Below are 72,089 nucleotides of genomic sequence, written 5' to 3'. Positions count from 1 at the left end.
CTGGATTGATTTTAACTGTCAAAAAATATTAGGGATGAAAAATTTTACATGAGAAAATATCAAGAATGGAAATTAGAAGGTTGTTGTGAAACATGATTATTTCTCCCACTTTTAATATAATGACTATCTATCTTTGATCACGTATTAAACGATTCAGTTAGACCATATCCAGTAGGGAATTGATTTCAGTTCCTATTTATGGTCTACCTGTCATAAAAAATAACTTTACATCAACTTTTGCGTTATAAACAATAAATATGAACTCAATGTATCTCTCTTTTCCATTAGGAGGAACTAACTTTAGTCCCTGTTGTGGTCCCACTTAATTAATTAATTAAAATACTTGTAATTAATGTAATTAATTTTTTAATAATGAATTTAAATATTTAAATGTAAAAATAATTCACTATTAAAACGGTAACATAATAACGGCTAGTTTTGCAACGAGGAACTCATCGCTCTCCTCCAACGGTTAATTTCTTCATGTGTCAGGAAAAAGTGGAATGAGGCACTCCCATTGGAGTTGCTCTTACCGCATTTTTTTTAAGAGGAAGTATAGGGAGCTAATGACCTAAGCGTACAATGTGTACAATGAAGATTTAGAAAGTATTAGAGATATAATTATTAGTGTTACATTGTCCTATCAGGTTACGCTTTTGGGATGAGTGGTTTCAGAACATGGTATTAGAGTTTTAGATCAAGAAAGTCAAGAATTCAAACCTTGGTGAACCCAAAATTAGCTTTTTATAACATGAGAAACTTGAACACATGCAATCTTAATTTTTTTAATTTTAAATAAATTTAATTTGATCTATTTTGTATGTATTTTTTTAGTGTTAATTTAAATGAATTATTTTTAAAAAAATAATATATTAATTTTAAATATACAGTTTTAAATCACTCATTTTAAGATATAATTTTCAAAAAATAGATTAATATAAAAATAAAAATAAAATTAATATTATTTTAATCATAATTTTTTTATAATAATATACATATGTCATTTATTATATAAACAAGATAAATAATGTAATATAAATTAATAAATACATAATAAATTATATATTAGTAAATAAAATAATTAAGTTATTTATCAAAGAAATTCTCAAAATCATCTGTTTTACGCTAACCATACGAAATCCAAACCCCATTAACTGAAAAATGTTATGAAAAATGCTAATTAAGGTTGCGTTTTCGTTTCTTTTACTACCAGATTTCTTTATATAAATAAAAAAAATTAAAACTGATTTTAATAAATTTATTCTATTTAGCTTATCAAAACTTTTTTTAAAATGTTTACTTTTGTCAAAAGCAAATATACTCTAAATACAGCTAAACAATTTTTATGTGATATAAAAATGAGTAAAATTCTAAAAAATGAGCTTAATTGTGTTTTTTAAAAAAACAATGTTAGGGGTAAACAATTTTTGTGATTAGTAGCCATTAAATAGCTATCAATAATGATTTAATGGTGTGAGATTGGTGTAAGATTTCATCTAATGATTTATCTTTTTCTACTGATTACATATTGGCCAAAGTTCAATAAAATTATTGAGACTTTTCCTTTTAAAAATATAAAAGAACGAATTCGAAAACAAAATATCCCGAAGAGTTACATTTTTTTATCCTCTAAAAAAGTAGAAAGGCAATCTTTAATTGCTAGCACAACAAAAAACTACGTGGCCAATTTTCAAAATTTTAATTAATAGCACAATTTTAAGCTTTCTTTTTAAAATATATTTCATTCTTAAATATCTGAGAATAATTAGATGAAAATTTAGTCAAATCAGTCAAATCATCTAACAAATTTTAAATATCAACTTCGCCTAAATTATACTTTACCTGAATTTTTACATTTTTTTATTTATTTTAGCCACTGCATAGTCAGAATCTGTTACATACATGTATATGATGAAGATTTTATTACAATTTAGTGGCCTTATTCTATTTGTGTAGTTCATTGGTTATTCAGAAAAATATGCCCACTCCCCTATATATATGACGTGTGTTTCTTCAATTAAGTTTCCATTTTAGTCGTTGGTCGCTATAATTAGCATAAAAGGATTTATTTTTCGTTTTCCACTTATAGTTACTTGAATTGACTTCTGAGGCTCGCCTTCACTCATTTTCTGCCATGCTGAATTCTGAAATTTAAAATAAATATAACAAGAAATTAAACTTGGTGGTGGTGGTGGAGATTTATGTGCTGTCCAATGAAATATCGCCTATTTCAAAACTATTCCTAAGAGGATTATCTAGAATATCTCTAAACCATTCATTAGTCAACTTATACGAACTTTCTTTCTTTATGTTATACTTTACTCAACTATAATATTAATTCTTTTATTACCATTTTTAAAGACGGATATTAATTAGTTTTTGAAACTTATGAAAATTGAATTAATTTAGGTTTAGAAATAATGAAATATCTAATTTTAACATACCCATTTAGAGGAAAGCTATCATGTATGAGAGCACCAGTTATAATGAAAGGTGATGAGAGTAGGCAAATATATAATAACTAATGAGACCAACTAAAAGAAATCAATTATTTATATGTTAATATTAGCAAATTTTGTTTCAAAAAATTATTTTTAATTTACATTAATATTAAATAAAAATCCAAAACTACATACTAAAAAATATCTAAAATTCCACTAGAAAGAATATCTGAAAGTGAAATAAAATGTTGAAAACTATGAGAGAGATGAATAATATGTGTTTGGAATATAATTTAAGTTAGATCTTGATAAATATGAATGCAGAAAATGAAACAGGAAAAAAATGTTTTTAAGAAAAAAAGTAGTTGAAATCTGCTATACAAGAATTAACTCCCTATCCTTTCTCATAACTAATTAATTATACAACAAATGGTTAAAGTTATTAACAGTCGTCATTAAATGTATGATCACGTGATTATTTTGAAAAAATGCAATAATTTTGTATTGTATAAGATTTAAGTATTCAACATTCTAGATTTTATTTTCCCATTCTCATATTGAACTATTGCTCTCATGTGATCCATTTTTAATGGGGACACTCACTTACAAATTAAACCTTTCTAAATTTTGATGAATAATTGCATTTGGTGAAATTGACGCCTCTAAGAGCTTTTATATTCAATATTACAAATAATACTCAATTTTTATTTTACTATTTGATTAATTGTTTAATTCTAACACATTGATTAATTATATGTAAAAAAGGTATATATAAATGCAAAATGTTTGATTCATAATACAAAAAACTATACCAGAAAAAAAGTGTTAATATCAATTTAATTATTTTGAAAGATACTGTGTCACAACGAACTAACCTTGAAATAATAAAGATTGATAAATATATTTTGTTTCACGAGGAGATAAAATAAAATAAAAAGTGATTAATAAATTATGGGTGACAAGAGATGAGTACATGTATATGTCTACATTCATGAAACGACAATAATAGAAGAAAGATATTATTTAACTTGTACGTCTTATAATCATCAATATCACTCACATTATTTTCGTAACTAGCAGAAGTTTTTCCAATATTCTTTAAGAGTTGGTATAATTTTTATTATTTTAAACTCATTTGTCATAAATTAAGTACATTTCACGTAAAACTAAGAATATAAATAAGATATTCTAAAAAAATTAAAAAATTATTAAAATTTATTATTTTTATTTAATATTTTTATCTATTAAATCAATTTTTTTAATATAATAATTTAATAATATATTTAAATTTTACTAATTATATAACATTCTTTATTCTAAAATACAAGCTAACCACAACTGCTGTTAGTAGTTGAGATATAAAATTAAATACACATACAGAAATCAACTAAGTGAACTAACTACAAAGCTATTGAGACCATTAAAATAGATATAGAAAACTAAATTCATGTCAGAAGAATTGATTGATTTTTGTAGATACGAAGAGTACGTGAAATGCATCCAAGCAAGACAACCCCTCCACGTGGGTAGAAGGGGGTGTCAACTATCATGTTCTGCGTCCTCTAACATCCCACCACGTGTAAGATTCTTGCACTAGAGACGCCATGTATGTCCTGTCACTATATTGCCACCATGGCACACTATGATAGGTTCTAATTATTTTAGTGAAAATAAGCTAAGGATATAAAAAATTATTATTAAAAAAATTTAAATTAGTTTAAATAATTAATTTACTTATCTATTTAAATAAACGTGAGAATTCAAATTATATTTTATGTATATAACAATTTATTGATCTGTATCCGACTGAGAATATTATAAAAAACAAAAAATGACTATTTTTTAATTTTTAAAATTATTTTTTTCATTCATTTTGAGTTTTAAACTTTTAAAAATCAATATTAAAAATAATTTAAGAAAATGATTATGGCGATAATGACAGCATCCCTCTACCCATATAATTGATGGTTTAGGTAAGTTGCCGTTATGATTAGAGTTAAACTAATCCCACTTCTCATGTAGCTACTTAAGATATATCTTGCATGACCTATTTATATTGCCAATATATATCACTACTAAGATATAGCAACCCACATTCGGCGGTTCACAATTACGTATCGCTCTCGGTGTGGGACCCACTCTCCTATTCTCGATTGAAAAAACAAACAACCAACAATGTCATAATAGTAATATAATTAGAGAATTTCTATCTTCAAAATGAGTGGATAAATTTACCGATCTTTACTATATAAGAGTGAATGCTATTAATGAAGGTATAGGGTGACGGGCTTGGGCTCAGGCCCAGTACAAATCAGTAAAGCTCCTTTTACCATTATGGCCAACACTCTTATAATGGTGGTTGCGGATGTGTATGTTGGAGTACGGTGTTGCTTTCTGCACTGATGGAGGAGGGAAGGGGGGTCACTGTGTCTATAACTGCCGATTTTGAATGTATGATTGGAAGTTATAGCAAATATTGTTGGGCCTTAGATTGTTAAGTGGGTCATGTATGAGTTTCACTGTGACCAAGTTAGGACCCACACGAAAAATGGTTGAATGGGGGAGGACAATACATAAGTGCAACCAAGCATCCTATGCTGTTCTTTAATTCCCCGTCACCCATTTCCCATGATCAATGCACTTTGTATTTGTAATTGGTTAAAGTTGCAAAAAGCACTTTTCCTTTGTTTTTATTTGTTGTCTTTTGGAGGTTCATGATTTCTATGTTGTTTTTCTGGTTAGTATGGCCTCAACCTTAAATAACTGAATGGGCTTGGGTAAATTGAATAATATCATTTTAAAAAAGGAAATGAAATTAGGCACTGGCGGCTGAAGAATGACTATGGCATGTTCCCACGTGGTAAAATTATTTAACCATAAAAAAATGAATAATCATATACCATTAGATATAATTTTACACCATTAAAAGCACTTATAATAACTAATTCTAATTGATAGCTACAAATCCCAAAATCTGCTGTCCCTAACACTCTTCAAATTATATTATCCCACATCTTAGGATACACAGTCCCTTGTTAATTTGTTATGTTGGATGCTGAATAGTCAATCCATACATAACAAACTTTGCAAGTGGAATGAATTGAATGATTCACAAGTAGGACTTCACTTTGACACACGTGTAATTTTTGTTGTTATTATTAATTCACTTTGTGTAATGAATAACTCATGTATACTTATAAAGAAAACCAGTTTAAACAGTTGGTACTTTAATTTCATGTACTTGTATGCAGATATATATGGCATTGGTAATTGGTAAACATCTATGGCTTTAGCAATCCATTACAAGACATTAATTAAGGTCCGGAGATTCTTCCATGGATGAGGACCACCATTAATATATGGTGCATGATTGTATAACATATAATCAAGTAATAAGGTGCATGATTGTATACTGATAAATTTAAATCTTATTCGTTATATTTAATTGGATTTGACGACAGCCTTTTCTCTATAAAATGATGATAAGGTTTATCTTCATCACACTGTGAATATATAATCTTGGATTCTATATATGATAGAGTTGAACTTGGATCTACATACATATCCATAATCTAATAATCCATATATCCATCCATTCTCAAGATTCCAGAGGGGTCATTTCATGAATTATAATTGAATTTTCTTTTTAGTACACATAAATATAAAACATGAAATACTATTTAAAAAAAATAAAATAAAATTCTGTTAGCTAGGCCATGTTCCCGCCAAATATAGCCAAATGAGTCCCTATCAATGGATTCCACCACTTGCACATACATTTCGGCCCCTAATTATTTCTGCGCCAAAAATTCAGTGGTAACAGCATGGTTGCGTTTATCATCAATAATGTTCATTGAAACATAAACTCTAGCTTAGTACAACTCCGAATCTTATAGACTATACCATTTAATCATTTAGAAATATTTTGTTTTCTTCTAATTGAAAAGAAAAATGGCGTTAAAGCATTATTACAAAATAAGACTTGTATTTTTTTTGTCTTATTGATAAGAAAAGAAAAGAAAAGAAACACATACACCACAATTAACCATGGACCCATTAACAAAGTCGCGTCGCCAGTTGGTTAGAGTAGCACATCCATATTTATAGTCTCTGATCTTCATCACCCTCTTGATAATAATTAAACATCAAATCAACAAATATTAATTATGACCTGAATTCATTTGACTTAATATAATTACATGGATCAAGCTATGATGATGAAGTTTTGTCGTTGAACATATATCTACCTCCTTATTTCCATTTTCTTATGATGAATGCACAATAGCACATGGAGGCATGTGTACGGTGAGGCTTCGCCTACCAGGATTAGCATGACATCAACGTTGGCTGTTTCGTGCTTAAATATATCATTTAATTTAAATTGGTTTGCTGATAATTATGTTATGCAACTGAGAAAATGTTGTTTGGTACAGTGTCCTTTTCGATATATATATCATGTAACAAGCAACTGGAATTGATGCACTCGTGTTTTAGCTGTATGTATGTGTCAGCTAATTAAGTATTGATCATTTGTTTAGGTGTGACAGTTAACCGAAACTTCAATCAATTTTGTGTTTCTGCAAGAGTTAGTTGCTGCTACAATAATCATAGAAAATAAATAAATAAGTGAACATTTTTTGCTCTATGATGGTTGATTATATGTTGTACTCTACTCTGTAGCAAGAGCAGTGCTTTGCATGTACGTGACTGTGTAGAGAGTTTTATATATATATATAGTGTGTGTGTGTGGTTATGGAGAATGGAGAATAGTGTAGTGGGGCAAGCGCACTTCTCGATCATCATTATCAGGTGGGGCTGTGGACTATGGTACAATCATGAAGAGAAGCATTGTATTATTGTGATTCACCACTCTCTTTATTTGCCATATAAAATTAAAACAAAAATGAGTGGAATCTCATCAGTGTAGATATATAAAAAAAATGTCTTTAAAAGGTTACCATTCACGTACTAAGCTAAGGCTCATCAAAATTCAATAATCAAGTAGGTCTCTCTATATTATTGTTATAGTCAATGGAATTAATTAAGAAAAACTCTTGCGCAAGTTTTATGTATAAAATATCTATAAATATGAATATTATTATTGTTAATCAAATACTGATAAAAAATAATAATATTTATTTTATGTAATATTATTCATTAATTTATTAATTATTTTAATTATCATTGATATTGTCCTTGATCCATATAAAACATGTCCTTGCAATGAACATATAAGAACATTTTTAATGGTAGTTCTAATTTTATTTTATTTTTGAATCTTATAAAAATATTTATGAAATTATATGTCATAAACAGTAATTTAAAATTAAAAATAAAATTTGCTTTTTTAATGTTTAATATTAGTTTAATTAAAATTTTATATTATTTTAAATTATTTTATCAACACAATTATAAAAATAATAAAATTTTATTAATTATTTATCAAAATAATATCGTATTTTTAAGGTGATACTAATTTTATTTCATAAATAATTTTAATTTTAAATCAATTCCCTTATTAAAAATATAAAAAAATAATACTTTAAAACTACTCTAGTAAAGATATTCTAAAATCAAAATCAATGATGGAATATCCATCTATGATCTTTTGATATATTGGATAGCAGGGCGGACCCAAGTGTAAAGGGGACGGGCACTTGTCCCACTTAAAATTTGTCAAAAAAAATTAAATAATAGGGCAAATCACTTATTTAAACCAAGGGGACAAAAAAATAACATGAATCAGCCAAATCAAAAAGTGATTTATCAATTAACCAAAGCACATTTTATGTAGTTCGAACCAATTTGGTTCGAACTCAATTTCCATGTAATTCGAATCAATTAGGTTCGAATTACACCTTGTAAACGTTTGCTAAATAATTCGAACCAATTAGGTTCGAACTCCAACCATATAATTCGAACCAATTAGGTTCGAATTACACACATTAAGTAATTCGAACCAGTATGGTTCGATTTACACAGACCATATTTTCTACTATGCTGGTTCGAATTAGTGAGGACCAGACCTGTATATATATGGTGTTAACGTTGAGTTACTATCATTAGAGTGGAGTTAAGATGGCTAGTGAGGAGAGTTTCGTAGTGTTGGTTCACCACAGAGGATCCATTAAGAGGAAAACTCGTTCCGGTGTGAAGTTCACTCATAAGGATCCTCTCTGTATTATCGTCAGGCCTACGACGAGGTATGAGGACCTTGTTAGCTCTGTACTGGTGAAACTTGGTCTAGAAGGTGTGAAACGGGTTAAGAAGTTTTTCTATCGAATTCCAATCACGGTGCTCCAGAAAATCGTAAAGTACGATTGTTTCACAATCGGGAGTGATGATGACTTGCAGGTCATGTTTCATTGTCGCCGGTAGTTTCCAGAGGTGAGGACACCAGAACTGTTGGCAAAGTTGGTTGACGCGGTGTCCAGCTCGGGAGGTTCGAATTGGAATACCACCATTTTAGCCACGGTAGCCGGTTCTAGCTCCAGACCAGCCGTTGCATCTTCCTCCGTCCCTGCGTACGAGCCACCCGTCCAACCTGTCGCCTCTCCTTTGTTCGCTGTTGATCTCAACGGGAGTGTAGGCAACGAGGTCGGAGAAGGGGAATATCCGCGGACCTCTTTACAGTGTGTTGTACCGGCTGGGGTTGGAGATGGATTCTTGGATGATCCAGAGGACAATGATGTCGAGCCGAATATGATTGCTGATGACAGTGACGATGATGCTGGAGCAAGTGAGCGTGCTGGGGCGGGCGGTGGTTCTAGCTCTGGCACGCAGTAGTACCCTCCACATTTTTCCTCTTTGGACTTGGATGCCATGAGGCAGGAGGTGGTACCTGGGCAGCCGGCTGGATTTGGCGCTAGAGATGCTGAAGGGTCTGCAGGTCTGACAAAGTTTCAGGTTGGTCAGCAATTTCCGGATAAAGAAGAGGCCCTCTTAAGTGTCAAGACTTACAGCATCCGTCGAGGGGTACAGTACAAGGTCGTGGAGTCTGACTATCGCCGGTATGTGGGCAAGTGTTCTGAGTTCGGTAATGGGTGCACATGGTTGATTCGGCTTAGTCTCCGACAGCAAAAGGGAGTTTGGGAGGTCAAACGTTACAACGGACCGCATACTTGTCTCGCCACCTCCATTTCCAGCGACCACAGGAGTTTGGATTACCATGTGATATCGGCATTCATTATGCCAATGGTTAGGGCTGATGCATCCGTCAGCATCAAGGTGCTCCTAAATGCCACCGCCACACACTTTGGGTTTAGGCCGACTTACAGGAGGGCTGGTTGGCGAAGTAGAAGGCTATTGCCCTCATCTATGGTGACTGGGATGAGTCGTACAACGAGCTCCCAAGGTGGGTGTTAGGAGTCCAGTTGACGATGGCTGGTACTGTTGCAGTCCTAAAGACGAGCCCTGTTCGTGTCGGTGGACAGTTGGACGAGTCTCGAGCTTATTTTCACAGACTATTCTGGACGTTTCCACCGTGTATCGAGACATTTCGTCACTGCAAGCCCCTAATTAGTATTGATGGAACCCATCTATATGACAAGTATGGGAGAATGTTGCTTGTTGCGATTGCACAGGACGGGAACTCCAACATACTCCCTGTTGCATTCGCATTAGTCGAGGGTGAGAATGCTGAGTCGTGGTCCTTCTTTCTCTCCCACCTGCGTGAGCATGTGACACCGCAGCCGGGTCTGCTGGTTATCTCGGACAGGCATAACGGCATCAAGGCCGCGTTTGAGGCTCCTGACGGAGGCTGGTTACCTTCGTTTGCATACCGGACATTCTGCATTCGACATATTGCAGAAATTTCGCCCTCACCTTCAAGGGCAAAGACGCAAGGAGGCTACTTGTGAATGCGGCGTACGCTAAGACCGAGGTCAAGTTCCATTACTGGTTTGATATTCTTAGGTCCGAAGACCCGGCGATGTGTGACTGGGCGAACCGGATTGAATATTCGTTGTGGACACAGCATTGTGATGAGGGGCGTAGATTCGGACACATGACGACGAATATATATGTGTGTGAACTCGATCCTCAAGGGTGTAAGAAACCTTCCTATGTGCTCGCTAGTGAAGGCAACATACGGAAGGTTGGCCGAATTATTTGTTCGCAAAGGGAGAGAGGCTGAGGCGCAGATGGGAACCAGACAACAATTTAGTCAGCACTTGGTGAAGTGTATAGAGGCCAACTTGAAGACAGCTAGGTGCTTCACGGTTACTGTGTACAACAGAGATAACTCCGAGTTCACTGTCGCAGAGACAACTCCGACTGGTTCTTTCTCACTAGGTAGCTACAGAGTCTCGCTTGCATCTCAGACATGTGACTGCGGATACTTCCAGGCACTTCATTTCCCGTGTCCCCATGCACTGGCATGCTATGCCTACTCACGGCTTACATGGGAGCCTTACGTCCACCAGGTGTATCGTCTTAGTTCGGTCTTCAGTGTGTATCGGATGGGTTTCACACCTCCCATTCCGGAGGATTTTTGCCACCATATAACGGGCCGACTGTCATCCCTGACCCCAATAAGAGGCGTGCGAGAGAGGGTCGTCCGAGGTCCACTAGGATACGGACCAATATGGACGAGGCAGATCCGAACCGGCCAAAGAGATGTGGACTTTGTCGGCAGCCGGGCCACACACGTCGGAGTTGCCCATAGCTCGGAGGAGCAGAGCACACACGGGGGCATGATTAGGTATTTTGGTGGATTTGGTACTTTTGTTGTTTCAATTTCGCGTTTAGATTCCACTATTATCGATTTTCTTACTTGTAGTTGGTGACTGATAGAATTTGTTAACGTCAGTGTGATGTACTTTGAATGGGATTTTAGTTAATGAATATGTTCTTTCTCCGTAGTTTTAAACGAAATGTATGTCTAATGCACACCGGAATAAATAACTGTGCGAGTTTTATTAAACCATGATGCAGAAACTATGTTCGTAACTTAAATTGCTGTGTTGAACGAATTCTTAGTAATTCGAACCATCATAGTTCGAATTACTCAATGGCTATTTCTTCACTCTAATTCGAACCTAATTGGTTCGAATTATATGGTTGGAGTTCGAACCTAATTGGTTCGAATTATTTGGCAAACATTTACAAGGTGTAATTCGAACCTAATTGGTTCGAATTACATGAATATTGAGTTCGAACCAAATTGGTTCGAACTACATAAAAATGTGCTTTGGTTGATTGATGAATCAAATAATTTATTAATTTAAATTATTTTAGTTTAATAATTTTATAATATATTTTTAATTTACATTTTTAAATATCAATAACTAGTTATTCGTATTTAGTTGGTCATTTAACATTATCCTCTATAATAACATATAGAATATTTATTCATTTTGGCTCTTAAAAAATTTTTGATGTGACATTTTAGTTTCAATTAAAACTAATTATTTTATTAGTCTCTAATAATTAATTCCGTCAATCATTTAGATTGTATTTGTTTTTGTAGAGGACATAACACTAAGACAAAGACACTAAAAATTACTCTTTATGTATTGTATTTGGATACAATAAATAAGACACTAATGTAATATTTAGTATTATGTTTGGATAAATATAAATAAGACTAAAATATAATATAAAATTACTAAAATAGACATATCTAATTTTAACTTTCATACCCACTTCTCACTATCTCTGTCTCTGTCTCGCACTCTTTGGCTGCCGCCCTAACTCTTCCTCAGAAACGGTGGAGGAATGAATCTTGTTCCACCTGTACAACGTTGCCCGTTTTCTGCGCCGCTTCCAACTCGTTTTTTGTTTCTCCCAACTCAGTCTCTTTTCTTTCTCTTATTGACTGTTGTTCTGAACCTTCTCTTTGCAAGTTCTATTCTGTTTTATTTTCTTTAGATTTGCACAATATGTTTCTAAATTCTTGATTTGATATAAAAAAAACAAGTAAATTGATATTTTTTTCTTAACCTTGAACGAAACATGTCAGAAAAAAGTTTATTTGAAAAAGGAAATTAGGATTTCGAAAAGCTCCCTTTTCGATTATTCTTTTTCTCAATTGCTCCTTGTTCACAATTTTAACATGAAAATTTGAACTATTTATTACAATATATTTTATAATACATTTTTTTAATTATCTATGATTATTCTCAGTTCTCACTGTTCCTAAAAAAAAAAGAACACGCTTGAGTTTAACGATTATGTTATCATGAGCAGTCCCAAATGCCTTTTAAGGTGATTTTGAATACAATTGTTGAACCCTATTTATGCCTGGATTCAATTGTCCTCTATTTTTTGGTGATTGAAAATTGTGACTATGTTGTTCTTGTTGATGATTAGTTATACTACTAAAGTTAGATGGAAGAGCCTTACATTGATGTTTATGTTTATATGATAATTTTAGTTGGATTTCCAGAAAATTATGAGTTTATCAAAACAGTAAATTTGATATTTGAGTTAAATGATCCTACTTCAATAACACATTTTTTGGTTCTGTTTTTGAGTAAAATTTGATATTACTCTCAATTTTTTACAAATTAATCTGGCAACTGAAAAACAATGAATAGTTGCTCAATCTATATTTCTAAACTGATATAATATTTTTTATTTCACCCTTCAAGTACCAGAGCAACATTGTATTTTATAAGAACAATGCAAAATCTTTCGCATGGTTTCTATATTTATTATCGTATATCATTTATTGCGTATGAGTTTTATGGGATAAGAATATGCACTATTTGGCCCATAGTATTTAAGTTGATTAAAGAATTTTCATTATAAAAATTGCTCATTTGTGAATCAAACACAGTTGTGGTGGACCAAACATAAATCTTGTATAAAAGTTTCACTTCAAAATGTCTTGGTCTCACTTCATAGTTGGAATTTGATGTTTTCTCCCACATATATACTATATAGCTCAACATTCTGTAATCAAAATTATTAAAATATTAATTATATTTTGATATCTTTTTTTGTGTTCATTAGTATTTTGCAGATTTATACAAAATTATTCACTATGATGCCTGTATCAGCAGATGCTTCAAAATTATGATTCGTAAGTTAAAAAAAATTAGAAAATACTACTTAAAATCTGAATTCTAGATAATAAATTATTTGTAATTTGTTTTAGTTTTAATTATTCTGTTGGTCTTTATAGTTTCACCAAATTTTTAATTAGGCCCCTATACTTTTTTTTTCAATTGAGTCCCTACACTATTTTAATTTTGTAATTAAGTCATTTCTAGTGTAAAAAATATTAGAGTTATCTGAATATTTTTTCGCAAATTGAAGGTATTTATAATTAAAAACTTAAATAAATCTTTGACTGCATGTATTTTGGTAAAAATATTACGTTAATTTTAATATTTTTAACATGAAAAGGACGTAATTATAAAATTAAAAGTAGTGTAGGGACCAATTGAAAGGAAAAAAAGTATAAGGACCTAATTAAAAATTTGATGAAACTATAGGGACCAACAGAGTGATTAAACCTTTGTTTTATCATGGTCACAAAAGATTCATTTTATTTAGATTTGTAAAGAATGACAATTACATGCAATTAAATACATGAAATCTTCTCACTAGAAATATTAAATAGTTGGAGGAGTATATATAGAAATATTAAATTGATCGATGGTTAATTATGATGCTCAGAGAAAAATGATGAAAGAATCATGTTTTCCAAGGATCAAACTGAATACATGATTAAAAACTCGATCAAAATAAAAAATTGATATCATAAAATTAATGAAACCATACACTGCAATGATAGATGAAGCCAAAACTAACCACCAACTAAAGCTGGTAATTAAAGGGGTATTATAACAACTATCTACTTACTAGAGAATTATGCAGCAGCCGCCAATGGCTACCTCGAGAGAACATGAACAACTTGTGCTTAAACTAAATTCTGCATCAAATATTCACTAATTTATGTCAAAATTTTACACTAACATAGAATTAGATTTATGCTGTAACTAACCTGTTGAGTTAAGAAATTAACTAGATTAATTAATGATGACAAACATTAAATTATTGGGCAAATTAAATAATTAGTTTTGATTATTTTGGTTGAAGTGATGCAGGCCACAAATCAATTCAGTAGTCCAATTGGATGAAATTAGAATAAGGCTGGTGGGCTGATAACAGAAGCAGAAGCCCAAAAGAAAACAAAAAAAGGAACCAACGGGCCAAGCAAATGAAACTCGATCCAAGCCCGTGTCCATCAACCCAAGTTGATCCCACCAAACTTCTCATACAAGATTGAAGTCTTCACTCTCTCTTATTGCTTCGGTCAGCAACAAAACACAAGAAAGAGAGTTTCATCCTTCCTACTCATTTCATCAAAGAAGAAAGAAAGAGAAAGCCTAATCTCAAAGGCCTCAAATTTGATGAAGTGAGCCCATATTCATAAGCAAGCCCATTAGGTGATCCAAGTCCATTCCTTATCTAACTTAGTGGCTAACCAAGTAACCGAAGCTCATTTGCATCTGAATTAATCCCTTCTCCACGGAACCAACTCTCTGTTCTCGTTATTCTCTTCTCTCACCCACGCATGACAAGATGGCTATGTTAGGGTTCACATCCTAGAAGAAAAGGAGAGTTCCTGGTCGCAAGCTTAGTCTTTCGGATAATACACAAAGAGAAAAAGAGAGAGAAAGCTTCCTTTGCTGCTCATTTTATCAGAGAAGAAAGAAAGAGAAAGCTTAATCATAAAGCAAAGATCCAATCACCCACATCAATCCATATTAAACTGAGTTAGAAATTAAAAGGTGATTTATTTCCATTTGCATGCAACTTACTTTCTTCACTTCATCTCAAATCTTCTGCTTTACCATTTTTGGATAAATAAAAAAAAGTGTTCTCTGTTCTACACTGCTATGCATCCATGGTCACAAGTGTATCTTGGGGACCAAGTTGGTTTTTAATGGCTGAGATAGAGTTTTACCATTGGAAACAAATGTTTATGATGTCATGAGGCTTTCAGTCAAGAAAGGAGGTTAGACTTAAACTTCCAAATTTGGGGATTAATTGGGAAAAAGGTGATGTGGTGTGTTGTGAAGCACACAGCTCAAGAAGTTGACCTAGGAAGAGCAACCAAGCAACATGCAAGGAGATAAAAGAAGCTTCTTGTTCATTCAGAAGGCAAGGAGAGAAAACCAGAGTTTGAAAGTTGTGTTCTACAAAGAAGTTTCTCTACTTGGATAATGCTTTCTTTCAAAGAAGCATCGGCCAATACTGAAGAACTGTATCTGAGGTTTGTAAATCTGGTTTTGCACATAGTAAAGAGGCTGCTGATGAAGTCAATCTCCTTCATGTTTTACAGATTGTGATGTACTTTTCTATGTTTATCTTTCTGTAATTTCTTATGAGAAAAGGCATAGTGAGAAAGCCCAAGTAAAAGTCATGAGTGGAAAAAGGCTGAGTGATACACTTGAGAGAAAAACCTAGAGTTATTTTCAGATTTCTTTAGGTATGTCTATGTCTTGTATCTTGTACCTGTGAGGTATCTCTTTCTTAGTTAGGTTAGCACTAAGAGTGAATAGTTAGGTGTTAGCATAGCCAATGTCAAGTTAGGTTAGAACTTGAGTGTGAAATTGGTGTATGTAATACTTTTAACTATAGTGAAAATTCCTCCATTGTTGTGGAGAAGACTGGACGTAGGTTGCATAGCACAAGGCAACCGAACCAGGATACATGCTGGTGTTAGCTTTTCTCTTCTCTGCTGTGTTCTGTTTTCTGATATTCATGAGACAAAAATAAATTGTCTCATAAATTTCCGCTGCTGAGTACAAATAGAATCAGAATTGAAAGTTTGTTTTAAAAAGGTCATAACAGCAACTTAAAAGGAAGGCATAGATTCAACCCCCTTCTCTAAGTCTACCACAGCCTTCATAAACCAATTTCTAATCCCAAATTTTGTCTTAACATAAAATTAGATTTTTGCACTAACAAACCAATTTCTGCATCAAAATTCTACACTATAAACTCAATGCAAAATTGAAACAAAATCCTAAATTCTGCACTAACATAAAGTCAAATTCTTCATTAGAAATATGCACTAACAAAAACTCAATGCAAAATTCAAATTAGAACCACATAACTAAATGTATTACATGTCACATCCTAACACAAAAATTACACATAAAACATAATACTAATTTCAGTAATTTATTTCTTGAAAAGAGATTAACTCTAACTCTAACTATACAATATAGCTCTGGCAAATCTAGCTTTCTGATTATGTCCTAGTGACCAAAAGGTTTTCTCTAGTTGAGGATTTATGGAAAAATTGAATGCAATCAAAATAATTTCGTCATCTGTAAAGCCAAGCACGCTAAGCATGTCACCAACCTTTTTTTCTTCATGAGTGTTTATCATAGCCTGAGAAAATGCATCCAAACACTTTCTCTGTTGATCAAACACATATTTTAGGGTCTCAGTTAGCTCCTTCATCATGTTGGTGTCCTTTGTCGCCTTAGATGAATGTGGCTTCTTTTCTTGTTTCCTATCAGAAGATGAAGCCACAGAATTATATTTTTGGGGAAGAGATTCACTGAAATCATGATTTGAGTTAAACATAAAAAATTTATCGTCATCCATTTCTTCATCTCTATCATTTTGTAATTCTTTAGCGTTATTGCCATTTACAGCATCCACTCCACTTGCTCTTTTTTTACAAAATATTTTCTCCAAACATGGATACAAGGGAAAGGGCTTTCCTGGAGTATACAACCTTTGTCCTTATTTCTAAGAAAAGGAATTACAAAAATATCATAGAAGGACAAAAATAGATGTTGAACAGAATATAAATAATTTAGTAAATTCAAACTAGTAAACCAACCTTCAAATATGCAGCTAGGATTTCTTTGTTGTCCACAACCACACATTGCTTCACATCATCCCATCCAAAACCGCTATAGGCTGCCATGTCAGTTGCAAATTGATACTTCTCTTTTAGCCTTTTAACCTTATTCTTGCAATGACTTATTTGAAAGCTACCACCTAAAAATTTCTCATTCATTTTTGTAGCAAGTTTTTCAAAAGATCCAGGTCTAAACTGACCTGCATCAGCTTTTCTTCTGTCAATGACAAGCTCCTCCATAAAATTGATAAATACCTCTGTCTCTTCATCAGTCCAGACATGTCTGTCCGTTTGTCCCTATAATCTAGATTAACTCAATCAAAATCCAAATAAACATTACATATATATGATGTCATCATTGTAATAACTTATAAAATATAATACATTTAATAAAGTGCTACATGTAGTTCACATAATTAAAGTTTTACATTTGGTTCTTACAACAAATGTCCAACCAAACAAATTAAAAGATTCTAATAAAACACACATATGACAAATAAATTAACTAATGGATTCGGGAATTCATCCACTCGTTGTATTAGTCCCACATAGTTCAAGCTATGAAGGCTTTTCCTTCTCCCACTAGTATAAATAACTCATGTACCTTTTACTTATGAAATAAAGTTGAAGTTGATTTGAATATAAAATAAGCTTGGTGCTTATTTTTCTCTAGGCTCTTTGAAAGTAAAAGTTGCATCATTAGCTTGGCCAACCAAGGTGGGTTTATGCTATTTTTACCATAGTGGGGTTGTTAACCTCGCCAAGATGGGTGACCCAAGCAACGTCCTAGCGTTATTTTGGTATCAGAGAAAGGTCGGTTCTCGCGACCTTCACCTTGCTTTAGTAGAATTTTATTTGATTTGTGGGTGTAGGTTTTTGGCGTGGATTCGCAAATGGGATCTTTTGGTGTGGAATCATTAATAAGATCATACGAGTCTTGTAAAATTTATCTGATTTGTGAGTGCTGGTCTTTGATGTGGAGTCACCAATAAGATCTTTTGGTGTGGATTCATCAATGAGAACATCTGCTGTCACAAGTCTTTTCACGCAAGAGTTATTTCAACGCAGGGAGAATGACGCGGGAGCAAGTAGTGTTAGTAGGTTAATTATATTAGTTAATTACATAAGGGAATACAAGTCCCATATTATTTAGGATAGTGAACTTTGTGTTCTGTATTAGTCCCACATCGTTCAAGTTATGAAGGCTTTTTCTTCTCCCACTAGTATAAATAACTCATGTACCTTTTACTTATGAAATAAAGTTGAAGTTGATTTGAATATAAAATAATTTTGGTGCTTATTTTCCTCTAGACTCTTTGAGAGTAAGAGGTGAATCATTGGCTTGGCCTACCATGGTGGGCTTATGGCTATTTTCACCATAGTGGAGTTGTTAACCTCGCCAAGATTGGTGACCCAAGTGACGTCCTGGCGTCAATTTGGTATCAGAGCAAGGTCAGTACTCGCGGCCTTCACCTTGCATTAGTAGAATTTTATTTGATTTGTGGGTGCAGGTTTTTGACGTGTATTTGCTAATGGAATCTTTTGGTGTGGATTCATCAATAAGATGCTGCTACAGGTCTTGTAAAATTTATCTGATTTGTGAGTACTGGTCTTTGGTGTGGAGTCACCAATAAAATCTTTTGGTGTGGATTCATCAATGAGATCATCTATTGTCACAAGTCTTTTCACGCAAGAGTTCTTTCAAGGAGAATGACACGGGAGCAAGTAGTGTTAGTAGATTAATTATATTAGCTAGTTATAATAAGAGAATACAAGTCCCATATTGTTTAGGATAGTGAACTTTGTGTTATGTATTAGTCCCACATAGTTCAAGTTATGAAGGCTTTTCCTTCTCCCACTAGTATAAATAACTCATGTACCCTTTACTTATGAAATAAAGTTGAAGTTGATTTGAATATAAAATAAGCTTGGTGCTTATTTTCCTCTAGACTCTTTGAGAGTAAGAGGTGCATCATTGGCTTGGCCAACCAAGGTGGGTTTATGGCTATTTTTACCATAGTGGGATTGTTAACCTCGCCAATATTGGTGACCTAAGCGACGTCCTGGCATCAGTTTGGTATCAGAGCAAGGTCGGTTCTCGCGGCTTTCACCTTGCTTTAGTAGAATTTTATTTGATTTGTGGGTGCATGTTTTTGGCGTAGATTCGCTAATGGAATCTTTTGGTGTGGAATCTTTTGGTGTGGATTCATCAATAAGATTATCTGCTGCGAATCTTGTAAAATTTATCTGATTTGTTAGAGTTGGTCTTTGGTGTGGGGTCACCAATAAGATCTTTTGGTGTGGATTCATCAACGAGATGATCTGCTGTCACAAGTCTTTTCACGCAAGAGTTCTTTCAACGCAGGGAGAATGACACAGGAGCAAGTAGTGTTAATAGGTTAATTATATTAGTTAATTATAATAAGGGAATACAAGTCCCATATTGTTTAGGATAGTGAACTTTGTGTTATGTATTAGTCCCATATCGTTCAAATTATGAAGGCTTTTCCTTCTCCCACTAGTATAAATAAGTCATGTACCTTTTACTTATGAAATAAAGTTGAAGTTGATTTGAATATAAAATAAGCTTGGTGTTTATTTTCCTCTAGGCTCTTTGAGAGTAAGAGGTGTATCATTGACTTGGCCAACCAAGGTGGGTTTATGGCTATTTTCACCATCGTAGGGTTGTTAACCTCGCCAAGATTGGTGACCCAAGCGATGTCCTGGCGTCAGTTTGGTATCAGAGCAAGGTCGGTCCTTGCGGCCTTCACCTTGCTTTAGTAGAATTTTATTTGATTTATGGGTGCAGGTTTTTGGCGTGAATTCGCTAATGGGATCTTTTGGTGTGGATTCATGATCATCTGCTGCTACGGGTCTTGTAAAATTTATCTGATTTATGAGTGCTGGTCTTTGGTGTGGAGTCACTAATAAGGTCTTTTGGTGTGGATTCATCAATGAGATCATCTGCTGTCACAAGTCTTTTCACGCAAGAATTCTTTCAGCCCAGGGAGAATGACGCGGGAGTAAGTAGTGTTAGTAGGTTAATTATATTAGTTAATTATAATAAGGGAATACAACTCCCATATTGTTTAGGATAGTGAACTTTGTGTTATGTATTGGCCCCACATCATTCAAGTTTTGAAGGTTTTTCCTTTTTTCACTAGTATAAATAACTCATGTACCTTTTACTTATGAAATAGAGTTGAAGTTGATTTGAATATGAAATAAGCTTGGTGCTTATTTTCCTCTAGGCTCTTTGAGAGTAAGAGGTGCATCCTTAGCTTGGCCAACCAAGGTGGGTTTATGGCTATTTTCACCATAGTGGGGTTGTTAACCTCGCCAAGATTGGTGACCCAAGAGATATCTCGACGTCAGTTTGGTATCAGAGCAAGGTCGATCCTCGCGACCTTCACCTTGCTTTAGTAGAATTTTATTTGATTTATGGGTGCAGATTTTTGGCGTGGATTCGCTAATAGAATCTTTTGGTGTGGATTCATCAATAAGATCGTCTGCTGCTATGGGTCTTGTAAAATTTATCTGATTTGTGAGTGCTAGTCTTTGGTGTGGAGTCACCAATAAGATCTTTTGGTGTGGATTCATCAATGAGATCATCTGCTGTCACAAATCTTTTCATGCAAGAGTTCTTTCAACCCAGGGAGAATGACGCGGGAGCAAGTAGTGTTTGTAGGTTAATTATATTAGTTAATTATAATAAGAGAATACAAGTCTCTTATTGTTTAGGATAGTGAACTTTGTGTTATGTATTAGTCCCACATCGTTCAAGTTATGAAGGCTTTTCCTTCTCCCACTAGTATAAATAACTCATGTACCTTTTACTTATGAAATAGGGTAGAAGTTGATTTGAATATAAAATAAGCTTGGTGCTTATTTTCCTCTAGGCTTGGCCAACCAAGGTGGGTTTATGGCTATTTTTACCATAATGGGATTGTTAACTTCGCCAAGATTAGTGATCCAAACGACGTCCCAGTGTCACATCATCACCATCTTTGTTACCACCATGATCCTCTCCAATAAGCACTTGCTCCTCTTCAAGTAGTATGTCCTCTTCAGGGTCAAATTCTATATTAAGCTTAATAAAGTTTTACAGTAGACAACAAACAATAATTATTCTATTTTGTACTTAATTTTGTATAAATTAGGAATCCTCAAAATTGCCCATATCTTCTTCAATAAACCAAAATAATGCTAAAAAATGCTTCTAGCCCGAAGAGTGTTTCTTGTTAAAATATTCTCGAAAATTTCTAGGAGCATTTCTACCATGAGCCCATTCTTGTACGTGGTATCGAGTATGCTTATATGGTGCTAGAAATCGCTTGCAATTAGTATAACCCACATCCACTAAATAATAATTTTTCATAAATCGAAAGAGATACATTATGAGGACTAAGGAATTTGAATGAACTAAAAATATTGAAATGTTTTTATTACCTAAAAATTAAGACTTACATACCAATTGGTATCTTAAGGTTATTATGACGTAAAATGGCATCTCTAAGGATTCTTGAATCTGAAGCGAATCTCTTCCATCCACTAAGTACGTAAACAAAATTCATATCTAGATTGCATACACCTAGGACATTAGTTGATATCTTACTTTTTCTTGTTCGGTATCTTGATTTATCTTTTTCAGGGATAGTCACATCTATATATGTTCCATCTAATGCTCCTAGACAATCCTAAACCAAAGAAATTGAAGTGTCAAGACTAATTCTATACAAAATTATAGATTATACAAAATCACTACCTCAATTATTTACTACATTTACCTTGAACCATTTTCATCTGGGATCTATGCAATCATTTAGGATAACATATGACAGAGGATAACACCTTGTTGAAATACCTACTTATTATTTCTCATGACATATAAAATCTAACTTGAAGCGTGTGATTTTTTGTATGATGAGCTAATATTATTAAAAACGTAATCATTTGCTCATGTATACTTATACGACATTTATCTCTTAATCCACCCTGAACTTTTAGTAACTCACATAATCTTCCTAATGCATCTACACTCATCCTTAATTCCCAAATACAATTTCTATCGCCTCCTCCTATTATGCGGTTTAATACATTCTGTCTTAAGGAATTAGTATTAATTTCTCTATTCCTAATCAACAAATGTCATCTTCTCCTATTTTTCAAATACAAAAATGCAAATATTAAAACTAATATCGTAACTGCTTCAAGTTCAGCCTAAATCATAAAAAAAATTGTCTAAATTGCTCAGAGCGATCCAATGGTTCCATTCTTCCCTAATCAACACATAAAAAACTTATATAACTAACACATACTAAAAATTATCAGCAACAATAAGCACAACAGCCATAAGATCCACAACAACATAATTTACTAATTATTTTAATTTTTAGTTCAAGCTAATAACAAGAGACAAATTCAATACAATTTTTCCATTCATTCTTTTATTATGAACAAAATACATTAACATATCAAAATTCAAAATAATTTTTTCATTCATTCATTAACATTATCATTGTAAACATTTAAGATTCTGCCAAAGAAAAAAATGTAACTCTTCTTCTTATATGATTTTCAGATTGAAAATCATAAAAAATTAAAAACGAAAAACATGAAGACAAAGCAAAACGAAATTATTTTGAATAGAAAAATAAAAACAAAAATAAGAAACAATAAGGGGAGAGGCAAAGTAATACCTGGTTATGTGACTGATAAAGAGAAGAACAAGCTTCCGAAAATTGTAACAAGAACAAGCAATAATTGGCTATTAGATTAAATGCACAAAAAAAAACCAATAAAAAATAAAAAAAGATAACAAAATACAAAATCAGAAGAGAAAAGAAGATAAAAAAACCAAGAAAAAAATAAAAAAAAGAAGATACAAAATAAAGAAAAAAGAAGAAGAAAGATAGACAGAAACAGAGAGCAAGAAGAAGATATTACTGTGAAAGAAGTGAAAGAAGAGGAAGAAAAAAACGAAGTAGAAGACGACAACAGAAAGAGCAAGAAGAAGTCAAAGAATAGAAAGAAAGAGCAAGAAGAAGAGAAAGTACCTGAAAACGACGGTGCAGAAAAGCTTAGGTTATAATTTTTCACAAGATAATAAAAAGAGATAATAGGGAAATAATGAAAAATAACTATGGACGAAAAGCAGAAAAATTTTCATTAAAAATCCCGTGTCTACCTTCCTATTTCCGTGTCCATCAGTGTCCTTCGTTTAGAAGCGGACACAAAAATGAAAAAAAAGTGTCCCAGAGACACTGTGTCCAGTGTCCATGTCTTTCTATCCAAACACGTTTTATATATGTATTGTCCATGTCTCTGTGTCCTGTCCATAGAAACAAACGTAGCCTTAGGTTTTTTGCTTCATCAACTCTAACAGAGGACAAAATTATCCTGACAACTCTAAAAGGGGGACAAAATGGTCCCTGACCCCCTCTATTCGAAACAACACTATTCTCCCCCAATTTTTTTTATCATATCTTGCATAACTCTAATATTCATACTCTCCTTCTCCATCTTTTCTTTTCTCCTCTTTAACTCCAAGATCAAGTCACAGTGTAATTGCCACGCGTGTCGCATCTACCTCCACCTGTCATGGACCACACACTTCTCAAATTTCTATGACCGGTACACACACCTCCTCCGCACTTCACCCACCAAAAGCATCCAACTCTACGTCCTCGATAACAGTATCACCTCCAACCCCGACAACGTCTACCACATCCTCAATACCAAGTTCAACAAACTATCCCAAGGGCACATATTTCTCCACTCTCCAGCCAACAATATAGATTATTGGACATTAGGATATCATTAGAAGATTCTCCTTTGACATCATATGCAAATTCTCATTTTGAATGGACCATAAGTGTTTCATTACTTCTCTCCTGGAGTCCATACTAGCAGACAGCTTCGACCTTGCATCCAAGCTATCAGTACAGTGAGCAATGTTGCCATCACTACTCAATGGAAATTGAAACGATTACTGAACATTAGTTCAGAGAGAAAGATGAAGGAAGTGATCAAAGTGGTGGACAATGTGACTATGAAGATGATAGAGAAGAGGAGGAGGGAGATGGCAACAACGATGAGGGCTTAACAAATCCGACTTGCGGTCTAGATTCATGGGATCTATCAAAGACGACAAATACTTGAGAGACATAATTATTAGTTTTCTGAGTATGAATTGGTTAAGAATAAGTTGAGGATTTTTCTTCTTGTGAACATTAAAGTTGCAGAGTGTGCATTGTGTAACTTGACGTTGCAGTATTAGACTATTACGATTATGCGAGATATGATGGAAATTAGGAGAGAATAGCGTCGTTTCCAAACAAAAGGGTCAGGAACCATTTTTTTCCTTGTTAAATTTGCCAGGACTATTTTGTCATCCGTTAGAGTTGACGGAATAAAGAACCTAAGTGATTGACAAAATTAATTATTAGGGATTAATTGAATAATTAATTTTAATTAGGAAATAAAGTGTCTAGTCCAAAATTTTTTGGGGACCAAAATAGGTAAATATTCTAAAATATAACTTATGTTGTTGAGTTTTATGTTAAAAAAATTTCTTTTATTAAACTTAACATAATAATAATAATAATAATAATAATAATAATAATTTTGTTAAATTTAATCTAATATCGAAACTATACATAAATAAATCAACCCAATTAAAGAAATCGTTAAGAAGTACTTGTTGGTGGTCCCCAACTAAGTGGGGCCCACATATTATAAAACAAAAAAATAAAAATAAATGAAAGAAAGTGGTTTTAAGCCACGAGAGATGGAGAATGAGTTTGGAGACTCATTTGAAAAAGAGAGATAGAAAAACGAAGCAGAGGCTTCGTCGAAGAAGAAGAAGAAAATTGGGAGAAAAGGGCAAGCCATTTTTTATCCGATTGAATCGGTAAACTTGCTTTATTTCTTATGAAATTTTAGTCTGTTATTCCTGGTGTAAAAATGAACATTAGGATATAACTTATTAGTTGTATTGCCTTCTCTTTTGTCTGATTTGAGATACCCACTTTGTGGAGGATTTATGTTGATTCCATCAGTTTTGATGATGTATCCTGTTGATTGTTGAGATGCCTTAGTGCTACTAGGAAGACTGATTGTGTACCCATTATTTTGATAGTAGAAGATTTTTCTGGACTAGGTCCCGTGAATTTTTTGTCCCTCTTTTGGGAATTTTTCCACGTTAAAATTCTGGTGTCTGATTATTTAATTTCTGCCATTGTATTTGCTACTTGGAGTATCTTTGATATTGCCTATTTAATCACATAGGTTGTGAAAAAATTATTTTTGGTGCTTCTGCTGTTAGACAGGTTCTTGTTTCAACCTTTGTTGAGTTTTCCCAACAAAGTGGTATCAGAATTTTGGTTGTTTATCCATTTGTTGATTAAATAGAGAAAAATACTCATGGGCCAAATATGGTCAAATTAAATTCCCAAAATTATTCAATTTGGAAGACCCTCATGGAAGATATGTTGTATAGTAAGGACTTGTATGGTCCTGTGGGGGAGGGAGGAATCCAAAGGTACTAAATCCGATGCTGAATGGAAGAAGCTGAATCGAAAGGAAGTTACTTTGATTAGGCAATGACTTGATCTTAACATGTATCCACATGTTGACACTGAAATGAATGTTGAAAAGATGTGAAATAAATTAAAGGAGTTATATTAGAGGACGAATGTGCAAAACAAAGCATTCTTGATTAGGAAGCTTGTCAATATGAAGTATATTGAAGGTAAATCAATGCTGGAGCACTTGAGCATTTTTCAGGAGACGGTGAACCAAATGACAAATAATAAAATCACTTTGAATAATGAGTTGCAAGCCTTGTTGTTGAGTTCTTTGCCTGATAGTTGGGAAGTTCTGATTGTGACACTGACTAACTCAGCTCCACATGGAAAGTTGACGTTAGCAATGGTTAAAGAGAGCATGTTGAATGAAGAAGCCAGAAAAAAAAGCGAGGTTTGACTAATGCCTCTTCCTAGTCAGAAGCACTTGTTTCAGAGTCACGGGGTATAAGTAAAAGTAGAAAACCTCATAGTTCTGACAAGTCAGAGAGTCGAAGCAAGTCAAGAGAAAAGTACAAGTCAAGAAAGGAGTTCATTTGTCACAATTGTGGCAAGCCGGGGGCATATCAAGAGGTATTATAGGTTCTTGAAAAGAGAACAATCAAGGGGAAGAAACGAAAACAAAGATAAAGATAGTGATAAAAAAACTGCTGCTATTGTTTATAAAGATGTTCTTATCACATATGATGAAAATTATGTGAATCTTGTCTGTGATGATTCCACTTGAATTATGGACTCTGGTGCCTCATGTCATGTCACTCCGAGGCGTGAATTTTTCACTTCCTATATTGCTGAAAATTTTGGCAAGATCAAATTGAGAGATAAAGGAGTGTGTGATATCATTGGTATGGGTGATATGTGGCTTGAAACCAACATGGGATGCAAGTTGTAGTTGAAGAATGTTTGGCATGCGCCAGATATGCGGTTCAATCTTATTTCAGTGAAGACATTGGATCAAGAGGGGTATTACACTTCCTTTGATAGTGAAAAATGCAAGATTACCAAAGGGGCTCTCATTGTTGCTAGAAAAGACAATAGTCTCACTACTCTCTACCGGTTGCAAGCAAAGTTGTGCAAAGTAGATGTGAATGTAGCAGATGATTTCTCTTCTAAAATGTGGCATATACGTCTTGGTCACTTGAGCGAGAAAGGACTAAGCATCTTAGTCAAGAAGCACTCACTTCCTGTGAAAGGTACAACTTAAAATACTTGTACTCATTGTTTTATTGGAAAGCATGCTAGAGTATCATTTCATAATTCTGGACCTCATAGGAGATCACATGTTCTAGATTTAGTTCACACTGATGTTTGCACTACAGATGCTAAGACTCTAGGTGGTGCATCATATTTTGTTACTTTTATTGATGATTATTCTCGAAAAGTGTAGGCTTTTGTTTTGAAATCTAAAGATTAGGTGCTCGGTATCTTCAAATACTTTCATGTAAGTGTTGAAAGAGAAACAGGAAGGAAATTGAAATATAATCGAGCAGATAATGATGGTGAATATAGGGGTCCATTTGAAGAGTATTGTAAAAGACATGGGATCAAGCTTGAGAAGACAGTTCCTAAGACTCCTCAACATAATGGAGTTGCAGATAGAATGAATTGCACTATCAATGATAGAGTGAGGTGTATGCTCTCTTATGCAAATTTGCCTAAATCTTTTTGGGGTGAAGCGATGAAGACTGCAGTAGATTTGATCAACCTTTCTCCTTCAGTTCCACTAAATGGTGATGTTCCAGAGAAAGTTTGAAGAGGAAAAGATGTCTCCTATAGTCACTTGCGAGTGTTTGGCTGTAGGACTTTTGTTCACATTCCAAGAGATGAAAGGTCCAAACTTGATGGAAAGTCAAAGCAGTGTATCTTTATGGGTTATGGTCACAAAGGCTTTGGTTACAGATTATGGGATCCGGTGAGCAAGAAGATAATTAGAAGCCGAGATGTGATTTTTCTTGAAGACCAAACTATTGAAGATTTTGAGAAGACAGATAAGCCAATAACTATTAGATGTTTTGCTGATGATGAACCTAGTCCTTCCACTAGACCTCTTGTTGATGGGGGAATGTACAAGTTGATAATGATGGTGATAATTTGCATGATGAACCTACACCTCAACCTGAGGTGTCAGATGTTGAAGTTTCACCTGAACCACCAGTTGAACCTAAATTGAGAAGATCTACTAGAGAGCGTCATCCTTCTCATAAATACCCTCCTTATGAGTATGTGATGAACACCAAGACTGCGGAGCCAGAATGCTACCAGGAAGCTATGTCCAATGAGCATAAGGAAGATTGGTTGAAGGCCATGCAAGAAGAAATGAAATTCTTGCATGAGAGTCATACGTTTGAATTGGTGAAGTTACCGAAGGGTAAGAGAGCATTCAAGAATAAATGGGTGTTTAAGTTGAAAGCAGATGAAAATGTCTCACGACCAAGGTACAAAGCTCAATTGGTTGTGAAAAGCTTTAAACAAAAGAAAGGTATTGATTTTGAGGAGATTTTCTCTCAAGTTGTGAAGATGTCCTCTATTCGAGTTGTGCTTGGATTGGCGGCTAGCTTAAATTTAGAGGTTGAGCAGCTTGATGTGAAAACTGCATTCTTTTACGGTGATATAGATAAATAAATTCATATGGAGCAACTAGAGGGTTTTAAGGTTAAAGAAAAAGAGCACCTTGTACACGAAGTTTGATTCCTTCATGGAAGGTCATGGGTATAGTTAGACTTCTTCTGATCATTGTGTGTATATTAAGAAATTCTCTGATGGTGATTTTATAATTCTCTTGCTTTACGTTGATAACATGTTGATTGTTGGTCATGACACTAAGAAGATTGAAAGTCTTGAGAAAGACTTGAACAGATCTTTTGTTATGAAGGATTTGGGTCCTGCAAAAAAAATCCTTGGCATGAGTATCACTCGTGATAGGAAGAATGGAAAATTGTGGTTGTCGCAGCAGAAGTATATTGAGAAGGTTTTAGAGAGGTTTAGCATGAGTAATTCTAAACCTGTTAGTACTCCACTTGCTAGTCATTTCAAGCTGAGTTCGCAGTAATGTTCTACAAGTGAGAAAGAGAAAGCAGAAATAAAGAAGATTCCATATGCATCTGTAGTTGGCAGTTTGATGTATGCTATGGTTTGCACCAGGCCGGATATTGCTCATGCCGTTGGAGTTGTTAGTCAGTTTCTTTCTAATCCTGGCAAGGAACACTGGCAAGAAGTGAAGTGAATTCTCAGATACCTTAATGGTACTTTTAGAGCTTGTTTATGCTTTGGGAGTGGCCAACCTGTGTTCGATGGTTACACAGATGTAGTCATGTAGATATGGTTGGGGATCTTGATTCAAGAAAGTCAACTTTTAGGTATATGATGACTTTTGCAGAGGGAGCTGTGTCGTGGCAATCTCGACTTTAGAAATGTGTTGCTTTGTCTACTACAGATGCAGAATATATTGCTATTATTGAAGCCTCTAAAGAACTCTTGTGGATGAAAAAAGTTCTACAAGAATTAGGCATCAATCAAGAGAAGTTTGTGTTATTTTGTGATAGTCAGAGTACTATCCATCTCAGTAAGAATCCGACGTTTCATTCTAGATCAAAGCATATAGAGGTGAGGTATCATTGGATACATCAAACGCTTGAGATGAAGTCATATGCACTTGAGAAGATACATACTGATCATAATGATTCAGACATGATGATTAAGAGTTTACCTGCAGTGAAGTTTGATTCCTATAAAGAAATGGCGAGTTTGGTGGAGCAGCCTATCTTGAGTTGGTGTGAAAAAGATTTGTTGGTAGGTCCCAACTAAGTGGGGCTCATATATTATAAAACAAAAAAAAATAAAATAAATGAAAGAAAGTGATTTTAAGCCATGAGAGAGGGAGAATGAGTTTGGAGACTCATTTGAAAAAGAGAAAGAGAGAAACGAACCAGAGGCTTCGTCAAAGGAGAAGAAGAAAATTGGAGGAAAAGGGCAAGCTATGTTTTATTCGATTGAATCGGTAAACTTGCTCCATTTCTTATGAAATTTTAGTATGTTATTCCTGGTGTAGAGGTGAACATTAGGATATAACTTGCTAGTTGTATTACCTTCTCTTTTGTTTGATTTGAGATATCCACTTTATGGAGGATTTATGTTGATTCCATCAGTTTTAATGATGTATCATGTTGATTGTTGAGATGCCCTAGTGCTACTAGAAAAACTGATGGTGTACCCATTATTTTGATAGTGGAAGATTTTTCTGGACTAGGTCCTGTGGATTTTTTGTCCCTCTTTTGGAGTTTTTTTACGTTAAATTTTGGTGTCTGGTTATTTAATTTCTGCCATTGTATTTGCTGCTTGAAATATCTTTGGTATTGCATATTTAATCGCAAAGTTGTAAAAAAATTATTTTTGATGCTTCCGCTATTAAACAGGCTCTTATTTAAACTTTTGTTGAGTTTTTCTAACGGTACTGATAGTAAACTTTTGTAATACTAGCTAGCTAAATAGTTAATTACTAAACTAAAGGTTACTTTTCTAAATATAAATGAAATTATTATTGCTTTTTTTTCTTCTAGAGTTTGTTGAAATAAGAAATTAAAACATATTATTTATCTATCAATATTATTTATTTTAAACTTACGTAGCATTTCTTTATTTTAATACTTATATAATCTTGCTTGTACTGTTCTTGTTTAAAAAAAATATTCCACAAAAATTATTATAAGTAAACTTATTCCACAATTTCTAGTTAATAAAGTGGTTATTAAATAAATATTTTATGGAAAAACTAAATAGTTGAAGTTTTCATTGTATTTGAAATGTGCCTTATTAAAGAGAAGGGAAAAAGACAAATAGGTCCCTGACTTTTTAAATTTTTGACAAATACATCCCTAACAAAATTTAAATATAAAAAAGTCCCTGACTTTAATAAACGGAGGACAATTTAGTCCTTTCGTCTATTTGCCTCTCATACACCTAATAGAACTGGCTGACGTGGCTGAAACGGTGTACAGGTATCCGTTACGGTGCCACGTTAGAAGGGGAAAAAAATTCGAAGGACAAATAAGTCCTTGACGTCATTTTACAAATAAAGTTCGAAGGACAAATAGGTCCTTGAGAATTTTTTTTCAAAATTAATAAATTCATTTCCTAAATTCTCTCATCTATCTCTCTCCATTTTTATATTTCTCTCTACTATTTTTACTCTATATATAATTATATTTTATATTAGTAATTTGACAAATCAAAATATGTCATTCGATATTTTTTTACAATTAAAATATTTTAAATGTAAAATTATACACATTAAATTATTTTAAATTTTAGATAACGAATGTTAAAATTAATTACTAATAAAAAATTAGACTTTTTCATATAAAAATAATAACTAAAAATCTTATTATTTAATTTTTTATCTGCAGATATCTTGGTCTTCTTAGTCAGAAACTTTTGTCAACTTACGACTTTTTTGTAAAAGTAGTTTGATTTTATAAATCTTTTGTGTCATGCATAATTTATACTGTTAGAACAAAGTGAACTATAATTTAAAAAAAAATATTCTCGTAATGTTATTATGCATAAAAATACTAGTTCTAATATAATACACAAATGCACTAATGCTAACTTAATACATGAATGATGCACAAATGAACTAATGCTAACTTGATGCATAAATAAACTGATACTAACTAATGCCACTATAACTTGATGCATAAATGAATTGATGCTAATTAATGCCACTGGTATGATGAAAACTGAACTAATGCAATTTAACAAATTCTAATATAATACACAAATGCACTAAAACTAAACTAATGCAATTTAAGAAAAAGAGTAGAAACATAACAAGCCCAATTTCTACAATTTTAATACAAATAATTTAAATTGTAGAATAAAACAAGTTAACTAGATTTCAAAATACAAGCATAATTTTATCAGAAATTATTTTTAATATGGAAAGAAAATTGGTGTTTTGGTTGAATATTGACATTTGAAGTGTATTGCAGTATTGTAAAAATTATTCAACACGCCCCACGTGTTGGCTAAGATGCTGCCACGTGTTCAACATGCCCCCCACGTGTTGGCCAGAATGATGCCACGTGTTCACCACGCCTCCCACGTGTTGCACCACGCCCCCCACGTGTTGATTTCCCACAAAAAAATCCACCCATCTATAATTACACCACATTCTCCCATTTTCAACAAAAACACCAATATTTTTTCCATACAAAAAAAAAGTAGCCTAATTTTATAAACTAAATTCTCATAATAGAAGCATAATAGAAGTATAATGAAAATAAAAATTCTCAAGGACCTATTTGTCCTTCGAACTTTATTTGTAAAATGACGTCAAAGATTTATTTGTCCTTCGAACTTTTTTCCCCTTCCAACGTGGCACCGTAACGGACACCTGTACACCGTTTCAGCCACGTCAGCCAGTTCCGTTAGGTGTATGAGAGGCAAATAGACAGAAGGACTAAATTGTCCTCCGTTTGTTAAAGTCAGAAATTTTTTTGTATTTAAATTTTGTCAGGGATGTATTTGTCAAAAGTTTGAAAAGTCAGGACCTATCTGACTTTTTTCCTAACGAGAAAAAAGTTAGAAGTTTTCACTAATGACAATTTTATCCAATGTCCCAACAACACTTGCATTGTAAGCAAAAAGTACGAAGAAAAAATAAAAAGAAAACTTACCATTTTGAAAACAAAGAGATGAGGACAATTTTAAATTTACTTTTCATTATTGTAGAGTAAAAAAAAATTACTATTTCTAACCAAAATTTGAGGGAATATAAATTTAACCATAAGAGATATAAATTAATCCATAATTTGAGTAGTTCATTTGGTAGTTTTGTAGAACATTTTGGATAATTTGTCAAATTAATCCAATATTTGATGGATATTAACTTAATTTATATTCTCAGTTAAAATTATCTGTGCTCAATTTTTTTACAGTAAAAAATATTAATTTATTCCTGATTAATATATTTTTTATATATAATTTTAATTGTTTTATACATGTATATAATTACAATTTTAAACGGTATATACATACCCGTCAAAAAATTTATTGTTGTAATACTTTAGAGCCCCCACAAAATTTTTGCATCGTTGGCCAATATTATATGTTTTGTGTTACCATAGTCCGATACAATTGAAGCATATATCTGCGATTATATATAAAAAAATTTATTGATCAATAATAAATTTTTAAAAATAATTTTAATTTGTGCCGGATTAATTTTTATTGAATCAAATTTAAGGATGCCGCGAGAAGGAGAAAAATTCTTGGTTGTGAACTTATCCCTAATAACAATGTAGATTCAAAGCCAAGTTAAAAAAGTACATATCTGTCTTAAAAACATACATTATTATTGCTCATGCATGCATGCACTTGTCTATACATAAATTAGTTGCCAACTGCTGCTACTTAATTTCCATAAATTAGGTTCATATATATATGGCAATAGCAGAACATAGAATAGAAGTACTTATTAATCATCTCAGTCAGCAAATTAAACATAATAAGTAATAAATACGATCATTTCCTTAATTAACATGCCAATGCATTTATGTATGTTAGATATTTAAGTAATTTAACTGGTTTAGTGATGTGCATGCTTACCAATTATCATCTCTGTGTCCGTGACAAAATTGGATTAGTAAGAGAGGATCCTCGTGTGTGGGTCCTGGTGCGTGTCCACTGTCACGTGTGAATTGCGAGTTTAACTTGTGAAACTTATCTAGATTCGACTCGTTCATAAATTCGTACGAATTTATTGTTTTTAATTTTTTTAAAATAAAAATATTATGTTATGCATAAGATAAAAATAATTTAAATCCAAACATTTAAATTTAACAAAATTTAAATTAACACACAATCTAAATATGAAAATATTTTAGAATATTTTTATAAGTTCAATACTAAAAAGTAAAAACTGGATTCAACAGTATAAAAAGTTTTAAAAAATTGGTTTGATGAGTAAGTATTTTTTTAGATTCTAAAGCAAATGTTACAAAGAAGACATTAACTCCTCATAACTCATTCTAATATCTAATAACCTAATTTTATGAGGTTAATTGTTATATTGTAACCATCATTCTACTATTAAAGAAAAATGTTACACTATTGACTATATAAAAACCTAAAAGCATCATATAAAAAGAGATCACAATAAAAAAAAATCAAACATCTTATGATGAGAGTAGCTCATGAAAAGAACAATCCACATAAGAGACACTCATAACATTACAACCTCACAATATATGCACTATTTTAAATACGTGTACTAAGGTATGATCTCTAACTTAGTTCTTCTTGTGACTCATGGTAACTTAAGCGTTGGAGTCCTTGCAGAAACACCTGCACCATTGGGAATGACGAGTTCGGAGAATTAGCAACTCGGAATAGGAAGATGTCGGCAATATCGTGTCTCCAACGACTCTATAATTTTATTCAAGTAACACCTAAACTCGGAAGAGTAAAAATACTTTTGAACAATGGCGCCGTCTGTGGGAACACGTCACTTGGTACATTCTCTTCGTTCTAAGTTCTACCCCGAGATGAATTCAGTACAACATATGCATGTTCACAAAATGAGCAATGTAGAAAAAAGAACAAAAAATACATAGTCAAAAAAAATAAGCATTAAAGCACATAAGACAAATTTTACTAAAGAGATGAAAATATTTACAAATTTAAATTTGTGACCATATCATTGTACGCTTCAAAAGCTTAGAACTGCTAAACTAAAATGGTCAATGATTAAGAGACTTAGTAACAACTTTAAAGTTGTGAAGCAAGAAATCGAAAAAAAATTATAAATTTACGACAAGGAACACTACTTAACATCTAGAGTTTACAAAGTCAAAAAACAGAAATTTGTTCTCTATTAAGAGAAAAAAAGATTGAAAATCTTAATTAAGCTCCTTGAAACTAAATTACTTTCATACTTAGATGCATAAAGGTATGATTTATTTTATTTAAACTTTTATAAAATATTTTAAAGCATATTATGATTTAAAAAAATAATAAAAAATTATGGTAAAAATAAAAGGATAACCTCTGAATAATTTTTTATTAAAAAAATTCATGAGTCAATTAATCTAAATTAGAAAATCCATCACTCAATTGTCAAAACAATTGCTTTAGATAGATTGCACTTAAATAAAAAAATTCATCAAACAATTGTTTTAAGAGAAATAATTTTTTTATTTTAAACTCAACATTTTCATGATTGAGTTACTATTTCATACATAGTAAATTTAATAATTATTGACTTTGATATGTCTTTATCGGAATCTCGAAAACTTGGAGTTCGAGCCTACAAGCTACGAGTTAGGAGTACCCACTACGGGAAGTCTATGAATCCGAATAAAAAAAATTCAAGAAAACTATTTCGACATTTAAAGAATGGAAGTATCGACTCTTGATCCAAGAATCACAATATGCTACTTTGAAAAAAAAAATCTAACTCCCAAACTCATAAATCAAGGTGATAACCTACGATTGATAGAAATTATGGTCAAAGTTCAGACTTTATAAAAAAAAAAGTAAGTAAAATAAAAAACTCTACCTTAAAGGATGAGATGCTTTGGGGATCTGTTCTAGAATATTTTTATAAGTCCAATACTAAGAACCAAGTTCAAGAGTATAAAAAGTTCTAAGGAACCGGTTTGATGATTAAGTATTCTTTCGGATTCTAAAACATATGTTACAAAGAGGACATTAACTCCTCATAACTCATTCTAATGTCTAATAACCCAATTTTATGAGGTTAATTGTTACATTATAACCATCATAAGTGCATGTTTGGGCGCCATTATTTTGTTAAAAAAAGATCTTTTTTCAATGAAAAAAGATCTTTTTTTATTTTTTAACGTGTTTGGCAAATTTCTAGTAGTAAAAGTAAAAGTACTAGTAAAATCAAAAAAAGATCTTTTTTGAGAAGCTGTAATTTACATCTTTTTTTAAAAGATCTTTTTTCCTTAAAAAAAAGATGTTTTTCATGTAATAAATAAACAAAAAAGTACTTTTATATTGTTATACCCAAACATAATTGATAGATAAAAAGACCTTTTTACATGAGATATCCAAACATAAAATTACTTTTACTTCTCTATAAGATCTTTTAAAAAAAGATAACTCGAAAAAAGATCTTTTCTTAGAAGTTCACCCAAACAAGCCCTAATACTATTAAAAGAGGATGTTACAATATTAACTATATAAAAGCCTAAGAGCATCATTTCAAGGGAGACCAAAATGAGACCAGAATAAGACATAAAGTATTTTATGATGAGAGTAACTCATGAAAAGAGCAACCCATATAAGAGACGCTCATAACATCACAACCTTACAATATATGCACTGTTTCAAATACGTGTACTAAGATATGATCTCTAACTTAGTTCTTCTTGCGACCTATGCTAACTTGAGTGACGGAATCCTTGCAGGAACACCCTCACCATTGGGAATGATGAACTCAAAATAGGAAGATATCGACAACATCGTGTCTCTAACCTTCTAACATATTCTCTACAATTTTGTTCAAGTAACTCTTAAACTCAGAAGATCAAAAACACTTCTGAACAAAAAAAAAACATTAGAAATTGAAGATCTATTCTTTAACCAACATTTTAAGTTTTCAAAAAATGTCTAACCAATTCAAAATCATTCAAATAGTCATATATAATTAAAATTTAAAATCATTAACTAACTAATAACAACTATAAACTAACAAATAAAAACCATGAACCATAATTTATACAAATTACAAATAATAATCTATAACTGTAAATCGATAAATTGAAATAGGCATAGGCTGATAGCAATAATTTGTTTAAAAAAATTACATGAAACAGGAGTGTGGTGGCTATACTACTGATGTAGAAGCAAAAGTAGTGGAAAAGAATGGATGAACGAAATGGCGAACAACTGTACACATCTCGTGCGAACAGAAAAGACGAATACAGAGAAATAGAGAGTGGAGTTGGTAATGGTAGCGCAACGACAAACCGTTGTAAAAGCTTGCTTTGGAAAGAAAAGAGTAACAAAGGAGGATAAGAGAGTGGATGTGGGAATGACAACGCCGCGACGAACGCCGGTAGAAACGTACGAATACAACGGCTAAATAAAAGTGACAAATGATAAAAGAAAAAGTGAAAGTGGAAACGACGCATAACTCACTTGCCCACTCTCTCGCAAGTTTGAACGAATTTGTCCGAATCTATCCTAGTACGGCTGAACCTATCCACAAACGAAGTTGAGTCTGAATCAACTTCATCGCCTAGAAATATAAATTTCTGAGTTTGACAACAATACTTAGAAGTATTTACAATATTTGCATTATTTGATTCTCTAAATGTATTGTGAGATATTTAACAAAGTTTAAGAGTTTGCATACATATATATTAGAATTAAAAAAACACCAAAATTTAAATATCATCCTACATATTTATATAGAATATAGAATAAGACATTTTTAAAATCAAAATTGTTATTCATATATTAAAAACAGTCATTAATATATTTGTGTATAAATATATATATAATTTAATTTATTTTTAATGTATATTTATATTTAAATATATATTTTATACTAATAATTAACTTTAATAGTTAAATTTGATATATACATAAGATAGTCATTTCACCATCTATATGTGATCTTGATATATTCAAATAAGAAAAATTATATGAATCAACTTTTAGTTAATTAGCATGAGTTAACTTTTTTTTAGAGTTTATAATTTAAAACATAAAATTTATAATTTATAATTTTAAATTTAAAATATATAATAATTTTAAAAAGATTAATTAATATTAATTAAAACTGATCCCTAGCATTACTCTTGGAATAATAAGCCTCGTCACGGTTAAAATACAAAATAATGGAGAAAGTTAAGACTACATTGATAAAAAAGAACAACTCTTCATAAATTTATAAATTTGAAGCACGTTTCACTTTTTTTTATCAGATGGATTAGACATCTTCTAATTTTAGGCATTAATACATAATCCATCTTCTAATTTTAGGCATTAATACACATCTACATAATAGACATTGGATTCGATGGTCCCAGAACGTTTGGACCATTAAATAGTCCTATAACAAAACATGTTTTTTAAATTTTTTAACAACTGTGACATAGTCCTTTAATTAATGTTAATTACAAATTAACTCTATATATTTTATTTAATTATAAAACTATTTTTTATTTTATAAATTATTATTTTACCAATAATCTATTATGTTTATTAACAATCAAAAACAAAAACAATAACGAATTAGATCTTTCATTGATCGTAATAAAGCTTTTGACCATTCCAATGGATTAAAAGTTTATATTTGATCCGTGACGTTCGTCCAGGACTGCGAAATCGTATTCCTTGAAATCCAATCGATTGGATTATCAAAACAATCGATTGAATTATAACTCAATCGAGTGGATTACATTGTATCGATTGAAAAATGCAAGGGAGCATAGTTTTCGCATAAATCAATCGATTGGTCATATGACCCAATCGATTGAACGATGAATAAAAAGTGAATTTTTGTAATTCAATCGATTGCTTCTACTACCCAATCGATTGAATGCTTGAAAACAACCTGAGGTCTCACAATTTAATCAATTAATTGTGTTATCCAATCGATTGAATTTACCAAAACAAGATGGATTTTCCAAAATCAATCGATTGGTTGTGTACGTGAATTCCTCATCTGCCGCAATAATTGATTGGGAGAGTTCAGAGAAAAATCGAGACATATATTCAGCGATTAATTCTCAACCAATAAGGTTTACTAAACATCGTCAAAATAATTGAATACAAATAGATGATACTCTAAAACAATTTAATGCAAAAGGATTCTTATCGAGTGTATGTTAAAGACTTAAAGTCAATTTATCATGCCTAAATTGGTCAATGAGAGCTTCAATGGTTCTTGAGAATGTGATTTGAGAGAAGTTGAAAGTTAAAATGGAAGATTGAAGTTTAGAAAATCCATCTTATTTTGGTGAATTCAATCGATTGGATAACACAACCAATCGATTGAATTATGAGATCTCAAGTTGTTTTCAATCATTCAATCGATTGGTAGTAGAAGCAATAGATTGAATTACAAAAATCCACTTTTTATTCATCGTTCAATCGATTGGGTTATATGACCAATCGATTGATTTATGCGAAAACGATGTTGCCTTGCATTTTTCAATCGATTGTTCTGTGATACAATGTAATCCACTCTATTGAGTTATAATTCAATCGATTGTTTTGATAATCCAATCGATTGAATTTCAAGGAAACACGATTTCGCGGCCCTGTACGAACGTCACAGATCAAATATAAACTTTTAATCTATTGGAATGGCCAAAAGCTTTATTACGATCAATAAATATCTAATTTGTTATTTTTTTAATTGTTAATAAACATAATAGATGATTAATAAAATAATAATTTATAAAATAAAAAATAATTTTATAATTAAATAAAATATATAGAATTAATTTGTAATTAATATTAGTTAAAAGCATATGTCGCAGTTGTTAAAAAAACTTAAAAAATATATTTTGTTATAAGATCATTTAATGGTCCAAACGTCAATCCCTTACCAACTTAACACACTTACATACATTATATGAATTCATTTAAGGATTTATTTTTTCTCTTATAGGACTTGAACTCGGATGCTTGCAGCTTCAAACCAACAATGCGGATGAAGCAAACTTGCAAGTTCCAAGGAAGTTTTTTTAAAGCCTTTTTTTTAAATCTGGATTCTATTGTTTTACGTTTTTTTGGGGTCGGTATTTGGGTTCAATAGATTGTTGGACTTAGTTACGACTTACGAGGGCTCCCCTTGGAATCCAAAAATTATCCATCCAAAACAGAAAAAGAGATAAAAGAAGTCCCCTAACTCTCTCGAGGCAATTTAGGATCCATCTAACACGAATTTTACTTTGAAGAACGTTTTAATCTCAACATGGTAATAGACGCACACAAGAAAAATTGTCCCTTGTGGGGCTCACACGGCATGGTAGCAAGACCAAGCAGAGTAATTGGGTCCATCCTAAAGAACCATACATACATGCCAGCAAAGAAAATAGCAGAAATTATAGGCGCATCATCAGGAATAATGCTACATTCATGTCCATCAAGCTTCTTGGTAGAAACTACTATGACCTTTTACTTAATAAGTCAAAGTTCATCATTCAATCTCTTGCTTGTTCTCTGGAAAAAAGATGCATTTTGCCATTTAAAATTTGGTTAGAATCATTGATGATGCTTGTTCCTACTTCCCATGTGTTTATTTTTACTTAAAACGGTGCTAGTTGTCACAATATCTTCCAATTACCATCAAAATGAGTGGTAACAAAACGTTCCTTTGCAGCCATTGATAATGAATTAAACACATTATATATCAAGATAATGCATGACATGATTCCAAATAACAAATACTGATTGCTATGGCAAAAGAGAAAACATAATGTTTTGGTTTTACAGAAAAGTATCAGCAGGACACAAGTTTCGCCATGCATGCTGTCTGCTATAACTCTAGCATGATAACAACTGATCAAAGGACAAATATAGTTATTTTCGACAAATCTGAAAAAGTGGAAGCTGCAAGAGGAAACAAGTGAATGGAATTTGATTCACTCTGTGTGTCAGATAGTCAACGAAACAGCAGCTGTTGTTGGTCTTCATTATCAAGGCTTACAATGTGGATGGTAGATGAAAAAAGAGCATTAAGATTGGGAAGGGAATCTACTTTAATCACTGGCTCATTAACTAAGCCTCTTCTGAGTTCCTCATCTGCCTTTTCAACACCCTTTGATCTTAAGAAACTGTGCAGATAATCCACCAACTTGAGCATCTGATTATGCTTGTCTTCAAGGGAGATTCTTGCATCAGCAAGCTTCATCTGAATACTTTCTTGGCGCCACAGATCGGCCATTTCAAACATGCTCCTCTCTTGTTCAAATTCCTCCTGAATTTTCATGAAATCGCTTTGTAATCGCTCGACTTTAGCCTTGTCTTCTCCAATCTGCATAGCCAATTCATTGCAAACTTGCTCAATCAATTCTCTTTGTTTTCTCTCCTCATCATAGCGTATCCTAATTTGATTAACGCATAGGTTGGCCTTGGCAAGCTCATGTACCAGACTCGCATTCATCTTCTCCATCCTCTCTCTACTTCTCCTTTCCCTTCCCAACTTATCCTCTAATTCACCTGCCAATTGTTGCAATTTCTTCTTAGACGATTTGTTTTCGGCTTTCAGGTTATCGATGCAGCTTTGAGCTCGAAGCATCTCTGATAGCAAAGCAGAGACAACAGAATCACTCGTTGCTTTTCTTTCTTCAACAATCTTAGCAGCCACCTTATTCGCCTTTCTCAAACCCCAATTATCTTCCTTCAAACTTACATTGAATTTCTTCATAACATGCTTGTATCAATTAAAGTAATTCAGTATAGATATATAGGATAAATCCAAGGAAAGTAATTAGGAATTCGAAGAACATAATACCTTGCAGTCAAGACCAGAAACCTCGAGAAAGCAGAAGTGCCATAACGCTGCGGCGAGCTTCCTGGCAGAGAGGTCGGGTTGTATAGTGCATGACCATGTTCCGAAGAGTGAGTTTTCGTGTTTCCGGCGGCGAGGGATCGCCGGAGTGTGGGTCCCGCCGAAGGAGTTCATTTCATTTTATGTGAAAATAAAAAAGAATAAGTGGCAGGTGCTTGGAATCTGAAGAGTTTATGAAAGGTTTTAAAAGTTAAAAAGAGTAGCACCATTTTACCTGCTTTTAAGACACCCTCTCCCCCTCAAAAGACGTTATTTTATTAGATGGAAAATTTAATACAAGAGGTTATATGTGATGCGGACACAATATAAACTCGCCAAAACTGAGTGTGACATATAATTGACTGCATTAAAATCCAGGATCATATGTTAGGACATAATGATGAATCTACCTAACATGAATAACCACTTAACCACTCACTTCAAAGTAATGTATAGATCAAGTGTATCACCGGCGTTTTATGGTTGTGCCACTCCTTTCAATGTATTGCTACTTTTAGAATTTAATTACCATTTAACTTTGATATTTTGTTACTCTAAATTGTAAGAACAATGCTACTACTTCGTTAGAATTTATTGTTTTTTGTCATCACTTATCCATTAACTAAATTCCTTTAATTTAGTTCTATTAATCTAATTATCCAACAGTATACTTTATCAACTAATAAATAAAAACAATAAATTTTTATAGTCATCTAGCATCACTCAAATTTTAATTTATGCACTAAATTAACGAAGATATATACTAAAGAGTGGTGACAAGTGTACAGAAATTTCGGCATTAACTTATTATATGTGTAACTATTTAATTTGATTCTTTGGATGCCTAACGTTGTTTTTGCACGTTCTTTTCTTAAAATCAATCCCTGCGGGATTTTCCCCTTAATTAAAACGTGCGTGCATGCATGATGCATCAGCATAGTTGAATTCAATTGTAGTACTCAATAATCATGCATGTTGGCTTGACATTGATCCACTGTTACCTGTTTCTCTTTGTTTGATTATTCCAAGTTCCAACATTAATGTATGACTGAATGACACTTGCATTAAAACAGAACAACATACAAACTTTGAGGTACTTTCATGTTTCAACCATTCATCTCTCACTTTTACGAATAATTGTCTTCTAAAATTTTGACACACACATAAAAATATATTTAGAAAATAATTATATTCTTTTAACAGAAATTAATATTCATGTAGTAAACTAGTAAAAAATAATAAGTACAATAATTTAGTATCCATAATTTTCCCCCTCAATTTTTCCCTTTATAATTTCAATAGTTAGTTTTATTATAATAATTATTTCACAATTTATACTAAGTTGTCTTTTCTTAAATAATACAATTCTTTAATTTTCTAGGGTACGATGTGCTTGTTTAAAAATTTAAAAAAAAGTTATTTGTAAATGAGTAATTTTTTAATTTATATTTAATAGAAGTGCCAAAAACAAAATACAAACAAAAATTATTCTCTCATTTTAAAAATAAGAGTTTAACTAGGAAGTTTATTTCTTTTATTCAATATCTACTATTTTTTAAAATTCTAAAATTTAAACTCTAAATTATAATATTAAAAAAAGAATTAAAAAAATAATTTTGCAGTAAAAAATTGATCAATATTTCCAATGTTAATCGTAACTTAAGAATAATTCCTTAAGAGCAACTCCAATGAGTAGGATTTTGAGACTCTATTTTTGACAAAAGCAGAATCTTGAAGCCCTATATTATTTTTAAATTTATAAATTTAAATAATATTATTAAAAAAATTAATTACATTAATTTTAAGTATTTTAATTAATTAATTAAATGGGACCACAAAAGAAACTAAAGATAGTTTTTCTTAATGAAAAAGAGAGAGATGCTTTGAGTTTCTATTTATTATTTATGACGCAAAACTGATATGAAGTTACTTTTTATGACAGGTGAGTCATAAATAAAAATTGAGATGAGTTTTTTACTAAAGATGGTCTAAGTTAAAAGATAAGGAAGATGATTAAAAATTATGGAATTAATTAAAGGAAATGGGAAAGATAATTTTCCCAGTCAAGATACCATTCGGCTATGCTCTTTCACACACTGACACACTCAGTTGTTCCCTAGTCCTAGTCCTCGTTTAAAGGCGCCACATTTCACACAAAATCCCCCATTAAAATAACAACTCATCAAAATTAATTAATTGATTGTTCCCACATGGCTGATTTGGGTAGAATGACTATAACTTATTCGGTCAACAAATTGAGGCCCCTCTTCTAGCAGTCTTCTGCTATGGCTGCTCCATGCAAATAGATATGCACGTGCACGCTTATATATACATAGATATAGATATTAGACTAGTTCTAAGTTCTTACAACATAATAATAATAATGTATTCAATTATATTAACCAATTCCGTTAAATAAAAGTCAACATTTTATCATCATCCATTTCTATCTCTCTTCATGGCACGCACCCTATAAATATCAAACTTTCCACCTCACAAATATTTCATTCCATCATAACTTGGATATCATATCAGAGTTAAATAACAGATCAAAGCACATAGAGAGAGATTCATTATCTTAATCAATCAATCAATCATATTTCTTTAAAGTTAACGTAAACAGTTACATATATACACAAACTAGAGAGAGCCCTTAATTATCCTATCTTATCTATGGGGAATTATTGCTGCAATGCAACATCGAGATCAACGGAATGGGGAGGCGAGGATTGGAGTGATTTGAACCCTAGGAAGATGAATACGGTGAACATAAAGAGGAGATCGAAGAAGGTGTTTGATGAAGGTCAAGTGTTGAGTATTGGAAGAGCCGAGAAGGAGAAGCTGTTTGGTGAGTTGGGAGCAACTATATGTAATGATAACAACAATAACAATGGTAGCAGGATCAAGATTAGGATCTCCAAGAAAGACTTGGCTAAATTGTTGGGTGATGATACATCTACTACTATACAAGAACACAATAAAGGAAACAAGTTGCAGCATCGATCTTCTGCAGAACAAGTTCTTCTGAGGCTGTTAAAGGCTCGTGATGATTCTCTTCACATAAACACACCATGGAAGCCTCAGCTTGAGAGTATTCCTGAGGAGAGATAGTTAGCTTTACATCTTTTTTTCTTTGTGTTTTTTTTTTCGTGTACAAAATAACAATTAAGAAATTAAACAACTGCATTTTTCATAACTTGATGTATTTTCATGTAAGATACAGATAAAAAAAATGGTTGTAAATTTGAGACAATGTAATTGTATTAGTTATTAATTATTATCAATAATGCCGCGAGTGAAGTGATCTTTAATTTTCTTTCATCATGTGTTCAACCAGCTGATGCAAAAATAAGAAAAAATCTAGAAGCCGCCAAAATTAGCCAATGTTATTATATCTTAAAGTAATGTATATGTGTATGCGTATAAGCTGCGTATACAAGCCGCTGTTAACTACTTAACTATATATATCCCGGATTGAGATTAGAGAAAAGAGACCATATCAAAGATGTTCCGTGCATTACTATACCATTATTATTTAATGTTGGTGTATGAAGGCAAGACAGGAACATTCCTTTTCAGAACTTATTATATGTATATTTGGGGATCCATCATACTATCCATATTAGTGTATTGGCATCAATATGGAAGAGACCACGATAATATAATACATCTATAGTGTAAAACGTCTTTATATAAAAATACTTATGTGTCGTATTGTTATTAAACGTACGAATGAATTAATTATTTTTTAATTTTTTAATAAATTAAAATAATATCGATTTTTTTATAACAATAACAATAAATTTAATTGTTATCAAATTCATGTTTATTATTATTATTATAATAAATTAATTTTATTTTAATTTATTAAAAATTAAATTATTAATCAATTTAATAAAAATATTTAATACATGTAAACGTTTTTTTAAAAAATACTTTTAATATTTTTATCTCTGCTTTTGGTATACTGTTCTTGTGAGGACTAGAACTCTATGTATTAGTAACTGAGTCAAGTCAAACGACCCACTATAGTAAAAGCATTGAACGAGAAATATCAACACATGATGTATAAGAATTTGACCATATGCCGTGTCCCTGTATACTCAAATTTCAATTTACTTGAGTAATATTTTAAAGGTTTCAATTTTAAATTTACTTAACACTGTGATTCTGTTCTAAGTGCACATATTAATGAAGAATGTTGTAAGAGCAGTAGAATTTATTGTTTTTATCGATAATTAATCAATAATATTTAAAAGTGTAGATTAATCTACCGTTGAATTTTTCTTCATATTAATAATACGAATTAAAAAATTTGCATAAAAAATATAAAATTTAAATTTTCATCTATTATTTATTTATTAAAATAAAAATAAAAATAAAAATTTTTTTATTAATAATAATTTTATTATATACTTTTAGATGTTAATTAAATTCTATTTTAAATTAGTTTTTAATTAACAAATTTTGATCGTCAATTAATTTTAGATATTTTATTTTGTTAGGTTAATCCATTCTCACAACAAATTTTAATAAAAAATTAAATATAATAAATAATTTAATGTGAGAATTAATTTGTTTAATAAATTAAAATAAAAAACCACCAAAAAATTTTTAAGATTTCATTTGAAATACTACTGATATAAATTTGCTTGAAAATTCATGAAATAGAAATGAATAATACATATGGTTGGAGGACATGTATGAAACTATGAATTGAAAGTGCAATTCGCAAAACGCAACCATGGAATGAAGGAGAATCCTGCAGTTCTTTTTGTGAGGTGAAGGTGCATGGTAGAGTTGAGAAAACTAATAGTGTGATTTCCACATTCTTCGATTGCTTGGTCAAGTCAACACCGGAAAAAATAACCCACTTTATTCCTACTATCAATAGATTGTCAAAAATTTTAAAACAAATAAAATAAGGGAAAGTACGATGAGCGAATGGAATATTTGTACAATGTGTACAATGGAGGTTTAGAAAGTATTATAGATATAATTATTAGTGTTACCTTTTTTTATCAACAGTATCATGACATGGTATTAAGACGCTAGATTCTTTTGGAAAAATGTTTATTATTCCTAGACTGGATAATTATTTTAGATAGTATAGAGATGTTCATTTTGTAATTTATAAATAGTTCTCTCTCTAGCGGGACTCATAAAATAAATATATTATTGAATGATAAAAAATACGTATATTATTAATACTTTATTAATAAAGATAAGGAGATTCGAATCTAATAAATATAAAAACATTATATCATTTGAACTATAATAATTTACATAGTAGAAAATTATTATCATCGTTATATTTCATAATATTAAGTAAAAATTTGTAAACCAAGCCACGTGGAGGGTTGAGTTGTTTCTCGTTCCCAGCAGCTTGGAACTGCAGCCTGAGGATTCAAACAGAAGAGAGTGACTGAAATCCAAAATCAGAACAAACATCTTTATTCATTAACTTCCTTCCCTTTCCCTTTCATTAATTCTTTCGTTTCCAAACAAATCTAATTCAATCATTTATAATTCAAGAACAAGGTAGCTTGTGTTAGTTACATTACAGTATCCCCGTGTTTTCTGATCGCATTTGCATGTAAGGAAAAAAAAAAAGAAACAACTATAACGCATTTTTTTTTTCTTTTAATTATATTTTTCCATGTGTTCTGTCCTCTGATCGTTGAAGTAGAATGTGATTTCTCATTTTTTGCTCGTGATTTCTCAGTGCAGCTCCATTGTATTTGTACCTCTTAATAATCATGTATTAGATGCGCACAGATTCTTTCTTTTATCGTGTGTTATATTTCATTCAAATATCAAAATTTTGCGATTTGTAAAGAAATATTTATCTTTCGTGCCTAAAAGTTTCTTTGAATATGAAGAGTTAGTTACCTCCTTGATTGGTTTTATTTTACGCCTTAATGATTTTCAGAAAGGAGAGAATTTTGGAGAAATTTGAGTGTGTGGAAGATGAATCAGCAGAACCAAGCTTCAGGGTATCCATCAAGTGTTCCAATGAAGAGAAAACGTGGGCGGCCACGGAAAGAAGAAAGTGCAGTTCAAGGAGAGATCATGCCGGCAATGCCTCCTTCTGAAAATGTCTTGAATTCTAGCCAAGTTTGCGCTGGAATCACAGCTAACGATCATAGCGATGCAATGGTGGGGAAGGTGGTAACCGGCGTCATAGAAGGCTCTTTCAGTGCCGGATATCTGCTTAATGTTAAGGTGGCAGATTCTGATTCTCAGTTAAGAGGTCTTGTTTTTCTTCCTGGCCAAGTTGCTCCTATCACTGCACAAAATGATGTGGCTCCTCAAGTTAGAATGATCCAAAGGAAAGAAATTCCAATTCCAATTCCAGTTCTTAATCCGCAAACTATGACTAATGATTATGTTCCTTTACCACCACAGACTTTGACAGATGATTACATTCCTTCACCAGCACAATGCAGCAAGCAACCTTCTGAGGAGGAGGCAGAGTTGCATCTGCCCAATCCTCAAGTGCTGCCAATTGAGATGCATTCTAGCAATCCACTTTCACTTGAGAATCAATCTGCCTCTGCTATGGCAGTTGCAGTCGAGTTGCCAAAGAATGACATTTCTGTTCCTGGTGGAGGGAATCCTCAGTTAATATCAGTGCCTGGATATCAGAATCAATCTTCTTCTATGGTGTCAAATTTTGAGTGTGAAAATCCTGTTAGGAACAATGAAACATTGCATCAGATTGATACCTCAACTGATGTAAAAGAATCAGGTGCTGATGGAGGAGCAACAGAAGATCAAGATCCAAAGCCAGCATCTGAACCTATCATCTTTCTTCCAACAATTGAAACTCAAACTGCACAGCAGACTACTATGCCTTCCGAGCCGATTCGTGATGAGATAAATAAAACGTCAGAGATTGAACTCAACAAAAGCCCTGCTGAATCCTTGCCATCTGAACAGGTTAGTGAACCGGTTCACAGCTTCATGGAGAAGCAGGCCTCGCCGAAAACCGAAGGACTACAAGATATGGTGGGAAAGCTTGCTACTACTGAGATGTTGAGCTTAATAGACACCTCAAATTCAAATGGAAAATCAAACACAGGTATTGGAAATGGTATTGATATGGTTGGACTTGGATCAAACCATGCCCCTGAGAGCAGCCAACCAAAATCCATGGTATCTGAAGAGATCAAGATTTCATCTGAAGGATATGCTTTCCAAGACAAAAGTGGTGGCTCTTTTGATGCCATTGGTAAGGTAGACGTGAATCAGCCTACTGAAACTTAGTTAATGCAAAGGAAAGGATGGAGAAGGTGGTATACCATGATTAATATGGTAATCAGATTTAACAGTTTTGATGAAATCGAGGAGAGCTTTCAAATCCATGGCTTCAAGAATTTCAAGTATTCTTGATTGAATTTGTTTCCTTTTATTTATTTATTATTATTTCTTTCATATTGGTTACTTGTTCTATTCCTGTTCTGCTACTACTTTGTCGAATAAGTTTGTTTTTCTTTGCAGTGATCTTTTGTTATCTGGTGACATTATACCAGTGATATTAGAAAACTACATGGTAAGTGTCAAGTGTTGGGAGTATAAAGTCTGGCATAAGTTTGGACAGATTAGGCAAAATAAATGTAACAAGTATGAACAAGAAGAATTTGGATCCTCTAAAATGAGAAAATTGGTAAAGTGATAAAATGAAAGATTAATTACTATTGATTTTGTAATTTACATAAAATGTGTATCCCACTATCTTAATTTAATAGTGATTAACTTCTCACTTTACTACTTTACCAATTTTTAAGAAAATAGAAGTTATTGCTCATTTTGATTGGTGCGTTCTTTTGTTAGTAGTTCACGCCAACTGGGCCTTTGATTAGTTTTTTTGGCCGTTTGGAAGCTGAGTTAAGCATCATAATTGCGCAGCCAAGGCCTTGGATCAATGGCAGCATCCCCTGCCTCACTTGGAGCTGCATCCAGATTCGACTGATATCGTCTTTTTAGTGTCTTGGAGGAAATGGATGGCAAGAAAATAAAAAGTTAGACACTATTCTTCCTCCACTCTTTAGACAGCTTGAGAAGTTATGAAATAAAGAAATGAAGCATATAAAATTATAAAAAGAGATTTCAAACCAACCATACGAGGACTAATACAAGCGTAACTTGCGTAAAATGCAACATGTATTACCCTAATAACAGACTCTAACAAAACTTCTCAATAAAAAACTCAACAACCTAATATGCTGGAATTTTATCACACGACAATAGTTGGCCTAAGTCATAATCCATATTGTTATAAAACAATTTTATGTTCTAAAAGGTTATGGTTTGAGTAATAATTATGAGTTTCCTTTCAATGTAAATAAATTTTAGAAGTGAATTTTCAAATTATCATTTATGCTCGACAGAAGAAGAATGGGGACTATAGCGCGAATAATTAACACGAGTTTTTTTAAATAATTTAACATAAATTAATCGAGAGAAATATAAGACATGACAATATGACAATACAATAAAAGATTGTAATGATAAACATAATTAAAACGTGAAACGATGAAGAAAACGTGAGAAACAAATAACAGTCTACTGCATTCAACAAATCCATAATAATGTAACTTGCAAAAAACACATTTTAATTAGAACTAATATCTAATGGACCAATCCATCAAATATATGAACATCAACAAAGTACTCTCCAAGCATGATTTGATACACAAGGTTTGCAACAAATATAAATCTTAATATAGCAACCATAGATAACTAACCAGAAGAAAAAAGAAGGAAAAATTAAAAAGGAACAGAGTTGATTGGTTTTCCACGAACATAGAAGCACTGAAAATAAGTATCATAGGGATACATAATGGCAAGTTGGTAACAGAAAAATAGAAGCTGGGTTTGGCTTCTTAACTATATCCCATTTGTTGCTGCTGCTGCTGAGGAGGTTGGTAATTTGCATACCCCGGATAGCTTCCATACATGTTGGGGTCCTGCCCGGCGGGAGCATAACCATAATTTTCATAGCCCTGTGCATATCCATAATATCCACTACCATTCCACTGGTTTGGGTCTGCCTGAGTCTGAAATTATGCAAGTTCATGAATCAAAATCAGCAACAAATTACGACACATGCAGCTAAGACAACAATTATAGGCAAGTTTTATTACCTGTTTGTTTGAAGGACTCCGTCCCCATGAAAGCCTAACATTTTGGCCACCTAAAAGTGTTCCATTCAAAACTCTCAGTGCCTCTTCAGCACAACTCCTGATGCATTAAAAATCATATCACAGTCAAGAGCTTCTTATGCAAAAAGTAATTTCACGCTCCACAAATAGCAAAGTACCCAACATCAAATACCTGTCGGCAAATTGCACAAATCCACATCTCTTGCCGGATGGAATCTTCACATGAACTAACTCTCCATAATGCCCAAAGACTTGTCGCAGGTGATCATCTGTAACATTTGCATCCAAATTGCCAACAAAAATCTGCAACAAAAAAATAAAACGTCAGAAAACAATAAGTAAGCAGAGTGGTTTGTATATTGCAAAGAAGTACGCACAGTTGTATTATTTGGATCATTCTCGTTCTGTGCCCCTTGAGGATTCTGGTATGAAGCTGCATGTTCAAATTACAAGTAAAGAAGATGAACCACATAAACACAGGGAAAGGAGGATAGAATTCAGTACGACACCCAAAACAAAAGTAGACCAAACAACCTCTAGTGACAAATGGCACAACTTATTGGCACAGGTTTAAAGAAAAGTATATTGATTGGCTATTACTAATGAACAATGAATTTAATCGTGCCCCTTTATTTATTCAAAAAATATGAATATGTAGATATAGTTTGTAAAATCAACAAACTTACTGGTGGCTTACATGCAGAACAACCCTTAAGATGGTAAAAGTTAAAACATTTAACTAACAGAACAACATAAGCAACAGATTCAGTTGAGTGCTTATATTGATAAACAAGAAATAATACAAACTCAAATGATTCGATCCCTACATACACCATATAACTTCAAATACAACTATACACAAATAGAAATAAAACACACAAAACCTAGCATTCAGATATTTAATTATTAAATCCAACACAACTATATACTATAAAAAAAAAAAGAAAGACAATTAACAAGCATTAATCCTCATCTCATTGTATAATATATATCTCTCTCTAAAAATTTAGGTAAGAGATAAATAGCCAGATTTAGTAAATTGCCAGAGTAGAGTGAACAAAATGGAAAAGGAGGCTGTGAATGCTTGTGTAGGATATAAAAACTACTTTACAAGTGACCTGTAGTTATGGACTTATAAGTTAAAGCTGACAGACTGCACAATATAGAGAAAATAAAAACTTTAATTGCATAGCATCGTGCTGAGCAATAGAAAAGGATGGAATGGAGACAACACCTAAACACCAAGACTAAAAACCACAAGATACCACAATGCATAATGCATTCCTAGAAAATTAAAGCAGTAAATACTAGCACCTGACCATTTTTTCCCATGGCTGGAGAAGGTAAAGCTTAATCATTTGGCATCAAATAGAAGAACAAAGAAATACAAATAAGTAAACAAGATCTGCTCTTGAATACGGGAAAGAAAGCTATAGAAGAAATTAAAAGAACTAGTTCTTCCAGAAACGTAAAAGGAATTAAAGTAATGGACTGAAGAATAAGAATGGTGGACTTAAAATATAAGTAAAAGCAACTTGCACAATGTAACTGGGCTAAGAACTAAACCAACGAAATGAAATGAAGAAACTATAATTAGAATAGTGGCGAAATGAAGGCGGAAAAGAAAATGCCACCAAAAATAACTCGCGGTACATAAACGGATAACTGACCTACACAAGGCCATGCACTAAAATGGTAACCATTTCAGCTGAAATCAGTTCCAGGCTCCGGGATGACAGAGCCTCTCGACACCCTGCTTCGAGACAACAGGAGTTTTATAAGATTTTATTATTCTATATCATTTATTTTGCCCAAATTTTTAAAGGAAACTACAGGAAGAAATGTGTTTGGACTGTATATCTTCAAGAGCGTAACTGAAATTAATCATTAGTTGAAGGGTGTTAACATAAAGGATCCACACATGAAAGATAACTAGATACTTAAAGCCTTAAATCCAACTCGATCTTGGCATATGAAGGAAAACATCTCAAACTTTTCTGTAGGCAGAATATCAAATAAGAATTTGAAGCAAAATGGGCAGAACACAACAACTCAGACAAACCTTTGTTGGATTGTGTGGTTGGGTTTTTATTAGATGCTGGTCCAATCCTCATGGGTCTTGTTGAACAAAGAACGCCCTGCATTTCTGTCATAGCTCTAACTTGCTCACTCTCATCTGCAAACCTAACAAAACCGTAGCCCTTTGTCCGCCCAGTAAGCCTGTCAATTACAACTTTAGCCCCCTTAACCGAGGAGTATCTACCCCTAAATGTCTCCTGAAGGTGGTAGTCCGTAACATCTGCAGCCAAATCTCCAACAAATATAGTGTAATCTGGACTGTCGTCATGACGCCTCTCACCAGCGCTAAAGGTTGCCCAGTTCAACCTGAAATTCTGCCCGCCATTTGGCATAATGGTACCATTGAATGTTTGTAGTATTCTCTCAGCAGCAGCACGGCTTGTAAACTCAATAAACCCATAACCCTCGGATTGACTAGTTTGCTTATTCCTAATTACTTTAACAGATGCCATCTGCAACCATTCAAGTATATAACTTGATTTATCATTTTTACACACAATATAAAGAGTAACGACAGATATATAGTCCATCTAAACAAAACGCTGTTTAAACAAAATCAAAGCTAATCAAAATCTCTACGGGATGGACAATTTTAAAAGAATTAAACCTAGATTCATAAAATTATGGAGCTTCAAAACAACAAACCCAAATCGGAATACAAAAGACCTATAATTGACATCAAAAGAATATAAATCTACCCGTTCTGATTCATATAAACGAAAAACAAATCCCTATTATATTATCACGGCCGATTAAAATAATTATAATAAATTAATAAAAGCATGGCATAGAAATTGTAGTACAAAAAAGTAGGGCGATTTCAAGACACAAAAAAAGTTCGAAGAAAAACGCAAAACAAGAGAGAAAGACGTTATATATACCTCGCCAGTGTGAGCAAAACAGGTGTAGAGGTAGTTCTCATCCATCCAGTACTGCAAATCACCGATCCACAGGGTTCGGACCTCATCGGCACTGGCGGGCTGAACGGGCTGGGAAGGAGGCACGGACTGTGTCGGAGCCTGAGGGGAGGGGGCCCACATCTGTGGTGGCTGGGCCTGCGGAGGCATCATCATGTATGGCTGCTGCTGCTGGTACTGCTGGTTGGGCTGCTGGGCCATGTTGGGTGGAGGAGCCATGCCAGGTCCGGGCTGCATCATCTTCTTCCTGTGCTTGAATCTGGAATTCTTGAGAGGAGAGAGAGAGAGAGAGGGAGAGAGAGATGGAGAGAGAAAAAAGGGGGAAGAGAGTGAGTTTCTTGAATGGGTGTGTGCTTTAAAGAGTGGTTGAGACTCAAACCCTAACCCCGTCCGTGACGTGTGGCTGGTTCTCTTTCTACTTTCTATCTTACCCTTCGCACAATTTTCTTAATTTTAATTCATTCAATTTCGTTAATCTTTCATATTTCGGAAATAAACCTTCTACAGGTTGGAAAATATTCTATGGGAAGAATATATATAAATTCTTTTCTTTTGATACACGGAGAATCTTCAAGTGCATCTTTTTTCCCTTGTAATTATTGAAAATGATAACATAATAGATTAGTAGAGAAACAAAAGTGAAAGTAAATTAATTAAAATTACTTTTAAACTTCTAAATATTGATTTGACCTCAACTAATTTACATTTTATATAAATTAAATTCCGTGATATATCAGATTTTTTTTACCTTACCAAGTTATCACTTTTTGATTTTAATATGATAATTGGTGATGTGAATTATACAAAAATAGTAAAATTTTGTTCTTTATGTATGTATAGTTAACTGAATTTACAAAGAATAATTTTTTCTTGGTTAATTTGCCCAAACGAATGGTAATTTTAAAAATAATAATGGCAGAGAATCAAGAGGATATCAGCCAAAAACCAACCAAATATTTTTAGATGAATCTAAAATCTTTACGTAGATGGTGTTTATACTAGGCATTAAGATGTTTCTTTTATTTAAGTATCAGAATGTTTCTTTTTCATACTAAATAGATGTTCTTTTATATATTTTATAATTTTTTTTATATACTAGGAATTGGGATTGTTGGAAGCAGAGTTCTTTGATCTCCGCCCCTAATTCTCCAACGTATTATTCAGAATTTTAATTTAAGGTGAGAAGCAATTAGTATCAAATATTATAAATTAAAAACAAATAAAATTAATTAAATATAATTATTGTTACGGCCCAACTCAGCTAGGCATATCGGTCGTCCGACCCGACGTTGTCACGACCCGGTCGAAACGGGTCGATGCGCCTGGCCCGTCCGGAAGACGACCCGGCCATGCACCCTCGGTGCCAGTTGTGTGACAGCTAGCAAGGGGATGCTTCGCGGAAGGCAGGTCTGCCCGTGCGGGGCCCACCTCTGACACACTATATATGGGGAGGGTCCTACCCTTCCCCCAAGTTACGTCATCACAACTTTTCTCCCTTACCACTTGTACACCACACTGACTTGGGCGTCGGAGTATCTTTGCAGGTGACACCCCTTCTCCACACCAAGAACTCAGGAAGTCGGTTGATCCAGCTCCATCTCCGCAACCCTGAATCAGGCGGAAACCCCACCTTACCATCCGAGGGATCTCCCCGAACCGTCCGGTACCCGAACTACCGAACATCGGCGCCGTCTGTGGGGACACCTAAATGGACTTCCTACTGGGCCCTGTAGAGCCTGGCGGTGGGGCCGAGCCCAGGGGGCAGCCTCCGTGGCTTCCTCCCGGGAGCGCACGAGGTCCCCCCTATGACGACCCGAGCCGTCTTCACGATCCCAAGAGAGACGCCCCTTTGGGGAAACAAGCAGCGATAGCGCCAGAATAATGCAGAAATTGCGTCATAGGGTGCAGAACCTGGAACGCCAGCTGGCAAATTGGGAGCATCGTCAACAATCTCCCAAACCAAACTATTCCCGATCTTTTGAGAGACATGGAAGAACTCCTCAGAGAAGTCGCTCCCAGTGCACGCCCAGCCCATGATCTGAATCTGAAAGTATCCGGGAGGACAGGGAACGCCCAAGAAAATGGCGTGACCCCGTGACCCCGTGATATATACCCGGCTTGAAGGGAGACGCGCCACTGAGCGAGATCGGGAAGACGGCGGAGAAAGGCCGAGGAGAACGCGACGACCCGTGATAATGGGCGCAACCCCATTTCATCATTCCGTCCTCGAGGCCCGGCTACCAAAGCACTTTGATAAGCCAACGAACATGAGGTACGATGGAACTCAAGACCCACATGAGCATCTAACGGCCTTTGAGGCCAGAATGAACTTGGAGGGGGTAGGCGACGAGGTGAGGTGTCACGCCTTCCCGGTCACTCTAGCAGAACCTGCGATATGGTGGTTTAACAGCCTCCCTCAGGGTTCTGTTGCAAAATTTTCGGATATTAAACGCACTTTCTTGGCCCAATTTACCACCCGCATTGCAAAGGCGAAACACCCGGTCAACCTACTTGGGGTGACAAAGAGGTCCGGAGAGCCGACCAGAAAATACTTGGACAGGTTCAACGACGAATGTTTGGAGATTGACGGCCTAACCGATTCGGTGGCCAGTCTGTGCTTGACGAATGGACTTCTGAATGATGATTTCAGGAAGCATCTCACCACGAAGCCGGTGTGAACGATGCAGGAAATCCAAAGCGTGGCTAGAGAATATATCAACGATGAATAAGTCAGTCAAGTGGTGGCTGCCAACAAGCGGCAGCCTGCCTACAATCAACCTCGGCAGCACAATGGCAGGAAAAGGCTGAAGGAGCACGCCAGAGACGGCGGGCCGACCAAAACATTCAAGTCGTTTCCCCGAGTCAGGAAATTCACCAACTACACACCCCCTCGCCGTCCCCATCGTAGAAGTTTATCAACAGATAGCTGAGAAGAAAATTCTGTTGAAGCCTCGACCTCTAAAGGACAGAACCGGGGGGAACAAGGACCTTTATTGTGACTATCACAAGGGGTATGGACACAAAACACATGATTGTTTTGACCTAAAGGACGCACTAGAGCAAGCAATCCGGGATGAAAAACTAGCCGAATTCTCCCACCTCATCAAGGAGCCAAGGAGACGAGATCACGACCGCAAAGGAGAGGACAAGAGCCGCGCAGTGAAGCGACGTCAAGATCCAGAGGACAACAAGCACGGGCTTACCATAAACATTGTAGTAGGGAGAGACGCGGCTCCAAGGTCAAGATCGGCACACAAGAAGGACGCCAAAGTCCTGGCAGTCTCCTCATCCCCCACTCGAGGCTCCAAGAGGTTTCCGTCCATATCATTCGGTCCGGAGGACCAGTGGTTTGATGAGGTCGCGAGAAACCCCCCCAAGGTCATCACGGCCAGAATGGGAACCGGCTTGATTAAGCGGATCCTCGTAGACACCGGCGCCGACTCAAATATCATGTTCCGCAACGTGTTCGATGCTTTGGGTATCCGGGATGCCGATTTAAGGACTCACCAGCACAGTGTAGTAGGGTTGGGCGACCACTTTATCAAGCCCGACGAGATAATCTCCCTACCGGTCTCCGTAGGATTAGGACAGGGGAGAAGGTCAGTAATGGCGGAGTTCGTGGTTCTGCGAGACTCCACGGCCTACAACGTCATCCTGGAAAGAAAGACTATCAATGATCTCAGGGCAGTGATCAGTACAAAGATGTTGATAATGAAGTTCATCGCTGCGGACGGATCTGTGGGATCCATAAAGGGAGACTTGCAAACGGCAGTCTCTCCTTAAGGAAGAAATCCAAAGAGGCGTCGGGAGTGTTCCTTGCCGACCTGGACGCTAGGGTCGACGACAAGCCTAGACCCGAGCCGGAAGGGAACTTAGAAAGGTTCAGGGTTGGCGACACAGAGGAGAAGTTCACCTTCGTGAACAAAAACCTCCCACACAACCTGAAGGAACCTCTAAGGGAAATGGTCAGGGCTAACAGCGACCTATTTGCTTGGACGCCAGCTGACATGTCGGGGATAGACCCCAGCTCATGTCACATCACTTAGCCGTCAAGGCGGAAGCCAAACCGGTGGCTCAGAGCAGAAGGAAAATGTCACAAGAAAGAATAGAGGAGGTGGCCAGGTAGACGGCCAGCCTCCTTGAAGCAGGATTTATCTGGGAACTCGACTACTCGACTTGACTGTCGAACGTAGTTCTAGTGAGAAAGCACAATGGAAAATGGAGGATGTGCGTGGATTATTCCGATCTTAACAAAGCATGTCCCAAGGACTCCTACCCCCTACCCAACATTGATGCGCTCATCGACGCGGCGGCGGGATATCAGTATCTAAGCTTTATGGATGCTTATTCTGGCTACAATCAGATACCAATGCACCGGCCAGACGAAGAGAAAACATCGTTCTTAACGCCGGGGAGAATATACTGCGACAAGATGATGCCGTTCGGACTGAAGAACGCTAGGGCCACATACCAAAGGTTAATGAACAAGATATTCAGCAACCTCAAAGGCAAAACGGTGGAAGTATACGTGGATGATATCCTTGCAAAGGCCACCCGACCTGAGGACCTCCTAAGCAACCTAGAAAATGTGTTCGCTTCCCTCTGACAACACGGCATGAGGCTCAATCCGCTTAAGTGTGCCTTTGCAATGGAAGCGAGAAAATTCTTGGGGTTTATGATAACTTAGAGAAGGGTGGAGGCCAACCCTGAAAAGTGTCAAGCAATACTCCAAGTGAAGAGCCCAGGGTGCGTCAAAGACGTTCAGAGGTTGTCGGGAAGGCTCACCGCACTGTCCCGCTTCCTCGGGGCGTCAGCTGCGAAAGCTCTGCCGTTTTTCAACCTGATGAGGAAGGGGATAGCGTTTGAATGGACCCCGGCGTGTGAAGAAGCATTCAAGCATTTCAAGGAGATTCTTACAACGCCGCCTGTTCTCGGGAAGCCCAAGGACGGAGAACCACTATACCTGTACTTGGCCATAACTGATGAAGCGATGGCGGCAGTCTTAGTGCAAGAAGAAGGAAAGATCCAACAACTAATCTATTTTGTGAGCAAAGCACTGCAAGGAGCAGAATTAAGATACAGCAAATTAGAGAAGTTGGCACTTGCGCTCCTCACCTCTTCCCGTAGATTGCGACAATACTTCCAAGGTCATCAAGTGATCGTGAGGACAGACCAGGGAATCCGCCAGGTACTCCAGAAACCCGACTTAGCGGGAAGAATGTTGACCTGGGCTATCGGGCTATCTCAATACGACTTGCAGTATTAACTCAGGCACGCGATCAAAGCGCAGGCCATGGCCGACTTTCTGGTAGAAGTAATGGGAGACCCAACTGAGCATACGGTGGAAGCTCCTTGTAGACGGAGCCTCCAACCAGACGTTCAGTGGAGCCGGGATAATCTTGGAAAGCTCGACCGGAGTCATTTATGAACAGTCGATCAAGTTTGAGTTCCCAGTGTCAAACAATCAAGTGGAGTACGAGGCCCTTCTAGGAGGCTTAATCTTGGCTAAAGAAGTCGGGGCCACAAGACTAGAAGTGTGCAGCGACTCGCAGGTTGTTACTTCTCAGATCAATGGGACCTACCAAGCCAGAGACTCACTGTTACAGAAGTATCTGGAGAAGGTCAAAGGGTTAAGCAAACAATTCGAGGAGGTCACAATCCAACACGTCCCGAGAGAAAGGAACACACAAGCAGACCTTCTATCCAAGCTAGTAAGCACAAAACCAGGGACTGGCAACCGATCTCTCATTCAAGGTTTGATAAAGGAACCAGCGGTGGTCTTGCAGCTGACCCAATCAGAACCCTCTTGGATGGACCCGATCATTGATTTTCTAGAGAAGGCAAGGCTCCCCAGCTACGAGAAGGTGGCCAAAATGATAAGGCGAGAAGCGGCCAAGTATGCAATCATACAGGGGCAGTTGTTTAAAAAAGGACTAAGCCAACCACTGCTGAAATGCCTGCGCCCCGACCAAACGGAGTACATCCTTCGGGAAGTCCACGAAGGATGCTGCGGTCATTACATCGGAGGGAAAGCCCTAGCTAGGAAGCTCATCAGAGCCGGATACTACTGGCCCTCCATGATGGCAGACTCTAAGAAGTTCGTGAGAAGGTGCAAGAGATGTTAGGAAAACTCCAACTTTCACAAACCGCTAGCAGCTGAACTCAGCCTCCTCACAGCTTCCCGACCTTTCGCACAATGGGGAATTGACCTACTAGGACCCTTTCCGGTCGGACCAGGACAAGTTAAGTACCTAATAGTGGCAATTGATTATTACACAAAGTGGGTAGAGGCAGAGCCGTTGGCCAGCATATCCTAGACAATTGTCAAAAGTTCATGTGGAGGCACGTAATAGCAAGATTCGGAATCCCGGAAGTCGTGATCTTAGATAACGGGACTCAGCTCGTTGATAAAAAATTCAGAGAATTCCTGGCCAGATTGGGCATAAAGCAAAAGTTCTCGTCAGTTGATCAACCTCAAACCAACGGACAAGTAGAGGCCGCGAACAAGGTCATCTTACAAGGCCTAAAGAAGCAACTTGACCAAAAGAAAGGAGCGTGGGCAGACGAGCTAGCCTCAGTTCTCTGGTCCTACTACACAACTCAATAGTCAGCCACCGGGAAAACACCTTTCCGACTCACCTATGGGGTGGATGCTATGATACCCGTGGAAATTGGTGAGCCGCGCCCGCAACTACTATTAGGGGGAATTGAAGAGGTCGTGGAAAAGGACTTGGTGGATGAGGCCAGGGAGATGACCCATTTATCAGAAACATCCCTAAAGCAAAGAATGACATTACGTTACAATGCCAAGGTGCTCAAGAGAGAGTTCGAGCGGGATGACCTGGTCCTAAGGAGCAACGATTTTGGGGTCCCGACTCCTGGGGAAGGAAAGCTGACGGCTAACTGGGAAGGCCCTTACAGGGTGAAAGAGGTGATTGGTAAAGGGTGCTTACAAGTTGGAAAGACTCGACGGCAAGGAAGTCTCGAGAACGTGGAATGCGGGTAACTTAAGAAAACCCAAGTTGCCAGGCTCAGTAAAACCCAAGTTGCTTTACCATTAAGTAATTTACTTTGTCAAATACTTATTCTCGTTATAAGCCTGACCAACTGCCAATTAATGTTTAGTTGTGATTAAATTCATTTTTCCTTTTTTATATCCTATGTTAACAATTTTCTTATGATAAGTGATAACAGCGTCGACAGAACGGTAACCCGGGACTAATCACCCCGGGAACCACCAAAATTAACACCATAATAAACGGCTATAGCAACGACGAAGCCACGGCTCGGGTTCGTCAAGTTACCAACATCAATAAAACGGTAATAAAATAGAACGAAAGTGCATTACCGACTAAGTGATGAAAAAACAACTGTCATAAGCCAACCAAACGGCTACCGTATTTAGAACTACAAGGTCCAGAGCGTAAAATGACAAAGTTCAAAAAACTACACAACAAAATTCACAAAACCATAAAATTACAAAATTCATACAAGAGTATAAAGATCACTTCTTCGGCATATCGACAATCTTGCCGTCCTTAATAGTCTTGAAGATCCCAATTGCCGAAGTGTCAAAGTCAGGAGCCACGAGCTTCACCTGGGCTTTAAGAGCCTTTTCAGTCATGAATATGACGTTTTTCCCTTGCTTCACGGTCTCCTTATACTTCTTCTTAGATTCAGCAGCCTCAGCTTGTGCAGCCTTAGCCGATGAGGCGGCCTCGTCGCGCTATTTCTCCAATGCAACCACCCGACCCTGAGCAGCATTGAGTTGACCCTCCAAGGCCAGCTTTCGCTTGGTTAGACGGGAAACGGCTACATCAGAAGTCTTCAATTTCTCCTCAGTGACCATGGCCTTCTCCTCGGCAGCTTTGAGCTTTTTATCGGCGCTAGACAGCTGCTCCCGAAGGGATTCAACTTCAACCTTAAATTTATTATTAGATTGAACAGAAGACTCGAGTTTCCTTTGAACGGACTGCGCCCCCGCCAGAGCAAACTCTGCCTTCTTCGCTATGGCTGCCCCGCCAAGCAAGATCCCCACCGTGGAAGAAGTCCTCCGTGCCGGGAAGCAGTTGGACATCAATAAAGTTTTCGGCATCAAAGTTTCTCTCCATCACAGTGAGGACTCCTTCGGGGCTAGAGGACGACCTCTTCCTCTTCGGGTTGTTTACAACTATCACTTCATCGTCCTCGAATTGTGGTTGAGAGGTCGAACCCTCGCCGGTACCAACAACTTCAGCTTGGGTAGGAGAGACATGTGTCTCGATAGCGTTATGGGGCGTCACCTCGGCAGCACGGGGGAAGGCATCGCCTGGTTCTCGACATTTTTTGGGGGGGACCTCCTGGTTCTCACTGGCCGATTCTTCGTCGCTATTGCCAGCCAAAAAGGTGTTGTACAAAGCGTCAAGTCGTGTTACCTCGGCAGACATTCCCACTACAACAAAACAACGAGACATGTTAGTCGTGAGGTCGGCATAGCAAATTAATGCAACAGAAATAAAGAAACATAAGACATTCAAGTTAAAGCCACTCACAAATATAATTTCTAGCGACGTCTCGATTACCCATGAAGAGATGGGGATTAACATGGTTTTTCCCAAAAACAGCCAACAACACGTTGGCAATTTTCTTATTCTCATGGGACATCCCCTTATAAGTCACTTTAGTGAAAGCGTTGGCTCCCACCCCGAAGCTCCAATACGTCGGGATACGGTGTTCCCCCTCCAATGTCAACCAGAAGGGGTGACGACCTCTAGCGGGGCGAACCTTAAAGTATTTGTCTTTGAACCCATGATAAGAATCCTCGAACAAGCCAAATATCCTCCGACCCTGGACAGATCAGAAGGACATAAAGCCTTTCTTTGCTTTCCCCTCTTTGGAAGGGTTCGTCAAGGTGAAAAGAAAGAGGAACATGTCGACAGAGACCGGAATATCCAAGTACTCGCACACCATCTCGAAATAACGGATGGAAGCCCAACTGGTTGGATGCAACTGAGATGGCGCTACACTACACCGGTTGAGCAGCGCCATTTGGAAAGGAGAGAAAGGGATCCGAACCCCCAACTAGGTAAACATGGATTTGTAAAACCAAATCCAGTCGGCAACTCAGGGAGAGTGCAGGTTTAGCTCGTATATCCGCTCGTGAGCGGCCGGGACGTAAACCACATAATTGGCTTCCTCGTCAGTCCCGCCGCATAGGTACTCGGCTTGACAGAACTCGGTCAGCTCCTCCTCGCCCATCTGGTTAGGGGTCTCCTTTACATCAGAGGTCACCCAGACATACCGGTCGTACGCCCTTTCAACGGGAACCCGGGCAACAAGACGTTCGGCCATACCTACAGTGGGGGCACCACTCAGTTAGTCTAAGTTACCGGGAGGTCGAAGGAAGCCCAGAAGCTACATCTTGCCTACTCCATTGCCACAATCAAACAAGGAACGCATCTATGGCTAAAAAAAATCCTAAAAGGCATCAAAATGGAATGGTAACCCCCCTAGCGCGCCTACCTAACACTAACAAGTTTGACATGGAAAACAGTATGCATGCAAAAATGAAGCAAGAAAACTAATGGCATGAATAGTGAAGCAAATCAATGAAAATTGAAACTGATAAATCAAACTTACCAAAGGTGTTTGTGTTGATCTGGAAAGACAAGAAAGGCGAACGCAAGCAAACCAGAGATTCGCAACAGGAAATAGGAGAGTGGAGAAGGTAGGTGCAGAAAGAGTAGGGGAAAGAAGGCGAAACTGAATGAAAAACGTAGAAACCAACTCAAGAAGCGCAAAAGACAGGGGCATAGCGGTCTTTCCATGCGGGATTTTGAATAGCCATTATGAGAATTAAATGTCTAGCGTGGAGAACGAGGCTACAAAGGTATCCCCAGCAACGAACAGGCTCACACGCGCACGAGGCGCGTCCTCTCTACAGGCAACCGAGTACTCATCAACGACCCCCAAGGAGGAAAGCGGAACGCACCACCAGCGACGGTCGCGGCCACAGCTAGTGCGTTGGCGGCACTGTTACGGCCCAGCCCAGCTAGGCATATCGGTCGTCCAACCTGACGTCGTCGTGACCCACTCGAAACAGGTCGATGTGCCTGGTGATGAATGGATTTTTGACAGTTTAGAATTTCACTAATAAAATCTCGTTGTAAAGTATAGTTTCTAAACCAAACAATAATCCTTTCATACAAAAAGTTGTTTGTCACTAGTACAAACCCCTAAAATTTATAAACCGAAGTATTCAAACCTCGGGTCGTTCTCCCTAGGATTTACAATAAAGTGTCTTGTTATGGGTTGTGAGTTATATTTGGGGTTCTTAAGATTTTAGACAAGAAATATAAATGGCAATGAAAATAAACTAACAACTAGCAAAGCTCTTGGCAAGATATGAGAACTAGAAGTCCTATCCTAGTTATCCTCCTCAATTGTGATGACAAATTGTCCATCGCTCCCACTTAGTTAACCTCTAACCATGGAGGAAAGTCAAGTGGATGAATCAATTTGATTCCTCAAGTCCTATTCAACTCCTAAAGGAAAGACTAGCTTTAGAGGCATTCAAATCAATTAGCAACTTCTAATTATCAATCAACAAAGGAATTAGATAACTCAAGAGTCACTAATTACTCTACCTAGGCCAAGAGGAACAAAACCTACACTAAAATCCAACCAAGCATTTCATCAAACACTTGGAGGGTAATGAAAGAAAGCATTTTTATTTGTAAGAATAAAAGGAATCAACAACTAACAATTACAAAGAATTAACAAAACAACAATCAACAACATCACAATCACATGAATTATCTCAAATTGCATTATTGAAGAATTACAATTATTAAAGCACATAACTAGAAAGAGGAGGAGGAGAAGATTAAGAATTGGTAAAGGAAAAGTGAATCAAAGCATGAATTAAACATAGATCTAAGAAGAAAGATTAACCTAAACCTAATCCTAATTCTAGAGAGAAGTGAGAGCTTCTCTCTCTAAAACTAACTCTAAACTAATCCTAATTATGCTATATGCTAGATTGATTAGATTGATTGATGCCTTCCCCTTAATCCTTCATCCTTTTATTCCTTTCTCCTAGCAATTGGCGCCAAAATGGGTTCAGAAACCCTCTCAAATTGCCAGGCACGTGTTGCATTAATGAAGTCATGTGCTGTCATCGACGCGTGCGCGCACGGTACGCGTGCGCGTCCCTGGTCGATTCTGCAATGTGCGCGCAGGCGCTTTGTGCGCGTGCGCGTGCTTGGTTGACTTTGCTTCTTTGACTTTTTATGCTTCTCTCCACTTGTATGCTTCCTTCCTTGCTTCCTTTGATCCATGCCTAGCCTATTTCAATCCTGGAATTACTAGCAAACACATCAAGGCATCTTATGGAATCAAGGAGAAATTAGAATTCATCAAAATAGGGCTTAAAAAGCATGTTTTTACACTTAAGCACAAATACGGGAGAGATTACAAAACCATGCTAATTCATAGGTTAAATGCGAGAAAAGGTCATCAAAATACTCTAAATTCAATACAAGATAAACCGTCAAATTGGGGTTTATCAACCTCCCCACACTTAGACCTTAGCATGTCCTCATGCTAAAAATAAGAAGGAACTAAGGGATATGACATTCATTGAATGCAACTAAACTATGTGAATCCTATCTAAATGCATTTATCTAAAGCAACTGGAAATGCTTAGTTCAAACATATCAATTTCCAAGAGAGCATGTGTAAGCACAAGAGCTAGGCAATAGAAATTAAGTCCAAACCACAATTGTATTGAATTATTAAAAAGGGTTCAAACTTGCAGGAATATAAATAATATGAGTGAACCCATGTAATTGAACTTTTGAACCCTCACCGGATGTGTATCCGCTCTATTCACTCAAGTGTTTAAGGGTTAATTCACTCAATTCTCTTCTAATCATGCTTTCCAAAATTTGATTTTCTTCTAACAATCAACATTTATTCAATGCATGCATACATTCATCATGAGGTCTTTCATTTAGGTTGTAATGGGGTTAGGGTTAAGGTAGGATCATTTATGGTTAAGTGGACTATGATTTGAATCTTTGATTAGCATAGACTTTCCCACCTAACTATATAATGACCTATACAAATTCAAACTACTCTAACTACCCATTCTTCACTTTTTTCTTACATATTCATGCATCTTATTTCTTGATTCATAACACTTATGCATTGATTCCCTTCTATTGAACTTCACCTTGGGCATTTTGTCCCCTTTTATTATTTTTTTTCTTCTCTCTTTTTTTTTCTTTATTTTTTCTATATACATTTTTTCTTTTCTTTTCATTTTTTTTCTTTTTCACTTCTATTTCTTTTTCTTTCAAACTATACACAAGAACATCAATGCATAAGGTCTATACATTTAATCAATACATGAGTATGTACCAATTCCCCAATATAAAAATACGAAACACAAACACCCTTTTATCCCAACCAATGTTCCCAAGCCTTACCAATGTTGAATAATAAACACTCTCACTAGCCTAGGCTAATCAAAGATCCAAACAAGGACTTTTCATTGGTTTTCCGCCTTGGGCTTGTAATGTGCTAAATTGAGAATAAGTTGGTTAAGCTTAGGCTCAAAATTGGCTAACAATGGAGAGTAAAAGGTTGGCTATTTGGGTAAGTGGGCTAATGAAATAATGGCCTCAATCATACAAATGCATGAATACAAGAAATAAATGGACATATAGAATCAAGCAAATCAAAGATCACAATCATAGATAGAGAACAATTTCACACAAGAATGGAAAATAAGTGGTTATAAAATGTAACCACATCAATAGGCTCAAGTCTCACAAGCTTGTGTTCTTAATTTAATACATGCTTCACAAAGTATGAATTCAAGCAAGTTTCACCAAAAATTTTCTTCAATCAATTGGGTTGGTGCCCTATAATTAAATTTTTTGAAAAATCTCAATATTTGACTAAGCATTATTGTGATTGAAAAATTCAAAATTTTCCTTAGTTTACCCTTTCCTTTTCCGCTTAAAACCAATTTCTTATGCAAAAAGGGTGACTAAGTGTTTGCAATTCAAAGTATGATTTCTAATCACAACCACAAACTAGAAAGAAAAATATGCAAAAATGTATAAAGAAAAATCCAACTAAAAGTATGAAAGCTATCATCTAAAACATCTAAAGATGTCCATAAGCATCAAAATATCTAAAATCCAAAATAAGCAGTAAAGGTATCCAAAGTAAACTCAAAATGCATCAAAATATATACAAAAGATATGCAAAGTAAGATAACTAGGAGAGTAGCCGAAAAGTTCACCGGTCCCCTCCCCACACTTAAGATCAAGCATCGTCCTCGATGCTAAACCGGAGGATCAGTGGAGGGTACAACGGTAGGCTCTGGCTCTGGCTGTGGCTGTGGGACCGGCTCCGCATGGGTCTGATGTGTCTCTGTGGTGTCTGGGGCATCTAGAGGGACATCCTGCTGAGTCGGTGCCTCCGCATCCTCCTCCTGATGATCCTGCTCATCGGAGGCCGGAGAGTCGGGAAGCGGAGGTAACTCAGCACCCAGAGAAATGAGCGCCTGGTCCATCCGATCCAGTCGGCGTCTGACATGGCGCCTCTCGCGCTCTAAGAACCGAAACAGACGCTGGACCAGTAGATAAGTAGGCTCAGGTACTGAAGGTGGAGCTGTCGATGAAGATGGAGCTGCTGCTGTAGAAGAGGATGGAGCTGCTGTAGAGGCTGACGGTCCAGCTGTGCCCACTACTGCTCTAGCCCTGGAACGGCGTTTGGCTGGGGGCTTCTCGTGTACCCAACCACCCCAAGGAATAGTGACCTCCCTATCATCTGCATCAGGGGGTGGTGGTATCACATCATCATCTAGCCAGGGGACCTCAGCTAGGGCCGCCATACTCGTGACCAAAGTAGGAAATGGAAGTAGGCCACGAATATGCGCCCGCCACATGCACTGTCGGATAAGTCGAGGAAAATAGACATCCTTCCCCTCCATTACACACCCAATCAGCAGAAGCATCTCCATAGGGATCTCAGAAAAAATGAGTGGTAGGCAAGACATAGTGGGCAAAGATCATCTGCCAAGTCTTGGCCTCTCTGGTCAGCTGAGCAAATAGCATCCCCTTAGGCTTAGTATTGTTCGCATCCATGACCCATGTAGCATCCGGTAACCCGATCACGCGCCTAAGCGCCTCATAATCAAAGGTCATGCTGTGTATGGCCAACTCGGCCTACTGATGGGCGCAAGTGCCATCAGGAATATGTCGACACTGCAATGCCTCCTCTATAGCAGTCTCAGTGATCATAACCTCTCTACCCCTCAACTGAACCGAATCCAAAGTGGGACGGAAGAAGTTGCAATAAAATTCCTTCACCCAAGAGATGTTGATATCCCCCAAATCTCTGTCAACAAAATCTATACCCAACTCAAGGATCCGACTAGTAATGGACCGTCGGACATCATTAGGGAGAACAAGCTTCTTCTCGGTATTCAGTTTTGTTGTCCGATACTTGGAAAGTCGAAGCTCACAGTAGAGATTGGGAAACTTAGTCGGGTCAGTAGAAGGTAACAGCTGATTTTCCTTTTCTTCATCATTTAACGGATTCTTAGCATAATTCTTGTAAATGGAGGGAATAGAGGGTGTAGAGTGTTTTCTTTTCTTGGAAGCAGTGGCTATGGCTTTTCCTTTATCCGACATCCTGAGAAATATGATAGAATATAAGCAATGACACACTTAGCATGTAACAGAGAAAGCATGTTCAGAATATCAATTGACTAATAAACAATCATGATGTGAACTGAATTTGAAAAGAATTGGCAAACAAGTAAGCATAAGTGAACAAGTAAGACAAGAATGCAATGTTCATTAAAGTCAACAACTCTTACTCAATAAGCAATAATATCATCATACTTTTGAAAGAATGGTTAAAGAGGGTTAAATGTGAGTAGAAGTTAGATGGTTAAAGAAATTAGTGAGTTAGAAAATTGGATTAGTGGTATGACGATATTTCGGCTCAAATAAAAGAGAAGTTGTGGTTCATGTTCACAATGATTGGTGCAAATCCGGGAAGTTGAAAGGAAACGGAAATTAGCCCAAATTACAATAGAGATTAAAACGAAAATAGATTTCTTGAAAATTGGGCAGCATTCCGGCTTAAAATTGGATGTTCCCGGATAGCAAGGTAGCACAAACAGCAAGAAGGCAACATCAATTAAACACAGCAGCAGTGAAATAGTACCCAGCAACACATATTGCATAAAATAGCAACCCAAAATCAGCATACAATACCCAAGTAAACAAACAGCAGATCATGCACAAACGGAGCACTTATCAGGCCTAGAATCCTCTATCCAGTCCTAGCTACCTAACCGCAATTATTTCTAACTAACCTAACATGCAAAATTTAAATTCAAACTAACTAACAGAAAATTACCGTAACTAACAGAAATGAACAGTTAAAAAGAAAAACAGAAATTGAGCAGAAACCTGGGAGCGGGGAAGAACTGAGAATGGAAAGGGAATTAGGATAGGGCAGGGGCAGCAGAATCAGAGTAGTGGTGGCAGAGAAATGAGTGGGGTGCAGGCCGCTGCCGCGGAGGGTGGCGGGCACGACGGAGTAGCGAGGAGGCTGCTGACGGCGACGGCGGAGTGAGATACAAATCGGAGTTGACGAGTGGGAGAGGGAGAATGCGAATGGGAGTTGGTTGATGGTGAGAGAGGGAGGTTGGCCGTGCGGTGGTGGCGACGGCGCTGCTGCAGCGGCGGTTGAGGGTGAGAAGAAGAAGAAGATGAAAATGGTGAGGGGGAAGAGAAAGTGCGCGACTGCGCAACGCTCTTCGCGTATTAGGGTTATCCCTTTTTTTGAATCGACGCGAGCGCGCACCCTACGCGTCCGCGTACATTGAGAAAACTTGGGACCCACGCGTGAGCGTGCAGTGCGCTCAAGCGTGGATTGGCAGATTATGCAACGGCGCGTGCGCGTACAGCGCGCGCATGCGTACATGTGGTTGGGCCTGAGGCTTAAAGTGGGCTTGACGCACGCCCAACTCTCGGGGCAAAAGCCTAGAGTGGCGGCAGCATATAAGGGACGCGGGCGCGGCAAGTGCGCGTCCGCGTATGTTGGTAATTTGTGATGAGGCGCGCTAGCGCGACGCGTGCGCTTGCGTCTATTCCTCCTTTAGGCATATGGGCTTGCACGCGGCAAGTGCACGTCCGCGCAAATCGAGTTGGGCTGGGGGCTTAAAGTTGGCCCAAATCCGGCTCAACTCTCTGGGGCTTGGCTCAAAAAAATTGCAGCAGCAGATCGACGCGGGCGCGGCAGGTGCGCATCCGCGTGAACTTTCATGTTCTCATAATCTGCGCGCACGCACGTAGTGCGCGTCAGCGTGGGTCAGGTTGGGCTCATGGCATAGTGGTTGCCCAAGAGAGGCCCAACTCTCTGGAATGTGGGTGGTGGTGCATCCGCACAGGGACGCGTGCGCGTACATCGTGCGCGCGCGTCTAACCCCTTTTTTTTATTGCCCTTTAAGCAGAAAAATTGTGCTCAGGTGCTCCCTATGCTGCTCACAACTCTTTATTCAATCAACCATCATACAATTCACAAAAAAATGCAATTTGATATTATTCATCTACTACTAAACACAACATACACGTGACTAAGCTAACAATTAAGTTGTACAAACAAATTTATATGAAACATCTACCTACAATGGTAACTCGAATCACTTATTAAGCAAATTTAAAAGAGAGTGGAAAGAGTTTACCATGGTGGGGTGTCTCCCACCTAGCACTTTTAGTTTAAGTCCTTAAGTTGGACATGTTGAGGTGCTTATTGTCATGGTGGCTTATGTTTGTACTCATCCTTGAATCTCAAAGGATCCATGCTTCTCAATTGGTTGACAGAATTTCCAACCATTTCCATCAAGCTTGGGCAAAGTTCTACCCAAGATATGAGTCCCCATAGTTGGTCTTCACATAGCGAACCGGGATCCCATATTTTATCCTCACACCCGTCTTTAATTTGATCTTCATACTTTTTCTTTCCGGGTGGTTGACGTATAGAATTCTCTTTAGCACACCTAGCCTTCTGTCGAGACCCATGCGAAGTGGTATTCTTCCAATCATCGTTCCTATACCTTGAAGCTTTGACCTTAATGAGCCTAATTCCTAACTTGCAACCACTACACAACTCTCTTATGCTTTTAACTCCACAAAGAGCTCTAAGTTGACCATCATTTTCAATTAAACCATATTCAAGTGAGAAAGTGAAGCTTAGGGATGAGAGTTTTACCCACTTGAATAAGCTTAGGGATAGAAATTTTACCCACTTGAATGTTGTGTTGTATGGTGACTTGGGAAGGAAGACTTCCCCACACTTAGACAATGCAAGGTCTACTTCCTTGTGCTCTTCTTTGTGTATTTCCACCTCTTTGCGAGCTTCCTCGATTTCAACCTTTCCCCTTTTATCACATGGCTTGGTGTTGTCTTCAAGAACTTCATCTTGCCCAATGGGAGGTGAGTCAATTTTAGATAGGAATTCATTGATGAATGAATCCATCTCTTGATCAACCTCTTCATATTCTTTAACTTCAATATACACCATGCCAACGTTTTCCTCATGGTAGCTCTCTTTTGATTCACTCTCTTCTTCATTGTTCACCAAGGGTATGGGAGGTTGTGCACATTCTTTTATAATTTCAACTTCATGTTCGATGGGAGAGGATTCCATTGTAAAGAGAAATTCATCCATGATTGAATCCATCTCTTGATAAGCCTCTTCCAAGTCTCCAACGATGACATGCTTTGAAGGTTGCGCACCCTCCTCAACATCAATATCAAGCTTCTCGGAAGAGTTCTCCGTGATGCTACATTCCCATGGACTTTCAACATTTCCTAAATCTTCAACCACTTCTTCCTTTTCTTCAATGATCATAGGCTCCTCCAAATGTTCTAACACAAAATTTGACTCCTCCTTTTCTACCGGATTTTCCAATTTCTCCTTCATACTTTGCTCTTCTTTTGACCTTTCACATGTGGTCACGGAATTACCTTGAGTCTTCAAACATTGGTGGGCTAAAGTATGCACCACCTTGGTCAAATTGGTCATAAACTCAAGTGTATCCCGCTTCATGGCTTCTTGTCCTTGAAGTAACAAAGTGAGATGATCGTCTATTGGGGTTTGGGGTGAGTAAGAAGGTTCATTATTTTGGAGAGAGGGTTCATAATGGGAAGGTGGTTCTTCTTGGTAAGGTTGTGGAGATTGTGTGTATTGAGGTGGTTCTTGGGAGTAATCTTGATAGGGTTGTGGTAGTTCTAAGGGTTCTTGCTCAAAATGGTCATAAGAATATGGCATGAATGATTGGTCATATGGTGAATATGGATCATAGGAAGGTGCTTGATGTGGAAAGGCTTGTGAGTATGGTTGAGGTTCATGTTGAGGATGAGATTCATAGGCATATGATGGTGGTTGTTGAGTGTCACAAGAAGAGTCATCATAGCCATTTAAATTGACATGCATTAGGATGGAAATTATACCT

At 35.8% G+C, this 72,089-nt stretch overlaps 3 protein-coding genes across 4 annotated transcripts; 1 reads left to right on the top strand and 2 right to left on the bottom strand.

Annotated features, from left to right (window-relative positions):
* Positions 1–40,230: 40,230 nt before the first annotated feature.
* On the bottom strand, positions 40,231–41,636 carry LOC107466763 (uncharacterized). Of its 2 annotated transcripts, none has more exons than XM_016085767.3 (2): positions 41,362–41,636; positions 40,231–41,280 (listed from the first exon to the last, which is right to left on the bottom strand). In XM_016085767.3, exons 1-2 carry the CDS (start codon positions 41,530–41,532, stop codon positions 40,510–40,512), a joined length of 942 nt encoding a protein of 313 aa, XP_015941253.1. In that variant the 5' UTR covers positions 41,533–41,636; the 3' UTR covers positions 40,231–40,509. The 2 variants fall into 2 exon arrangements, with proteins under 2 accessions (XP_015941253.1, XP_015941257.1); XM_016085771.3 differs by having other exon boundaries at positions 40,231–41,268; positions 41,362–41,635.
* Positions 41,637–43,921: 2,285 nt separating this feature from the next.
* Positions 43,922–44,716, top strand: LOC107467492 (uncharacterized). Its single transcript, XM_016086611.3, has one exon. It carries the CDS (start codon positions 44,071–44,073, stop codon positions 44,506–44,508), a length of 438 nt encoding a protein of 145 aa, XP_015942097.1. The 5' UTR covers positions 43,922–44,070; the 3' UTR covers positions 44,509–44,716.
* Positions 44,717–49,994: 5,278 nt separating this feature from the next.
* On the bottom strand, positions 49,995–53,944 carry LOC107466784 (polyadenylate-binding protein RBP45). The gene is made up of 6 exons (XM_016085789.3): positions 53,525–53,944; positions 52,627–53,095; positions 50,942–50,997; positions 50,737–50,867; positions 50,547–50,643; positions 49,995–50,459 (listed from the first exon to the last, which is right to left on the bottom strand). The coding sequence occupies exons 1-6, from the start codon at positions 53,798–53,800 to the stop codon at positions 50,286–50,288; spliced, it is 1,203 nt and encodes a 400-aa protein (XP_015941275.1). The 5' UTR covers positions 53,801–53,944; the 3' UTR covers positions 49,995–50,285.
* Between the last annotated feature and the right edge of the window lie 18,145 nt (positions 53,945–72,089).

The sequence above is a fragment of the Arachis duranensis genome, chromosome 1, assembly GCF_000817695.3.
Source record: "Arachis duranensis cultivar V14167 chromosome 1, aradu.V14167.gnm2.J7QH, whole genome shotgun sequence".
In the NCBI taxonomy this organism is placed as follows: Eukaryota; Viridiplantae; Streptophyta; class Magnoliopsida; order Fabales; family Fabaceae; genus Arachis; species Arachis duranensis.
The sequence above is the reverse complement of the archived record's forward strand: the minus strand, read 5'-3'. Positions and strand labels throughout refer to the sequence as shown.

Coding starts and splice junctions, on each gene's coding strand:
- LOC107466763 (XM_016085767.3), bottom strand. CDS start 41,532: ATGAACTCCTTCGGCGGGACCCACACTCCGGCGATCCCTCGCCGCCGG. Junction 41,281..41,361: donor TTTCTGGTCTTGACTGCAAG/GTATTATGTTCT, acceptor AATTGATACAAG/CATGTTATGAAGAAATTCAA.
- LOC107467492 (XM_016086611.3), top strand. CDS start 44,071: ATGGGGAATTATTGCTGCAATGCAACATCGAGATCAACGGAATGGGGA.
- LOC107466784 (XM_016085789.3), bottom strand. CDS start 53,800: ATGATGCAGCCCGGACCTGGCATGGCTCCTCCACCCAACATGGCCCAG. Junction 50,998..52,626: donor AACCACACAATCCAACAAAG/GTTTGTCTGAGT, acceptor TTGAACATGCAG/CTTCATACCAGAATCCTCAA. Junction 50,460..50,546: donor GGAGTCCTTCAAACAAACAG/GTAATAAAACTT, acceptor GCATAATTTCAG/ACTCAGGCAGACCCAAACCA.